The sequence below is a fragment of the Apium graveolens genome, chromosome 5 (assembly GCF_009905375.1).
Source record: "Apium graveolens cultivar Ventura chromosome 5, ASM990537v1, whole genome shotgun sequence".
NCBI lineage: Eukaryota > Viridiplantae > Streptophyta > Magnoliopsida > Apiales > Apiaceae > Apium > Apium graveolens.
The window spans coordinates 306,178,095-306,250,183 of NC_133651.1; the positions used below are offsets into that span (position 1 = coordinate 306,178,095).

The following is a 72,089-nucleotide window of genomic DNA, read 5'->3' on the forward strand; positions in this document are numbered from 1 at the left end:
ATCCATTGTTACAACCATACTGCTGAACCCCTAGATGAGCCCTGATTTTTTATTTCCTTTACAACCTATAAGCATTTTGGAAATAAATTGAAATGATATCAACTTTGGAAAACGTAGATTATATTTTTGGATAACATATCTCATTGAATAAAATTAAAGATTCTGGTGTTACATTTTCTTTTTCTGATCATAAATTATCAATTTCAGTTACGGTAACTTCTTTAAACTACATCCAAGATTCCAACAAATTTTAATCAAATGAAAAATTACTAAATCCTAGATATATTCCTATGACACCTTAAGGTTTAGAGCGGCCAGATGTAATTTGACATCCAACCATGAGAACAACAATTATTTCGGTCATCCTGATGTTCCTCATTGTATTCATATCAGCCTCTCCCATAAATTCTCCAAGCAAAGTAAAAATCTATGTGATGAATGCCCTGCCACCGAACTCCGATCCATTGATAGTCCATTGTGAATCGATGGGAGGCGATTTTGCGCTCTCCGGTGGAAGATCATTCTCTTGGCGATTCAGTCCAGGGTATTTTGCAACGATATTTTATTGCGAATTCTGGTGGAACTCAAAGATTCGAAATGTCAAGGTTTTCAGTTACTTGGAGCCTCATCAATGTGAAACATTGGAGCCTAAATACTCCAATATATGTTACTGGCAAGCAAGGAAAGATGGGATTTATTTCAATAATAAGAATGATACCATTTTCGCAAGTTCATGGCAGAACAAGTTTCCCTGGTGAATGGTAATCGTGCAAAGTATTGTAGTACGTTTTTATATATGTAAGGAACATTGAGAAAAAAATATACTAAAGATGATGTGTGAAATTTTTTGATTTATCTTGTCAACCCACATCAAACCTTGGCACCGTGAAATTCAGACTTTTGAATTTTTCTTTTTTAATATTTGATGGTTTGAAAAAAAATTGACGATACCAACCAAACATACAATGTGATTTTGCAATGTGCAAATAGGCTTTTTTCACTGTAGTGGTTTTTCATTCTACTTTGATGACCCTACGGAGAATATCATATATTTTTTCTATTATAGTAACTAAATAATAATTATGGAATTTTTAGAATGAAAATCATAAACTTGTACAAATATATTTTGTACAAATTATTTCTTGATTTGGGGATGTTTTTTATGTCAACGTCCATATCTTTTTTTCTCTCAAATCTTCGAAAAATTTATAAACATATATTTGTGGTAAAAAATTAAAATATACGAGTAAAATCAGGAATAGCAAACTAATCTGTTTCGATGACAGATACCAGATCAGAAATTCGAAATTTTAAATTTATCGAACACGAAATTTGATTAAAATTTGATACATAAATAATATATTTATAATATAATATTTCACACGTAAGACGTATAATTTACATATTTCCGTTTTATTATTTGGGTAGTAATGGATTAATGCCAACATTTATTTAGTGAATAATAATATTTTTTCAATTTTCAATTTTTTAATTTAAAATTTACCTTTTATATATTTACAGAAAAGATTCATATGTAATGGAACACTAAATATTATTTTATTAACTAATCTTAAATTCCAATTACCGTATCAATCTGGGCAATGTAATGCGTTTGACTATTTATTAAATTCATATTTTTTAATTTTAATTATTGTATAAAGATAATTAATGATGCGGATTAATGAAAAATAGTTGAATATGAATTTTACAATATCCAATTCAAACTTGGCATGTTGCCACCGGTAAAACTCAACAAAACAATAGGGAAAGAAGACCAAAATACTTCACAAAAAGTCCCCATAAACGAGCAATGCACAACCCAGTATCCATATGTGGAGGTCCATACAGAAAATTGGGCCATAGCTGTATTGGACTCATTATTATAGACCGTACGGACCAAGAAATGGAATTTTAGTCACAATATTCATTTTAAAAAGAGGGCAGTTAGGTTGGGCGAGGGCCTTCACCCAACATACAAGATACGATTAATAATCAGAAGGACTTATATTTTGAGATGAGTAGAGTACGAGATATTGCTTAAATGAAACCGTCTGTCAAATGTCAATATTATTAATGAATTAACGATTTTAACAATCTTTTATTAACGCTGAAGAAGCTTTCTGTTACACCCAGATCTTCTTCGGTCTGAATGAACGGTCTTCGGCCTTCCAGGAACCGCCTTCGGCTGCTACCTTAAAGGGAAGAGAATACGAGGGATTGTCCTCCCGATTCACCTCCAGTGTGAGAATGACAATCTGGATGTAGAGTGAGTTTAAGGAATACAAGAAAGTAAAGAGTGTTTGAGAGAATGAGTCAGTAATTCTTACTTTCCCAGGGGTTTTATACCTGATCTTTCCATTAGTGCTTCGTTCGTTACTTTCTTAATAATGAGGAGGGAAAATGGGGTGTTATGATTTGTGTAATCCCAACAGTTGGAGTAGAAGTGGGCCTCAATCTGCTGAGCTGACTCGGCCTTCAGTTCCGGGGTGTTAGGTAATGAATTACACACAGGGGGGGTGAATGTGTTTTAGGTATTTTTATGTTTTTCTTGAATATTTAAGGTGGTGAACAAAGTAAACTAAATCTTGGAGTGAGATGTATTAATACTGAAATTAAACAAGTAATAACAGTGAACATAAATCTTTCAAATCTCACTTAATTTTATATTAAAATTAAGAATATTTTGCTACAAAATTTATAGGCTCTTTGTTGCTAAAGAGCTTAGCTTCTTCCTTGAGAGAAATAAAATATTTTCTTATCTAAATTGTTATAACTAACAAAGGACCAGTGTTAACTTTATATCTCATTTAACTACTATTTTACACAGTGTATAATAAGACATGCTATTCACTTTAGTAAGCTGTCACTAATCATTCAATTTTGGGAAAAGTATATCTTCCATTCCTGGCTTAACATTTCTTTGCATACTGTGTTAACTTTGATCTTCCTTTGTCAGTTAATCTTCACCCTTGATCTTGCACATTCTTCAAGCTGCTTTTTGTAGACTTGTCAATCCAACAGGTTGAATTGTTTGTTGATTGTTAATCTTGGATATTAAACTGATCTACACTTTATACTTTGAGTTTTAACTCGAGATCTCCATTTTGTTATATAGAGAACTTGACATCTCGATAAGTATATTGGCTTATCGAGATCTCTCATTACTCCATACTTGATTTGACTTGTAGAGGTCTCTGAGTTCTTTATAAGAGAATTTAGCTTGTCGAGATCTCTCCACTTCATGTCTTCACTTTGGCTTGTAAACATCTCTGAGTTCTCTAGTGACTAATTGGCTTGTTGACAACTCAGAGTTCTCTAGTGATAATTGACTTGTCGATAACTCAGAGTTCTCTAGTGATATTTGACTTGTCGATAATTCTGAGTTCTCTAGTGAAGAAATGACTTGTCGATATCTCCAATCTTCATGTCTTCAATTGGCTTGTCGATATCTCTGAGTTCTCTAGTAGCTTTCCTGACTTCTCGATAAGTCATTTGGAGTTCTCGAATGACTTCTCTATAACACTAAATCTGTGACTTGTAGAGATCTTGACTTAGAATATTTTTATCAAAACAGATTTATTCAACTCCAAGCTTCTTCATAATTCTTCTGAGGCATGATCTCCTTGATCTTCTTCCAGATAGAATTCTTAGGCTTGATATTGTTTAAACAAAAAGACTCCAGTCTGCTCTTTGACATTTTTACAGACTTTAAATGTTACAATACAAAATACAAATTAAGATTACAATACAACTTACTTGGGGTTGTCAATTTGACTTAATCTTGTTATTGTACAGGAATGTCTTGCAAAACACGGGGCCTGTTGGGCCTTTGGCCCAATAGCATAATTGTCAAATGGGCATTCATTCAGTAGGTCGTATTGGGCCCATAGCCAATTTGTCCATTTCCTTTGGTTGGGCCTTCGGGCGGGCCGATGGACATCAATCTAGGCCCATCTTGGGGTGAAGAAATCTTAGGATGACCGCTTTGGTCTTACCTCGATTTTCGTTCGTACACGTGGCAACGTCGTGGGTGCATTAATGTGACAATTGTTTGTCACGTCGTTTCATGGCTCAATCTCATCCGTTGAATCTCAACCGTTTTAATTTGGAGCATTCATTTTAAAAGAGCCCCAAACGTCGCCTTTTTTGGAACCCAAACCCATTTTAGGCGCCTATATAAAGAGCCACAATGCACTCTTGTTTTCTTTTTATCACTTTCCAACAATCAAATATAAATAGCAAAAAAAATTTCTAAGCTCTTTCAATCACGGGCAGCAACAACTCCACCTTTCCAAATCATCCCATTTCAGTTGAATAACATCTTAAAATCAGTAAGTCCATTTTCTTTTTGGAACATTTTAAGTTTCTATGCAAGTTATTATGTGTTGTTGTTTGCATGTGAGTCCAGAGGTTGATTTCTGGACTCTGTTTTGTGTTTTGTGTTATTTTATAGTGTGGGTTGTCTTTTCTGGGTAGTTTGTACGGTTTTCTGGGTTTTTGCTTTTTAGGGGCCCCCACTGGGTTTAAAGAGGGCATGCGAGTTGTTCAAAGTCAAGAACTCTCTTCGTGGGGTTTTGATTGTAGAATAAGCCTTCGGGAGCTGACCCAGGGTGCTTAGTCCTTCTTTCTTGTCTGTTGAGTTTAAAGATGGCAGGCGAAGGGTTTCTCGGGGCAAAAACTTCCTTCGGGAAAACTTGTTTATTAGAAAATCCTTCGGGAGCCGACTCCAGGTATTTTCCTATTCGCTCGGTTCTAGGACATGTACTCAGTCCCTTGTCCTTTTATTTTTCTTTTTTCATTTAACCCGAGTACATGGACTAATTTGTCTCTCTATTTTCGAATACAAGGACATGGACCGAGCGAATCCTCCGGCTAAGACTTCCGTTCTGAGGGTGAACACTCTGGACGGGACTTCTTCTATTCACCCTGAAAGAATGGGTCGAGCTCTCTTCGGCTCCGTGGTGTCGTATTCGGCGCTGAACAACCGATCAGAGCTGTCGAAGGATCGAGTGGGTCGGATGTACTTTGACTACTCCATCCCGCGGGGTTTCTTTTGGCTGTATGCTGCGAAGGAGGACAATCGAATCTACAACACCCCTGGCGTGCCGAAGGGGTATGGAGACTGTGCCATCGGGATTTGTGAGGCGGCGTTCAAGTGCGGCTTTCAAGTGCCTCTGCTGAAGATTCGGAGGCACCTCTTCAGCCAGATGGGGATCTCGTTGGGGGAAATGGATCCGAATGGATTCATACATATCAACTGCTTCCACAACAGGTGCTTTCAGGCTGGGATTCATCAATATACTCGGCTATTCCAGTATCATTACGATTTCCGAAAGAACCCCAAGAGCCCAGGCTTCTACAACATCTCCCGTCGAGCGGGCCGAGCGGACTAAACGACCACCAACTCCAACAATAAATCCACCCACACTCACTGGTACTTTATCAGTGGGCCTAAGCTAGCCGAGATGTCGGTGTGGCATGACGTCAATGCTTCGGTGCTTATAATGCCGAACTTGACGGAGGAGGAGAAGGACAATTACGCGGCCCTAGGGGACGCGAAGGTGAGCAAGCTTGGTCCCGAGGAGTTTCGGGACAACGACTGGCTTCTGAGCTTATGGGGTGGGGAAAACAGTTTCTTCCTTTGTCTATTTTTTTGTATTTGTAGCTTTATTATTATAAACTGCTTTCCTTTTTGTTCATTCGACCTTTTTTTCCTTCTGTCTTTATGCATTATTTACTTAGCATTCTGTAGTATTGGCTTAGACTAACTTCTTTTATGTCTTTCTTATTTTTAGTATCTTCCAGGGAAGCCCTCATAGAGAGGAAGAAGGCCATGGCGGCCGAGAAAAGGGCTGCGGAGGAGGCAGCTAGGGCCAAGGCGGCCGGGAAGAAGATTATCCCTGATCCTTCCGAGGAGACGGAGGAGAGGCCGGAAGCTGAGAGGGAGACCCCACTTCAAAAAGGTTCCTCCGACTTCGGAAGATGACGAGGGGGATGAGCCAGAGTTTATGGCCGAGGGGGCTTCATCCAAGCGGTTCCGAAACCGAGACGGGGTCGTTCAGACATACCTTCCCGGGTGGGGCATTCTGATGTCCAATCACACATTCTACCCGGCTAGGCAATCGATGAAAGATGTGGCTTCCGACCTTTGCCACGGTCTACAGCTCCCCGCTGATCTGCCTTCCTTCACGGCGACCTCTCCGACAGAAGCTTGTCCTGTGCTTATGTCCATCATGTCCCTGGTAAGTAGTTAATTTTCTTTTACTTATCTTAGTCTCTCTTCATATTTTCTTCTTCGTTCTTTTGACATATTTTTGCCTTGTGTATTTTTTGCAGCCTACTCCTTGGACTGCTGCCGTGGAGGACAAGGTCAAAGACATGGAGGCTTGGATGGCCGAAGTGAAAAAGCTGTAGAGAAGGGCCACAACGTCCGAGGAGGAGTTGGCAAGGGTTCAAACCCAGAATGATGTGCTGGTCGGCCAGGCCCCGGTGCTGCAGAATGATAGGCGGCGGCTGGAGGGAGACCTGGCCAAGACGAACAGGATGATCAGCGACCGGAATGTCCAACTGAAGAAGTCCCGAAAGGATCTTCGGAAGATGAAGAAGCAGCTGAACCGGACGGAGGAGCGCTGATTTCAGTTCGGCGCTGACTATGTCTTGGAGAAGGCTCATGACCTTGGCTAGGACTATAAGCAGCTGTTGAACGATAGCCTGGAGGATCCTATTGGTCGACCGGTGGTGGAAGCCCCTCTCGTCTCTTCCGGAGAAGACGAAGAGCTCTCGGATGAGGACCTTCAGTCTTAAAATCCTTGACTTGTAAATTTTTAAGTTGTAATTGAAACTCCTGCCTTCGGGCTTTGTAACTTGACTCGCCTTCGGGGAAAATTTCTTTTAAGTTTTAATGCATCTTTCTTTTCTTTCGTCAATATCTGTTTATTCTTTCTTTATTCATAGCATCTCCGGCTTTATTTTTTCCGTAGCAATTCTTTAAAATTTTTTTAGTATCTCTGCATCTTCGGCCTAACTTTGGTCTTCGGCCGAACTTTGGCCTTAGCAGTTTTTGTTTCTCATGTCCATCTTCGGCCTCAAGTGTTATAGGACTGAGATTTAAGTCCGAAGAGAACCTCGGGCCATTAACACTAAGAAGGGTAAGTCTTTTTGGGCGAAGGAACATGGGGCGGGCTTCTTCGGGTTTCCCCTAGGCCAGTGCGTCTTCGTTCCATCGGTCAAAAGTGGTTCTTGTAAAAATGAAGAATTGTGACACTCGAAGTAATACTAGACCTAGAAGGGGAAGGGCTCGTTTTCTTTAGGATCACCCCTAGACGAGACCTTCTTCGTGTAAATCCCTTAGTTTTGATGATCAACACAGCAAGCTATAATACTGTTATTCAAGCTTGTTTGCAGGTAATCAGCTTAATGACTTTGTCATTTTAAGTATAATTGTAGCAATCTGTTATAAGATAATATTATATCTCAGCAAGCTATGATCAACCGTGTCAGAATAACAGCAAGCCAAGATACACAGTCCAGATTCAACAAGGAAGTCGAATTTCATGGATATATTATAGGATCTTCTTATATATCAGTTGTAAGAATTCTCTAATATAATATACGTGCATTATATACATAGAGCTCAATTATAAATCGATTTTAATTATTCAAATTGATTTTCTAAAGAATAGGAGTTTGTTTCTCTTTCAAACTCTATTTCTACAAACTGATTAAAACGTTTTATACTCTACAAAATAGAAGAGATATTTTCTGAACGTTGGACATCTTTGTTTCTCTTCTATCTAACGTATACATGAATATTGGAAAACCATCCCAATAATCTTACATGGTAGAATTAGATTCTAGCCGTTGTAATTTGTCGAGGCAGTTTTCAAACGTTAATGTATGGTTATGTATATTGGTTCTTGCAGTTTTTAAAGAATGAACCAATTGCAAGCAAGAACACACAACTCCTGAACTTTATTGATTTCAAAATACTCTCGAGCTCTTAATTATATACACGTGTTTATCTTAGAGAGTCTATAGTTTGAGTTGTAATCACTTTATCATTCGATTTGTATTGTTCAATTTGTATTGATTAGTTGCTGGATAGTTGGCTAAGGGAAACAAGGGTTTAGTGGTACTTGCTAGAGGAGTTTGTATTATGGGGTAGTATAGTACTTGGAGAGCAGATTCTTAAATAGGGTTTCAGCAAGCCATTATCAGCGGCTGGGATAAAGGGAGATATATTGTTGTATCTTGTAGTTGTAACTTTCATTGATCAATAATATATTCTCATACCAAGTTGGTAAGGGACCAGGACGTAGACCATAGGGGCTTAGGGGTCGAACCTGGCTAAAATTCTTGTGTGTTCTATTTACTTTTCTGCACATTATTTTCCGCTTTGCATTTAGTCATCTCAGCTTACTATCATTGCCAGATCATAGTTCGGTTGGTAAAATCTCAGTAAGCTATTATCGGGTTAAATTTAAAAGTAATCCTAGTTAGCCATAATCACCTATTCACCCCCCCCCTCTAGGTGTAATTTCAGTTGGTATCAGAGCGTTGGTATACTAATCTTTCTGTAACAGGAATAGTATTCGATCAAAATGACTGACAAATATCCCGAAGGAACCTCAGACTACCGAGCACCTCTTTTTCTTGGTACAGAAAACTACAACTGGTGGAAATGTCGCATGGAAGTGTATCTATCCAGGGAGCCACTAGTTTTGAGAGTTGTTCAGAAGGGTCCATTTGAATTCAAGGACAAAGAATGCAAAGTGAAAGACATTGATGATCTCACAGAGGCTGAATTACTCAAATACGGTTTCAATGGAAAGGCTAAGAATTCTCTCATGAATGGGTTATGTCCTAGTGAATGTGATAAAGTCTCTTCATGCAAATCAGCTAAAAAGATATGGGATACTTTGGAATTGTATCACAAAGGATCCAAGAGCTTAAAGAAGGTGAAATTGAGCAAACTAATGAATGAGTTTGGAAATTTCAAGCTTCGAGGTGGAGAAACTATTCGAGAAAATCAAGCTAGATTCCAGACAAATCTGAATGCCTTAAAGCAACTTGGCAAACATATCCCTCAAGAGGAAATTAACATGAAGATACTTAGTGTTGTGCCATTTATCTATGAACTGAAGGTAACCGCTTTGGAATCCTCTCCAACTATAGATGCTATGGATCAATTGGCTGTTTTTGCAGAATTAGAACAATTTGAAAGCAAAATCAAGGAAAGCCAATCAAGTTATATGCAAGCTCCAGTTTCTCAAATGAAGCAGTTAGCTCTTCACACTAATGATAGCTTACTGGAATCTGAAGATGAGTCGGATGAAGAATTATCTTTAATATCCAGGAAGATCAGAAAGATGATCTAGAAGAAGAACAGGCTGAAAAGAGATAAAGGCAGATTTTCCAACAACAAAAAGGTCAACAAGGATTCTAAAGATCAGACATGCTTTGAATGTGGAAAGCCAGGCCATTATAAGCGGGACTACTACAAATTGAAGTCAAAACAGCAAACTGTCATCAAGGATAAGAAGAAAGCTAAAGCTCTAATGACTTGGAGTGATGATGACTCGGTTTCCAGTGATGATTCAAGTGGAGACATGATTAATATTGCCCTAGTTGGACTTGATGATGATTCTGTTCGAGGAAATTCAGAAAGTGGCTACCTAGAAAGTGATTCAGAAGAATATCAAAGTGAGGTAAACTCTTGTAAATATAATTTATCTTCTGAAAATATTGTTTTGGAACCACTAACCATGCAGGAATGTGAGAATGTATCTATGGGAGAATATTATTCTCTTAAAGCTGAAAATAGCAAGCTAAAAGAGAAGAATAATTATCTCAAGACCATGGTATAAGATCTGATGAGCAAAGTGGATACGTGGATTGACAAGAATACACCTACACAAGTTGAAAAAGAGGCTGAAATCAAGAATCTTCAAGCCAAAGTCAGTCATGTGGAAAACTTCACCAAGATTCTCCTCAAAAGAAACAAGACTCACTTAATAGAGATCACTGAGCTAAAGAAGGAGATTGAAGCAATGGATCAATGCTTGGAGCTGTTCAAACTCAGAGAGTCAATAAATGCAGAACCTTCAATTCAAGCAGAAGAACCATCTCAGCAAGCTGAGATCATAAGTCAGCAAGCTGAAAAGATTGATCTGCTCACAAAGGAAGTTGAGGATCTGAAAAGGGGCATGGGATCTTTTGTTCAAGGAGAAGAGAGTCTCAAGTCAATGATGAACAACACAAATATTCCACTGGTCAGAGAAGGAATTGGAATGAATGCAAACAAGAAGGACAAGGCTCTAAGATACGAAGGAAAATATGGCATACCCTATGATTATGCTATGCCTTGGAAGATATGCAACAGATGTGGAAAGAAGGGACATCTGGAAAAATATTGCAGAGCTCAGAATGTTCAGAAATCATACCATGGAGGAAACAAACAGAAAACAACTTACTATGGTCAGAATGGCAGAACAAAAACAGCTTACTATCATTAGGCTGGCAGAGTTAAATCACCTAGATTTATCCAAAAATGGATAAAGAAATCTGATTTACATGTTTTATATATTTTATCTGCTAACCATGTCGGACCCAACAAACTTTGGGTACCAAAAGGTTGAGTTGTTTTATTTATTTTGTAGATTGTGTCTTGCCGCTCGAGTCAAAGCAACTCAATGGATCTTGGATAGCGGATGTACTAGACATATGTATGGAGACAAAGCACAATTCTTGAGTCTTCAGATGAAAAAGGGTGGAAGAGTGACTATTGGCGATAGAAAAACTCTTCAAATCCTTGGAAAAGGTAAAATAAGTGATAAACACATTTCAATTGATAAAGTTCAATATGTTAAAGGCCTTAAATATAATCTGCTTAGCATAAGTTAGTTATATGATGATGGTCATACTGTTAACTTTGGTATTGATAAGTGTATTATTACTATTGGTACTAATAATGTCCCCCTAGTTGCTAGAAGGGAAGGAAATATATATATTTTGGACTTTGAGTTGCAGAAAATAGCTTGCTATCTTGCTGCAATAGACACTGATCCTTATGTTTGGCATAGAAGATTGGGTCATGCTCATATGGACTTGTTAACAAGCTTTCAAAGAAGAAGCTAGTCAGAGGTTTACCCAAAATCAAGTATGTCAATACTGAGGTGTGTTCGACATGCCAATTAGGCAAGCAAATTAGAAGTACTCACAAAGCAAAGAAAATGGTATCTATTTCTAAACCCTTAGAACTTTTGCATTTAGACTTATTTGGTCCAGAAGCCTATAAAAGTATAGGAGGTAAGCAATATGGTTTTGTAATTGTTGATGATTATTCTCATTTTACATGGGTATTGTTTCTTAAAACTAAAGATGCTGCTTTTAATTAGTTTGAGAAACTAATTAAATTACTTGAGAATAAGCTCAATACAAAGCTTGTAGGTATAAGGAGTGATCGAGGTGGTGAATTCTAAGAAGACTTTGTTATTTATTGTGAAGAAAGAGGAATATCACATGAATTCTCGGCTCCAAGGACTTCACAACAAAATGGTGTGGTGGAACACAAGAATAGGTCATTGCAAGAGACAACAAGGACATTATTGCAAGAAAGCAAGTTACCTAGAAGTTTTTGGGCAGAAGCAGTCAACACAGCATGCTATGTTCTGAATAGAGTATTGATAAGACCTATTTTGGACAAGACTCCATATGAATTGCTCAAGAAAAAGAAGCCCAACATCAGTTACTTCAAGATTTTTGGCTCAAAGTGTTTTGTGCTCAAGACAATTGGTAATGATGGTAAATTTAATGCTAAATCTTATGAAGCTATTTTTCTTGGTTATTCTATGAATAGTAAAACCTATAGAGTTTATAATTTGTCTAAGCATATTGTTGAGGAATCTATAGATGTTACTTTTCAAGAACCTAACAATGATCTTCCAAGAGATGAGGAAGATGATGTAGGTGAAGCTGGACAATAGCAAGCTGAAACAGAGAAGGCTACTCCAAAACAGCAAGCTGAAATAGAGACTGATTCTGGAAAACAGCAAGCTGAAATTGAAACTGCCTCTGGAAATCAACAAGCAGAAACTTCTACTCCAGTTGATGATGCAATTGTAAAGATGGCAAAGATGACTCTTGATGGTCCTAGAGGAAATAGAGCAAAGGATAAAATGTCAATCTATGATGGTGAAGACTTAGCTCCTCCATCTAAGATAAGGAAGACCTCACATTAAGATATCTCAAAGCATTCATTGCCAAAAGCTACACGGACAGTGAAGAATCACCCTCCAGAACAGGTTATTGGTGATATTTCTGATGGACTCAAGACAAGAAAAGGCATTGCAAATTTTTGTGCTTATGTTGCATTTCTAGCTCAAGAGGAACCCAAGAATGTCAAAGAAGCACTCGAAGATGAAAATTGGATCACGGCTATGCAAGAAGAACTCAATCAATTCGAACGATGTGATGTTTGGGAACTTGTCAAGCCACCAAAGAATGCTTCAGTCATTGGTACAAAATGGATTTTCAAGAATAAAGTGGATGAATTTGGTACTATTACTCGAAATAAAGCAAGGCTCGTGGCACAAGGGTACAACCAACAAGAAGGCATTGATTTTGATCAAACTTATGCTCCAGTAGCTAGATTGGAATCGATTAGGATGCTTCTTGCTTATGCATGCTACAAGAAGATCAAGCTACATCAAATGGACGTTAAAAGTGCTTTTCTTAATGGATTTCTAGAAGAGGAAGTTTATGTCAAGCAACCCCCTGGTTTTGAACATGAACAACATCCGGACTATGTTTACAAGCTCAAGAAGGCATTATATGGCGTAAAGCAAGCACCAAGGGCTCGGTACAAGAGGCTTAGTAAGTTTTTGATAAAAAATGACTTCATTCGAGGTAAAATTGATCCTACTTTATTTACTAGGAAAAATGGTGATGATATTTTGATTGTCCAGATATATGTAGACGATATAATCTTTAGATCCACTAATGATTCTATTTGCGAGTGGTTTTCTAAGTGTATGCGCAGTGAATTTGACATAAGCATGATGGGTGAGCTCAACTATTTCTTGGGACTCCAAATTAAGCAATTAAAGGATGGCATCTATGTTCATCAATCAAAATATGTGAAGAACTTGCTGACTAGATTTGGTTTTGAGCATGTCAAGCTAAAAACTACACCAATGACTCAAAATAGCAAGCTATCATCTGATGAGAAAGGTAAAGATGTGGATATCAAGAAGTATAGAGGTATGATTGGTAGTTTATTGTACTTAACATCCTCTAGACCTGATATCATGTATAGCGTATGTGTTTGTGATCATTTTCAAGCAAAACCTAAGGAATCACACTTAAATACAGTTAAAAGAATATTTCGATATTTAAGTGGGACTATTAATCTTGGGTTATTTTATCCTATTACAAGTATATTTGATCTTGTGGGGTATAGTGATGTTGACTATGCAGGTTGTCAAACTGATAGAAAGAGCACAAGTGGTGTTTGTACATACTTAGGACAAAGTCTTGTATCTTGGCAAAGTAAGAAACAAACTTCAGTTGCATTATCCACAGCAGAAGATGAGTATTTGGCAGCTGGTAGCTGTTGCTCTCAAATTTTGTGGATGATTCAGACTCTACGAGATTTTGGAATCAAGTGTGGCAAAGTTCCAATCTATTGTGACAACACTAGCACCATCAACATATCAAAGAATCCGGTTAATCACTCAAGAACAAAGCATATTGATGTTCGTCACCATTTCTTGAGAGATAATGCTGCCAAAGGTAAGATTGAATTAGTTTTTGTACCTACTGAATATCAATTGGCAGATATCTTTACAGAACCAATTGGAGAAACAAGATTTTCTACCATTCGAAGGGAACTTGGCATGTGCAGTGTATAATCGCAAGCTATCATTGGAAATTTGGTAATGTTGGCTTACTATCATTTTTCATGTTAGCTTACTATGATGGTTATTAAAATGGCATTTTTATGTTTAATTTAATTTTTTTTAATTCTGATATGTCATTATCTGTTTAATTATGTTTAAATATTTGCATGATATGCTGATTTATTTGTTAAATGATCAAAATGCTAATTGCGGTGATTAAGATAAATGTAAATTATTATTTTGATAAGTATTAGATTTTAGGATAACTTTGATTTGTTTTTAAAATTTTATCCTAAACTCTCCTTAAATATCTTTCACAAAGCACGGGTTAGGGTTTTATTTTACACCGCTTCTCAGTTCTCACTCTTTACCGCCGCTCTGATCAATCAAAATCACCGGTTCAGTTCCACACAATGGTTCTTGCTACTAGAAATTCTGGTATTCTGGGCAAGCGTACTTCCTCCAAGATGGATACTACAGTGGTTGATTTGGGTCACGAGAGCGATGAAGAATTTTCTCACACCCCTGATTCGAAGAAACTTAAGCAATCTTTGGCATTTGATTCTCCTGATGTTCAACAACGATTCACTGAAAATGCCTTGGATGTTCGTCCTATTATCCCTAGAATTCCGATTGTTGTTAAGCTTTTTCAAAACTCCAGTGCCTTACTTTTGTTTCAGAATTTGGATATGGATTCTTTTATCGTCGAAATGCCTAAGGTCTACTATCCTGATTTAATTCGTGAATTCTATGCTAATTTGATTGAAGATAAGTATGGAAACTGTATTACCACTGTGCATGACAAGAAAATTAGGCTTAACCCTCCAATTTAAGTTCAATCATCAAGTTTGAGAATCCCTCTAAGATTGATATTTTTACTGGAAAAGGATATGTGTCATTCCCTGATTTTTCTGTGATGGATCAATTTAAGTTGCTGTTAGGATCTGATGCTACTGTTGAAGAAAACCCTCAGCCCCTTCTATAACGACTCGGGTATTTTTGAATTATTAAATTATGTAACTATGGAAATTATTAAATAAATAAAAAATATATATTGGTTTTGACCGCTATATGTTGTTTGATTTTTGATGTGTGATTTATAATATACCGGATTGTTCGTATGATTAATTATGGAGTTGTATTGGATTGTTTTCCTTTTTCAAAAATGGATTTGGTGCAAATTTATTTGCATAAATATTGGGAATATTTCTAAAATTGTTTTTATGATTTTATAATTACAATAATTATTATTAGGATTTTATAAAATTGAGAAATCAATATTTTATTAAATATTTATCTTTAAATGATTTTCTGAATGCTTTTATTTGTAAAATCTATATTTAATTCTAGAATTCTTCAAAAATTATAAAACTCATATTTATTTAAGTTTGGAATATTCCGAGAATTTTAAAATTATTTTGGAAATTTTCGGGATTAATTTCACGCGCTCGTTGTTTCGCTTTATTGATAAAAGCAGATATAAAGTGCATTTTAAAAATCGTTTTAAAATTCTAAAACTCATGTTTTTATTAACTTCGGGATATTTTTAATATTTTAAGACTATTTTCATGATTTTCTGAATCTGTTTTAAGTACACCTCGGTTCGTTAAATGTGAAATACGGGTATATACTGCGTTTCAGAAATTATTTTTAAATTATGAAATTTACGTTTTTATAAAATTCAGGATATCTGCAACATTTTAAAGAATTTGTTTGGTAAATTTCAGATTATTTTTCAGTACGCGATTACTCGTTAAATTCCAGAATAGGATAAAAATTAAGCTTCCAAAAGAAAAATAAGGGCAGTACATGAGAGTGCATTATTTCTGGTTATTACACGTTTCATCTAATTAAAAGAAATACTTCACCCCTTTTCTTTTTAGGGTCGCACGACTTCATCTTCAGTTTCTTTGCTTTGTTTGCTGTGTCTTTGCAACTCTCTTCTCTGCTTGGTATACATACATATACTTCTTCCCTCTATTCTTGTATTCCCCGTTTCTTCCCTGATTCCTGCCGATTTTACTCTCGGTTTTTGGGTTATGATCGAGAACCTGAAAGTGGACGATGGACTAAAGATAACCTAGTGGTCAATTGATGAGTTCAGTAGAGTTTCAACAGAAAGACCTGAGTGTCGAAGTCGAATCTAATGGGATCTAGTGGTTGGACGTTAAAGTCTGAACGACAGAGTTGGCTCAGAGTTGATCAGTAATAGTTGAAAAGCCTTATCAGGCAAGTTTTTCTGAACTTTTCTGCGAGATATATATTACCAATGTTTTTGAGCTCTTTTATAACATGTCGCTATTATTCAAAATAACTCCTGTTTTATATTGCAAGAGCTTTAAACCATCTAACCTTGAACCCTGATTTTCTTGATCTTGAGCCGTAAGCCTTATTCTTTGCAAACCGTCCTTTATTGATCCTCAATCACCAAACACTGAAAAAGAATGATTTGAAACACTAAAACTTTTATATTCCAATCATTCTTTATAACATCAAAGAACCATATCCTGAAAAATCATTACTGGTCAAATACCTAATCATTTTACAAACTGGAAAACTGTTCTTATACATAACCTGATATACCCTTGTGATATCCATGAGTTTACTTACGTTTTTATGCAAATGTTTAACTATTATTGATTATGATCTTGTTTTATTGAATCATACTGTTATCATATTGAACTCCTTTAGGATTGGATAGTTTTTATATATGTGGACCAGATTCGTGGTCAGACCATATCAATGGTCAAGTTAGGCCAATGTGTGCCTTGGATCCAGTAAGTAGAGCAGTGCTGTGTGCTTGCTCGGGGTTAATGCGTGACTGATCAGCAGCCTAACCTTGGTTTTTAAAACTTAAAATGAATATCCAATTCTAATGACTAGTTAAAAAGAAACTTGATTCCTTTGAATCATCTCATTTGATCATTGTTTAACCTCAGTTATCGATATCATAACTTGCTGAGCTATTTAGCTCACCCTTGCGATTTTTTTATATATTTTACAGTTGAAAAGAATATGGATGATAGTGAAGTTCCTCGGTCCAAAGTGCGGGCTAAGGTTCCAGATGAGTTGAATCGAGCTAGCAGAAGCTTCATGCGGTATAGAGATAGTCAGATTGTAAGAATGTTTTTATTATCAATTGTAAGTTAAATTAGTTGGTATTTGGTACGTTGTAATAAAAGTTAAGATTGTGGCCTGTTTTCATACTTTAACCTGTTGCGATCCGTGGTTATGTAAAGCAGGGTCATTACAGATAATGTTTCTTATTCAGGTTAATCCCATATTAGTTTCCTTTCTTCCTTCTTTCGTACTATCCTTTCGGTCAATCCCAGATCTTGAGCTTTCGTATCTATCTGCTCGCTTAGATCAGTCATCCCTTCGGGAGTCATTGTATCCCCCAATACTTTCCATTTTTCGGCGAATGTTCTCGCCCCTCACATATATATCATTTAGGGATTTGGGAGGAAAATCGTAGAGAGAGGAGCGATTTTTTTTTATACCTTTGTAGGGGTCTAGCCCCACCGTGAGGAAGCCCATAACTTTGACTTTGTCCAGATTTGTGATCATTCCAGCTTCTTCCTTGAAACGGACCAAATAATCCCCTAGTTCTTCGTTCGCCCTCTGTCTACAGTGGACCAAGGCCTCAGTGTCCTTCGCCTTTCGGCATAAATGTGAGTACTACTTTAAGAACTTTCTCTTTAGCTGCTCATACGATTTGATGGACCTGGATTTGAGGGATTTGTACCACATCGAGGCTGATCCCTTCAGATAGGCCTTGAACATCTTGCAGATCATGATGTCATTATGCGTCATTATGCCCCGTCCCAATCATCAACAACTCATTTTTTTCGCAATGGTCCTCGGGGTCACCCTTCCCATTAAACTCACTCATTTTTGGGAATTGCCTTTCCTCGCCTGGGGGGGGGGTCGATACTGCTCAATTTCTTCTGTCACAATCGGCTCTCGACCTAGTTGTCTATCTCCAAACATAACCTTTTCCAGGCGGGTGAGTCTGATTCGGGACCCATCAAGTTCTTCGTCTGAATCAGATGAAAAGTGTTTTTTCGTTCGCTTCCTTCTGGGGTGCGAATCAGAGTCAGTCTCATCTTCTTCGTCATACCCTCTACGGTCTATCCTATGTTTGGTGGTTTTTTCTGGTTCATCAGCCTGCAGTGTTTCGCTCAGCGCCTTTTCTTGTAGCTCAATTTTTTCCCTCTGGAGTTGCAGGGCTTTCAGTCATAGCGCATTAGCCTCTCTTCGCTTCGTCCGGGCTTCTGCTTCGTTCTCAGCTTGATCATCTTTTGCCTTTCCCTTCTCTGCGGCTAACTTTCCTGCACGGATCTTGAGGAGCAAGGTTTCTTCTTCGGGATTCAACTTGATGAATCCATCGGCATCCACCAGGGCGGGTGTCTGTCATCCGCCGTGAGGAGGGAAAGCAGGTGGTGATGTTTGCTCAGGAATTGTATTTGTCATCATCTCGATATCTCGCTTGTAATTCTTGTATTCCCATTGACGGCGCCAAATATTACACCCAATCTTTTTCGATCTGAATGAACGGTTTTCAGCCTCCCAGGAACCTCCTTCGGCTGCTACCTGAAAGGATATAGAATGCGAGGGATTGCCCCCCGATTCACCTCCGGTATGAGAATGAGAATCTGGATGTAGAGTGGGTTTAAGGAATACAAGAAAGTAGAGAGTGTTTGAGAGAATGAGTCTGTAATTCTTACTTTCCCAGGGGTTTTATACCTGATCTTCCCATTAATGATTCGTCTGTTACTTTCTTAATAATGAGGGGGGAAAAGAGGCTACAGGATTTGTGTAATCCCAACGGTTGAAGTAAAAGTGGGCCTCAATCTGCTGAGTTGACTGATCCTTCAGTTCTGGAGCCTATTGGGCCTTCGGCCCAGTAACATAATTATCAAATGGCCTTTATTTGTGGGCAGTATTGAACTTATAACCAACACTTTCATTATTAAATTTTGGGTCTGATCCAGTAGGACCACATAATGACCATTAGGAGAATGATACCATTTGACACCCATCTTATTTGCACATGCAAATAAAATTGCAAATGGTTTTAGTTGTTAAAGTCATCAAACAATAATGACATATTTAGGGGATAATTAACTAGAATGCCGTTTAGCTTGACAAATTAATTAATTTAGAACCCATGTCTCGTGCAATTGTGCAGTTGGATGGATAGAAAAATTAAAGCTTCCCCGTCGGTGGTGTGACTTGTGTCAGTCAGTCACCCTCTACTATTAATTAACTCAATCGGTTACTCGTAAAACAAATGTTAATTTAAATATTAAATGTATACAAAATTTTCAAACCAAGGATGTTAGATCATACTAATTTCTACGGGGCTCTGTTAATGTAGGTTTCCCATTATCTTAATATATTAATATGTATTCACGATATTCTTAATTAAGCCAATATCGTCGCTCTTCTGTTTAAGAGTTGGTAGTTTCGGATCTTAGAGCCAATGATGCCCTAAATCAAAATTCTAAGGTAATATGATAAAAATAAGAGCTCTAACAATATCCTAATTTTAAATAGGTCAATTTGTCCATGTTTTATACTCAAAGGTTAAACACAAAATCGATTTATTTATTTTTCGTGTATATCCATTTTCGTGTCGTACTTCGTGTAAATTGAATATTAATATAAATATAAAAAATCAAATGTAAATATTAGAAATATTAAAGTTTTAGGACAAATATTTACAAAATAATATGAGATATATACATTTAAATCATTTCTACTTAAAATATTATAAAACTATGCAATATTTTGCAGTATTTGTTATAATTATACATATTTATATTTATATTTATATTTATATTTATTTATTATATATATTTATAATAAAATACATATTTAATTATAAATTTATTTATTTCTTATAACTTGTATTATGTCATTTCCCAAAGATTAAATACAAAATTAACAATACATTTTAGTGTTAGTATATTTTTGGTGTTTACTCAAAATACAAATACAAACATTAACTTTTTTGTGTCGTGTGGAAAAATTGTAGGAGATACTGAATATGCATCAAAATGTTTTGACAATGCAGTAAAGTTCTCCAAATGAAACAGTAGCGTGATAATCAGCAGCTAAGCTTGTGAGAAACAAAGTTAACGTGCAAAAAACTAACGGTATTTCATATATGTGCCTAAACCCACACAATAGGCAATAACTTCCATGAGTTTGGTGCATTGTTATTGGTGGAGTTATTGTAAATGCGGGTCCATTTAGAGGATCAATCAAAATATACCAAACTCATGGGAGTTAGTGATTATTATGTGCCCGTGGACACATATTAGAAAACCCGAAAAACTAATGCTGGAGGGACCAAATGACGGCCACCAAATGAAAGTCACACTAATTAGGTTAATGTTGATGTCCGTGTAATTGCACGAAGTTCATGATTCCCATGTGGATTTGTATTCAGTAATCATGAAGGAAGATTTATGAGGGCAAGAACATATAGATTTACATGTCTAGTTCCGGTAACCAGAGCAGAAGCTGCAAGAGTGTTAGAAATTATTCGATGAATCAAGTCTTTAGGCATGCAAAATATTGACATTGAAAGTACTCATTAATCACGATCCAAGCTATCAACTTTGTAATAGAAATTATTTAGAAGTTGAGGTTATTCTTCAAGAATGTTGTAGTGTATTGCATACTAGTGACATTTTGATTTCTTTTATTAAAAATCAAGTAAACAAATTAGCTCATTTAGTTGTTAGAGTATTTTGTGAAGTTAATTGTTTTACTGATTTCACGACTCCATAATTTATGTTGGAGCAAGTTATAAGTGAAAGTTTGTTGATTTAATAAAACAAACTATTTCAAATAAAAAATGTCTTTTTTGAAGCACCAATATACATGCCTTTTTTTATTTACAGTAATTTTAGGTATAGAGAATCGATTACATAATAACGTGGCTCTAAAGATTTTCGGCCGCTATATATTCTCCCTTAACAATTCAATTCTAATTTAGTCTAGAGTACGTTTTTTGGAGTTTCATTTTTAAATTTATTTATTATTTATTTCGTCTTGACCTATAGTATGATTTTATCTTACTTTTATTATTATTTACTTTATTGTTTAACTTATATATATTATGTATATTAAGAATTTATGGTAATTTAAAATAGAGTGATTATATTTATTAAGAACTTGAAAATATTTAAATAAAAAGTTTAATATAAATAGACGTAGAATAAAAACATGATATTATAAATTATAATTTTTATTATTATGTATTATATTAAAAGAGCCTAACAAAATTGACTAAAATGAACCGTCTTTTTCTGATATAATTTTTTTTTATTGATTAATAACATCTAACAAGTATTATATTTGTGTAAATGTAGTAAGTAAATTTTGTTATATTTCATTATAATGAAATATTAAATCTGTATTTAAAATTATAATCTGAAGATTTTTTTCTCTTTAAATGTACAAATCAAATAGTGTAATATTTTAAAAATAAAAAAAGCAATAATCAATCAATTAATCATAATAAAGTAAAAAAAAGTAAAAGAAACTTTTACCAAATTGTTCTTCAAATTCTTATAATCATAATAAAGTAAGAAAATACTAAATATTGTATGAATTTAAGAAAAAAAGGTGATAGTAAAAAAATAAAAAATAAAATAGAGTGCAGTGGAGTAAGAAAAGATAATGTCCGATTATTTTGTACATATGTTCTATAGCCAATTTTGTACTCTTAGCATTACTCTTTCATTTATATCAATAAAAAACTTTTCCCTACTTTTTTAGATATCTCTTTCCTCCAATATTTTTTCTTTCTTTCAATTTTAATTTAAATATATTATTATCTTATAATAAGACACGGTTATAAGTCAAGTTACTGAAATTGATATATTCAAATATATCTTAAATTACTAGAATATCATTATTTATTATAATTATAAGGTATTTGTTAAAAACGTGTTGGACTTGATTTTAGTATTTTGCTTGCTATTATGCCCAAAAATTGTATAAACAATATTCAGATTGAGATTGATAAAATAGGCAAAATCGAAGGAGAAACGCCTAAAATCTAGGAAAAGATAAGATTGACTTTCCATAAAAAAGAAGGCGCTCCCTAAGACGCGCCCCATTTATTGAATAGTTGATTGACATTTGTGGTTATCATGCCTTAAAGGCGCGCCCTCAAACATAATGGGGAGGCGCGTCCAATTATTGAAGAGGGGGTGAGAAATTCCTTGATTGGATTCTGTTCCATGGTGAACCTTAGGGCGCGCCATGAGTGAGGAAGGCTCCTTGGACGGATTACTCGGACATGATTACTTTGACAGACTCATGCCTTGGCTTTACTGGACAGAGTTGGGGCAATCCCTAACGATGAATAAATTAGGGCGCACCCTATGATGTAGAATGACAAAGGAAGATATCAAAGGCTGATGATACAGGGCGGCGCCAACATGAAGGAATGTTTGGGCGCGCCCTTAACTTCTACTTGGCACGCAAATGCATCTTTGACATGCTACTTGGACGAACTCTTTGGAAGATTCAAGGAAGATGGAGAATGTTATTACTAACCTATTTGATGCAGGTACTTTATTGAAGAACTCCTCCCTGTAGCACATCTATAGGAAAGGCGGTGTCCGTGGTCAGAGACCTCTAGGGGTATGCCTGGACTGAAGGCCTCCTCCTGTAGTTAATGGGTGTCCTCATTGGGGATGTGAGGTGAAATTTGGTGTGTGCTTTGGGAGCTCTGTCTCTGTAGTCAACGGGTGTCCTCGTTGGGAGACTTCGGAGTATCCTGCATTTTGCACCCAAAAGTTTGGGATCACTTGTCCTGTAATCTGGTAGGGGCTCCTTATCGGGTGACAAGGATGCGTCCAACATTTGGAGTGAACCACGGCTATACTGCGTCCGTGGACTAGAGAAACAGCTGGTAGCGGAGGGTTATCCTTGGCCAGGGAGATGCCTCATCCGTGAAGTCTCGAAGCTGCGGAAGAGCCTTGGGCCTTTGTGGTTGGGCCTCATTGGCGGACATTCATAAAGCTAGTAGAAGACGGTTTCCAGTGGGTTTCCTACTGGACCTCGGGATAAGAAATCTAAGCCCACTAGGTTTCTTATTCCCCAAGAACTACGTGGGCTTGATCCCCTATAAATAGGGGTACGTAGGCAAATTGTAAGGGGGTCAGAAGCGAGAGCGCAAATGAGCCACCACTAACCCTAAGCAATCTCAGCCCCCAATAATTATCACTACCAAACACTGTTCATCTTTTCCGACGAATACTGTTCATCGGATCCACCGACTACTATTCACGTTTCCGATGAAGAACTGCCATCACAGATCTTGAATCTGGCTACTAACCTCAAGTTTTGTTGTTCCCAAATTCCTCCGTCAACACTTGCTAAGCGGCTTATTTTATAGAGCTAGTATTTGTTTTAATAAAGAGTAATAGTATCCATCTCGAAACAATTTTAAAAATATTGTTAGCGTCACATGTCATTATTTTATTCATATCATCAATTTGAAATTTATATAAAAATATAGAAGAAAATTCATTTCATCAATAAGATAACTAATTATTTTGATAAATTTGAAAACGCTTTGGGGCACGGGTGAGGGATGACAGTATGAGTTTATGACACATAGAGATAAATGTCATTTGATTGACAATAAAACACCCACCAATTTGTAATATGCAGAAAGTGTCACTTGATAGAGTTGTTTAGTTAACAAAAGTAAGGGAAGTTAAACTTTTTTGAAAGATTTAATACCAGTCAAATATGGGAAGTTACTCACCCACCTCTTCGTTGGTAGCTTAGACTTTTGAGTATTTTTAATGGTGTTGGTTAAAGTGGTTGACTAAAATGACATAAAATACCGATTATGTAAATTTTGTCAAACCTGTTAGCTGATTTATTACGATGAAATGGGCTATAATGGTTGGTTATATTTTAAAAATAGTATATTTTTATCATTTTAAGTTATTATAAATAGAATGCATAATTTTGATATGATAAATAGATTATGTGTAATTTAACTACATGTCTGTACATGTTCGACAAATATAGTCAATATAAGGAGGTTGACTAAAATTTTAGTCAATATAATTGCACCCCGTTGGAGTGAATTAATTTGTGCACAATCTCTGTAATATTTATTTATGATATATTTAACACATTTTTAGCTAATAGTTTTTATCCATTCAAGATACTTTTACACTTTCCATGATGAGTAAGTACTGGGGCTGAGCAAAAAACTAAATTGAAACCGAAACCGAGCCAAAACCGGGAAAAATTAGAGAAAAACGATCTGAATAAAAGCGATTCGAAATCGAAACCGAAAAATAAAAAAATCGATCTGATTTGATTGGTTGGGTTCCAGTTATAGCTCTTAACCGAACCGGTAAAAACCTAATCGATTATAATTAAAATAAATATCATAAATGTAATCTATATAAATTTTAGAAAATAATAAATACAATCAAACATTTGAAGAATAAGTAAACTGTAATTTCAATATGTAAATACAATTTGGTCTTGTAATCCGTATATAAAGAGCCTAACAGAGTTCAAAGTCCCAGAAATTCAAGACAGATTATAGATTAGGTATTAGTCTTGGTTTATAGAATAACAACAGAAAGGCCTAGTCAGAAGGCAACAGAGCACAAAACACACTATAACATTATTATTACCATTCATATTAAGCATTGTTGGTTCTGTTTTGTATTAAATTATATGCTTTTGCAATTTATTGTTTAGGGATTGTTCTTTGGGAATTACTTCTAAGGGCAAATCCAACAATGATTCAAAGATTCAAATTTGGGGCAGATTACTCCAAATTCTTCTCCAACAGTGATTGTAATATTCCATATTTGCGGATATTATCATTATTATTATTTGAAATTGTTTATGTGATTTTATGTGAATTTTAGTGAATTATATGATAAATTGAAATTGATGTTTGCATGTTTATATGTGATATTATTTGAGTATTTTAATTTGTAATATGTACAGAATAAAGAATAGATAATTATGGTATTTTTTTTTGATTATTTTTGGATTGTTATATGATTTTATAATGATTTATAGATTTAATAATTATTTTCCGTATAATTACAAAACTATTTTATAAAAACCGGGAATCGTCCAACTTCAACCGTTTTTGTATTTTTACAACCCGAAACTCTTTGAAAAATTCCTTCCTAATATAATCTGGATATTCTGAACATTTTCCGTATTTTAACTTTTTCAATCCGGATTACGGTTTGACCCGTACGCGTCCCTGCGTACATTTTTCGATACGATAATCATTTCGATAAATCAACAAAACCCGTATTCTTGAAATACGGGATATTATTACATTATTTTAATATAAAGTATTTTATAAGAAGCCCAGTTTTGATAATTATCCAAATCATGTTGTTAATTATCCCAAAATTGATCATTTTTACAGTTACTTAGCGGTTAAGTAACTAATTTATCGATCCATTACGATCCAATACGAACCAATATTCCATAAATATATATAGCTCTTTTATTATTTCATTTTATTCGTTTAATCATAATTAGTCAGTAACAATAAAGAATTTAGAGAGAAAAACCCTAAAAATGTTGCGTTCTTGAGAATCAAACACACAAATGAAGGTGTTATCGAACTCTGATTTGGGCATGCCATATATCAAATCGAAGCTCTCGAAACACTCTTTCTGAATCAATCAACCATTTTAGTGCAGAAATCAAGGTAATTTTCTTATTTATTTATTTTAATTTGAATTATTTGATAATTAAAATGTAAATTTTTGTTCTTGATATTTTTGATATGATTTGATGCTGGAATCATGTAGATCTTTTCTTCCTGGTCATTTTGGTATATTATATGTCAAATTTGGAGTTCAATAACATGTAAAAAATGATATTTGATTCTCAGATTTAAAAATTAGGGTTTATAGAGTTTGAATGTTCTGAATTGGAATTTAGGTGTTTTTGATTCAAGGGTTATGGGACTGATTTGATGATTGGTTGTTGTTTAGAACTTTGTATACGATTGAAACCCGGTAAAAACCATTCCAAATGATCCTGATTTTAGCTTGAAAATGAGATCATCGAAATCTGGAATGGTTCGTCGGCGATGTGCGGCGTTTCGGCTGGAAAAGACGGAGTAGGCGACCAGGATGGCTAAGAACGATGAGGTCTTGTTTATGGGGGATTGTAGGATAAAATCCCTGTGAAAAACGATCGGTTTCATCACTATGTTGGCCTGAATTGAGTGGTCGGAATCTGGGTTCGTCGCCGGATTTTAGACCGACCGGCAAAACCCGGTCAATTCGTCGTGACCCGGGATAAAACCCGGTTGCGACCCGGATTTAATCCAAATCCTCCCCAATCCTTATTTCAAAAAGTGTTTTTGAATATTCTATTTTACTTTTAATTATTTTATTTTATAAAACCTAAATTCAGTTTTACTTATTTTGTAAATTGATTAATTAATTTGATTAATTAATTGATTTATTTTATAAATAAATCTGAATTATTTTTCTAAAATTCAAAATTAATTATTTCCTATTTATTAATTATTTAAAAATGATTAGTTATTTTGATAATTAATCATATTATTTTCAATAAACCATAATAAATTTATTATAATTCCAAAAATTATGGAAAAATTATTTATATTTCTGATTTTTCCTAAATAATGATTTAAAAATTATTTTGAGTTTTTAAAATTATATAAGGGTATTTAAAATTCAATTATTATTATTATTAATTGAATTATTCTTATTTTATTCATAATAAATAGACCGTTCTTCTGATTAATACGAAACGAACGCGTTTAGACTCAGAAAAATATTCGGCTTTCATTAAAAATACTTTCGAGATCCAAATTCTTTTGTTTTGAAAGGTTGCTTGTTTTGTGAGTCATTCTAAGTCAATTTTTGATCGATAAATCATATTTTGACCCGATTTCAGTTTTAAACGTACCAAGTTGAACCTTTTGACGAACCGAGGCATGTGTTATAAGAAATATGTGATACGTGAATTATGTGTTTACGTGCTATGTGAATTACGTGCGTATGTAAGTCAGAATTCTTATGTTTGACTGTTATAATTTGTGCGGGCTATCGTATGGGTAGACGATAGGATTTTGGCGCAGTTCATCGAGTAATTATCGTTTAGACGATTAAAGTTGTATCTTTTAATTACAGATACGAGTCTTTCAAGACGATCTGGACCAGATGAAATGGATGAAGACTAAAGTTGAATAGTATGGAATATTAGGTTTGCAGCACTGCATGAGCAGCAGGCCAAAGGATTAGTAGAATAAAGACGGTGATGTTTTGAGACAGAATGTTAGAATAGATGCGTCTTTGCGAGTGTGACTAACTGCTAAATCTCAAAGGCAAGTACCTTATCATCACTTATTGTTCAAGTGATATTTATTTTGAGTCTTATTTAGCAAGTATTCTTCTCTATTCCTACTTTAGAATAGATAAATATTTTACATATCGCTGAAATAAATGATCTGTTTATGCAAATATTCATATGTTATTCTATGTTCAGAATAGTCAAGTTTTTTTCTTTTCCAACTATCGAATTTATAAATGTTTTAGAGTTTGAGAAATATGATGTTGTTTTGAGTTTCCTGCTCAAGTGAATGGGCGAATAAAATTTATAAGGGTGTCGACTATTATGATCCCTCTCAATAAAATGTTTTAAGATTGGATGGTTATTGATTGCGTAAGAGGCCGTGACGGCGGTCTAGCGGAGAGCTATGTATTATACATGATATAATACCTTATATGCCGATATGTGCCTTGGGTGCCCCATTTGTTTAGTTGGATATGCTTTGGCATACCGGTGTTAATCCGCGGCTGATCACCGGCGGCAACACACCGTCTTTCGAGGATTCCAATCTAAATTATTATATTGCTTTGTAAATCTATTAAAGAATGGTTTATTAAGTGTTTTGGTTTTGAATAAGAGATGAAAAGAAATTTTGATTCAGTTTCTGATTTTGTTGATACTTAATTTGTTGTTGAATATCAAAAATGGTATTAATATAGATGATTGATGTTGACTTCAGTATGTGATGTTGTGAGCATCAAAGTTCATATTGATATCTAATTTGATATGACATCAAAATGAGTATTGATATCAAGAGTTGAGTTTTGAATTAGTTTATGATTCAGTCTATAATCAGTGTTTCATTTTATTATGATTTACGATATTTCCCAAAACACTGTTTCACGAGTTTTATTCTCGTCAAGATTCAAATTATTGCTGAAGCATTTCGCTCAAAAATATCAAAGGGTTTTGAATACAGTGAAGAACAATTGTCCTATTCTTTAATAAATTTTCTGATTCAGCAATTATGATTTTTAAACGTTCTGCTCTAATGCAGATGTCGGTTTTATATCAAAACAACCATATACATGTTATAATGAACTTGCTGAGCATTTATTCAGCTCATACTTGCCTATTTTTAAATCTAACCTTCCGGTGAGGATTAGCTTGCGCTATTTAGCCGCGTAACTCGAGAAAGCAAAGGCAAAACTTTTGGAAGGTGGTTGGTCCGGGGTTTGCGGACTAGTGTAACTTCTGTTGTATAAAGTTGTTTATATTATATCATATTATATTAAAGTTGTGTATTGTATATTTGGACTTAGTACACTTCTTTTCGAAGTTATACTAGCGTGTTAAGTTTTAATTTTTTGAATCTGTTGAAAAGAGTTTTAAGAGAAAGTAAAAGAAATTGAAAAATTATTTGTGGAATTTGGAATTCTTGTTTCTAGAACTGTAACCTTAAAAGATCTTGGATTAGTTTGAGGTCATAGATGCTAAATATCTTCCGCTGGCATTTGCATTTTGATCAAACAAGTTAATTTGGATTGAGGTTTCATCGTGACGACCAAGTCTTCTGACCCCGGATTTGGGGGCGTTACAGGTTGAGATTATTCCGATCGATGAAAATACTCGATTCTAAGAATTTCTAGACCGCTATAGAAAAATAAAAAATAAAGAGACACATATTGCACTTAAAGATGAATTAATTGAGCATTTTTTGGAAGAATATACTAATTCGGAAAATTAGTGGGTATCGATAATATTTTGTATGTTAATTAATGTAATGAATGTTTTTTCGTGAATTAAGTGCAAAATTTTAATATTTTTATGTGTATTAAATTTTTTTTGATTTAATTTATTTATGAAATGTAAAATAAATTATTAATAATGATTAAACAATAAATTTAAGATAAAATTGCTTAAAATGATATTTATATATTATTATATGTAAAAAGTAATTTTGATCGAATATTTGGATCATACTGTTGTAGTTGGTCAGAAATTTGAATCAGTATTTGGATCAGTTGGTAATCGAAATTTGGATTTTTGGATCACAGCTATCGGAGTTGGCCTAAGTTGAGCAACTTACAAGTGAATTACTTTTGAATTAATTATTATTTATGGTTTGATAAAAAAATTATTATTAACGGAGCTAGCGTATTAATTGCTCCGGGTTGTATATTATTTTTTATTTTTTTATATTTGTCGGCTTTGTAATTGAAATCGAGCCGATTATATTTAAACCGAGATTTTTTAAATCGAAACCGAATCCGAACCGACGGTTGCGATTTTCGATATTAAAAATCGAAGATATATAATTATGATTCCGGTTTCATGCCGAAACCGAGCCGAACCAGCTCATACTTTCTCCTTGTACGTACCAATATATCATATAAACAATATTTCTTATTTCCTAATTATTATAATTTTTCTAAAAAATATAACTTTAATCATAAATAACTTTCATGATAAATAACTTTATATTACAAACCAAACAACTAAACAAGCACGGAGGCTAGCAAAGTTCCTCGATTTCTTCTGTACACTCGATTACCACCCGCTTTCAACTCGCAAACAACGCATATCGATCAGTGGGATATGTTTCAATATGTTTTTAACGACTTTAACAACTTCTAAATCCAAGTCAAATATGTTGGTGTTCCGGTGCTTAACTATCAAAATAATGTTATTTTATCAATGGTATAAACTTATGATTCTTAAATAAGTTTATTTATTTTATTTGTCACGTAATCGATTACAAACATGAAACACCACTTTATTAAAGCGTCTGAAAATTTAAATTAAAATATATAAATCGATCGATTTATCAATATAGTTAATAAATCGCTTATAAATTAGTCAAAAATATTTGAGTAATTCAATAAATCTCTGATAACATTGATAACTTACCAGCTTTTCAAAAATCGTCAATATCGGCATATTAGTAGCAGTACATATGCTATATTATCATCCGCTACATTATACCGTTAAACCTTTTTAAATAATAGGTTTGATATCGAAAAAATATATTATTTTTACCAGTTATTATGCCAAAAATAATACAACGGCTTTTGAAGAGATTCTTAATTGGCTTTATGACCGGAGAAATTCAGGGCTACTGCCTGAATTTACCGTGAATCAAGGCTGACAGCAGATTTTAACTTCGGTTAAAAAATCGCTTGCTTTCTTAAGCGACTCGCGAACTCTAGAATGAAATGTGTATTCACGATATTCTTAATTTTTACTCTGGGTAGTAAAATGAAAGGCGTCTGGACATTGTTCTCGAGAATCGAAGAAAATATTACCTTACCGAGATTATTATTTATTGATTATTACTTAATTTAGGTTAAACTGAACATCGAAAATATCAAGAATTTATCAAAAAGTATCAAGATTTTTTTTTGAAAACAAATGTCAAGAATTTTAAGGATTAGCAAACTTTTTCTATTAAAAAAAGTAATCAAAATCAAAGGGAAAAAAAAGATACAGAGTGAATAAACAGTAGTAGCAAGATCTGAAGCCTTAATTTATCCCCATTAAATCCTCATACTGGTATCAATATCATCATGTCATTCTTTTTTATACACACTAATATACACACACATCTGTAAAGAAGCTCTCTCTCAACGTCCCTGTCTCGTTTCAACACTTTCCACTCTATAATTCCTCAATCTGACGATAACCCATTTCAGATCTGACGCAACTCCATCTCTCAGTAAGTGTCGGTGGATCTATTTTCTTGCTTATATAAATATTCGTGTCTCTTTTTAGCTGTTTTTCATGTTTTTTCTTGTTGAATATAGTGTAGATTTCTTGGGGTAAGTTAATTTAGTGTTATTTGTGTTTTTGTTGTGTAAAGTTTCAATCTTTAATGTAATCTTGTGTGTTTTGGTGAAAAAAACGGGAAATTGTATGAATCTTGGTTTTTTAATGAAATCTTTGTGGCCCATTTGTATGTACAGTTGTGGTGTTTGTGTGTTTTTTTTGATTAAAATATATGGGTTTTGTGTTTTTTTGTGATAGCTATATTGTGATTGACACTTTAAGAGAATGTAGCAAAATAGTTATTACTATGGAACAATTTTTGGGTTTTTCTTAGTAATGCTGCATTTGTGATTTATCGGGGTGTGGCTGTATTGGGAGTACATTCTTTTGCGAGTTTGAGTGTAGATTGTAGAACCTTACTTCTTGGGTTATTGCTTTGAATCTTTAATATTAGTTTTGTGATAGTAAGATTTTGTTGTTTAAGGCTTTGAGTTTCATGATCGTATGATCTTCCGGGTTGCAGAGTTTTATATTAGATAAGACGCTGTTTGCGCGGTTTTTGCTAAATGCTGAGTGACGTGATGCAAGATCTGAGGTTTTATTTTAAAATAGTAATGTCTATACAAAGAGATATGTTTTTTAATCAGATATTCAGATCATTGTTAATTTTCTGGTAGCTAATATAATTTTTCCAGAAGTTACTGAAATTACCTACAAGTTGGATAACAGTTAATTTACTAGGCATTTAGAGTTGAAACGTTAGTACCATTGTTATTTGCTTCTATTCCTATTATGTTTTCTTGTGAAAGGTAAGTAATGATTAATGGTCTGTCAAGTATTTTGCAACCCTTGTTTGACATTTACAATGAGTATCTGCTGCACCTGCAAGGAGTTCTGATCTGTTTCACTGTTTCTTTTTCAGGTTTCTGTGAAGGTTCATGCATGTATTTGATTCATTTTGAGATTTAGAACTTTTTAAGTTGTGTTTGCATAAGCTTGGGCACAAAGATAGAACCAAACCTTTTCAATTAATATGAAAGGAACTGATGAGATTTCTTGACCCAGTGATCATCTGGGAGATCTTGTTGTGAATTAAAAAATTTCAGCTGAACCGATAAACACTTCAAAAGGGTGCCAATATTGCTTTAACTATGAGGGGAAGATCAGATGGATCACGGAAAAAGAGGTTGCTCACTTCTGTAGGTGTACTGGCAATCGTTATTCTTTTTCTTTATTTATATTTTGGCTCAGAGAGCGACGGTCAGTCGGCTTTAGAGTATGGAAGCCGGTCTCTAAAGAAACTTGGATCATCTTACTTGAGTGGTGAGGAAGAACTTGATCTTGACAAGGATGAATCTTCTTTTAAGTTAGGGCTGGATAATGGAGAAGATGGGATTGTACCAAAGAGCTTCCCTGTAAGTTCTGTAAATAACTACTTTCGTTTACAGTAGTCTATTTCTCTATTTTTGTGAGAGAAAAATTGTCCTAATGCTATTTCCATTTTGTCCTGTATTTGATTGTCTAATGACATTGTTTATTGCTTTTGTTTTAATGTTGAAGGTTTGCGATGATCGTCATTCAGAACTGATTCCCTGCCTAGACAGGAATCTTATATACCAAACGAGACTCAAGTTGGATCTTTCTCTGATGGAACACTACGAAAGACACTGCCCTCTGCCTGAAAGGCGTTTTAATTGCTTGATTCCGCCTCCTCCAGGGTATAAGGTGCGATCTGAATTAACACAGAAATGACTAAGAAGGTTTCTCTATTAAACTTAATTAAATTTATTGTTTCTATATTTGTCTTCTTTACAGATTCCAATCAAGTGGCCAGTGAGTAGGGATGAGGTGTGGAAAGCAAACATACCTCACACTCACCTTGCAAAAGAGAAATCTGATCAGAACTGGATGGTTGTCAGTGGTGAGAAGATTGTATTCCCTGGTGGAGGCACTCATTTTCACTATGGAGCTGACAAGTACATCAGATCTCTTGCTAATGTAAGTTTTTTTTATTCTGAATAATTGGAATACTATCTCCATGGACCGCAGTTACACTACCTCTATTACTTTCCAGATTTTCTCTAGGTTGTTTAATACTGGTTCTTGAACTGAATTTGCTAATTCTTCCGTTTCGATACATGTGGTTATATTGGCAGATGCTCAAGTTTCAATACAATAAAATAAACAATAAGGGAAGATTACGAACAGTATTGGATATTGGTTGTGGTGTTGCAAGCTTTGGGGCCTATCTTTTAAAATATGATGTACTAACCATGTCTGTCGCGCCTAACGATGTACACCAGAATCAAATTCAATTTGCTCTGGAGAGAGGAATTCCTGCATATCTTGGTGTTCTGGGAACAATGAGGCTTCCCTACCCTAGTAGATCCTTTGAACTTGCACACTGTTCTCGTTGCAGGATAGATTGGCTGCAAAGGGATGGTATTCTTCTTCTTGAGTTGGATAGGTTGCTCAGACCTGGAGGCTACTTTGCGTACTCTTCGCCCGAAGCATATGCGCAAGATGAAGAAGATCTTAGAATATGGAGAGAAATGAGTGCACTTGTGGAGCGTATGTGTTGGAAAATAGCTGAAAAAAGGAACCAAACTGTCATATGGGTTAAGCCTTTAAATAACGACTGTTACATGGAAAGAGCGCCTGGTACCCAACCTCCTCTTTGCAGATCTGATCAAGATCCTGATGCAACCTGGGGGGTATCCATGGAAGCATGTATCACCCCATACTCTGTCCGTAAGTTTCTTTTTTCCCTTGTTTATCTCATATTTAATTGATTAGTTATAGAATATCTTCGTTTATATATTCTTACTTGTGAGTTATGATTGGGTGGTCTTTCTCTTTAATTTGAGGGGAGAAACTCTACCACACTGTTGCATTAATTAGATGCGCAATGTGATGGCCGATATTTTTACTTGAAGAGTGTTTTCATTTTGGTTTCTGATTGGAGAGTGGTAATCAAATAGATCTCTTCCTTATAATTAATTTGATATTAGGAATTAACTTATTAGCATTGTGATGGCCAATATTTTTACTTGAAGAATGTGTTCATTTTTGGTTATAACTGGAGAGTAGTAATCAAATGGATCTCTTATAGTTAATTTGATATAAGGTATTAACATATTAGCTTGGTAATTATTAATTAGTAGTATTTGTCAATACTCTATAGCCTTGTAAGTTTTATAGCCAAAGGGGAATAGGAGATTGTATGATTACCTACCAGGTATTTATATCTTAAATTGAGATTGTGTGGCATTAGTTATAAGGCCACTTAATGATTTAAAGCTTCCTCAGTATCCCTAAATCTCAAAAATAGAAAAGTTCAAAAAATAAAAAATCTTTAAGTCTACTTAACTAAGTTGGCTGTCTGTTGCCAGTCATTCTGATATACAGATGTTATGTTTTGTTCGAATGGTGTTAAAACACTTGCTTCGCCAATCACGTCTTAATTGTATGTTCGAAATTGCAAGAATGAATTTAGAATAAGAAACATTACTTCTGATATGTGGTTTGTTTATCAGATGATCATAGAACTGGAGGAAGTGGACTGGCACCTTGGCCAGCACGTTCAACTGCTCCCCCTCCGCGTCTTGCTGACTTTGGCTATTCCACGGACATGTTTGAGAAGGACACGGTAATTGCAAATTACTACTTTATTTACAACTGTAATTTCTATATAAATGTATGGTTCTAACCAATCCCGCAACCCTTGTAAGCTGCTCCACCTCTGCATGATTGTAGGAACATAGTTCTCAGTTTTAGGCTGAAAATTTCTTGTTTTGTGCACAGGAAATTTGGCACCATAGGGTTGAGAATTACTGGAATCTGTTAAGTCCAAAGATTTCACACGACACAATTCGTAATGTGATGGACATGAAGGCCAACATGGGTTCATTTGGAGCTGCCTTGAAGAACAAGAATGTGTGGGTGATGAATATTGTCTCTGAAGATGGACCAAACACACTCAAGCTGGTCTACGACAGAGGCCTGATTGGCTCAATTCATGATTGGTATGTCATGAAGTATATAGAGTCCATTATATATGCACACTTCAGTTCTTAAAAGAACCCCACACTTGGAAAGGGTTCCTGAAATTTAGTTGTATTATCATAATCTGTTTTCACATAAAAATGGCTTGGCAGGTGTGAAGCTTACTCAACATACCCCAGAACATATGACCTCCTCCATGCATGGACTGTGTTTTCTGACATCGAGAAGAAAGGTTGCAGTGGGGAAGATCTATTAATTGAGATGGATCGCATCCTCAGGCCAACTGGTTTCATTATTATACGGGACAAACTACATGTTATCGATTTTGTTAAAAAGTATCTAACAGCTTTGCACTGGGAAGCAGTGACTACCTCTACAGAGTTGGACCAAGACGGAGACGAGGTAGTATTTATTATCCAGAAGAAGTTGTGGCTCTCAACCGAAAGCCTCAGGACTTCGGAGTAAGATAGATGTTGATGTTTAGTGTCGCATCTTGTTCAAAGTTATACTCATACAATACTCATTGGCCTAAGAAGCAGGTTGGAAGAGTGCCATGGATGATGAAATTTAATTTTGTAGTATTACAAAACATATGTTGTTTCACTTATTACTTTTTTTCTTTATTAATTGCAAATTTTGAAATAGAAGATACTAATTTATAGTCCACCAGAAGGCAGAAATTATACATAGAGACGATAATTGTCTTCATTTAATGTTTCAATATGAACCTGCGAAATGATCTTGCAAGCAAGTTTATCTTACACCCTTTTCCCCGAAGCAATTAAGTAATGTAATTTGTGTTTCTATTGATCTTCTAAAGTTTTTTTAAGGAGGAAAGAAATTTAAATTTAATGTCGTTTATTTCTTGGAATAAATGCTACCATTTCAAAAATCGTTTCGAAATACTTAGTTATTTCAAAAATCGTTTCGAAATACTTAGTTGTTAGTCCTATATTATTAGTTATTTCCACACTAATGATAGGTCGCTCATGCATATGTATATATATAAATCGCGCGAATAAAATTACACCATGTCATGTGCCATACATAGGACTGAGCATAGGACTGAGCAGAAAAACCGAAACCAGTAAAAATTGATTAAAACCGAACCAATAAAAACTGAACCGAATTAAAACCGAGAAACCGAAAAACGAACCGTTACTAAAAGTCCGGTTTCGGTTTTGGAGTTAAACCGAACCGAAAAAACCGAAACCGAACCGGATTCATATATATGGCCCATACATATGAATTCACGGATATAATCATATCAAGTGTCATATTGAAGCATTTTTAAAAATATTTTTTGATAGGTAGTACTGAGTTGATATTACCTTATATATACTTCATATCATTTTTCCTCATTCCTAAATTTTACTCTCCAAATTACATGAAGAAGGAATATTTAAATAATATTAACAATTCAACGAGATTAAGAGCCGAAGATCTCTTTCACACCTAAACCTTGATATTATTTTAATATATTTCACAAAACTACTCGAGTAATCTGATTCTTTCGTCACTTAACTCGTAAAGTGTACTTTAGTTCTTTGATCATCAAACTGGTGTTAAAATTTAGTATCGAAAACAGGCTCTTTTGTTAACAGGTGAACCCCCCTCAAGGTGCTGTACGAGACAGTCTGTCGTAAACACGACCATAGTCGTCCAAATACTTTTCGGCTTTACTGCCTCTTTGTAATACAAGTGAAATCCAAACTTACAAAAATAATCGACCAAGTAAAGATCATTTTTTTTTGACAAAATTAAATTATTAATGAAGGTTTAGAATAGAAAAGATATTATATTATTTAAAATATCCGGATGGAACCCTACATGGTTCTAAGATTGAAAAATAGTCATATTACAAAATTCATAATGAAATAGGCGTAAAATATGATACTTGTCACGAGACTCGCAATCATGTAGATAAATATGTCTATCTACATACTTTATTGTCGAAACAAATGTTGTAGATCTAGAATCGATCTGAATTTTGTCCGGATCGAGCCTAACTTGAATACTCCTTTTCTTATAATGATTTTAACCGTATTTTTTAGTAGAATGAAAATGATATTTAAAATCGGTTCGTTAAATAAAAAAACCGAATATGAATTTGCTCACGAATATTTCGAGTCAAACGGAACACAAAATCGAATTCAAGTCGAATTCAATTATTCACATGTTTTTATGTCAACCAAATCTAAATTTTAAAATGATTCACGCTATTCACAATTTAACACACTAAAATCACATTCAACTATTATTTTTCCTTTATTTCATTAATATCAAGCCCTGAACATATTCAATTTTATATCCATTATTATTTTTTATTTTTAATATTGAATCCATAAACATGACACGTTGTTTTAAAAAAGCATAAATCATACAATTTAATAGTAAATAGACTAAATTTTATAAATAATTTAGTTCATTGAATATCAAAAATTAATGTGCCGGAGTCTATTATTTTACAATATTCACTACTTTCCATACTTTAATTAATCTAAATATTATTTTTTTTATTCTAACAAGACTGACAAGTTAATTTTTGTTTTCTCAAGAAATTGAACCTTAATATATTACAAAAGTTATGATAATTTTATCTTAAATTTCCAAATTACAATAAATCTCGTATATCAACTATATAGGTAATATAATTCATCATCCGCTAACCATGATTTTAAGTAAAAATGAAATCTAATTTATGTTTTTTATTAAAAAATTGAGTACCTTAATATTTATACTCATAAAACATCTTATTATATATCAATTTATACGAAACAAGTTGAGTTTAAGGAGTTTAAGCTGAACTCGAGCCGATCCGAACAAAAATAGCATATTAGAGTCTACTTAAAATTAGATATTACACAAAATTTACAAAAATTGACAAAATTTACAAAAATTGTTACAGGTATATTTTATTTATATTCACGTTATAAAATATTATTACAAAATTAGTTATTACACAAGAAAATCATTAATAAAATGACATGTTAATATTTTAAAGCTTAAAAGGCATACCAGCTAGGGCCGCACATGGGTTGAGCAAATTGGCCAACCCAGCCCTTTTTCAACCCGAAAACCTGACCCAACGTAAACCGAATTATAGATGGGTTGTTTTTTGATCAACCCGAAATAAATGGGTTGGCTACGGGTTACAAATATCTTTAACCTAACCCACCCCAACCCGATTCATTAATATATCATCCATAATTTTATATAATTTTTTAAGTTTGATATGTATTTATACCTCTTCTCATATGTTTTCACGTAACTGCTATAATATCTTAATTTTTTAAGTTTAATATATATCATATGTTTTCACGTAACTATTACAATATCTTAAATGATTTGTGTATTTTTTTCCCATCTCCAATATTATATTAAGATTTCTAAGTAATATGATAGAATTTTATTTGTTTAATTTATGTTTGCATATTCATATTCGTTTACTGATGTATAGTTAATTTATTTGGGGATGCATGTGATTTATGATATGATATACATTATTAAAACTATGATGTTAATCAAAATTTAATATTAGCACTGTAATTATAAGTTATACACATTTCATTTTTATTTAAATTTTCAAAATGAGCGATAATAAATAGTTTTTAATTTTTTTTATCGAATCATTTAAACCATCCAAATCGACCCAACCCGACCCAAACCGATGTACGACGGGTAGGGTAGGGTTGGGTTACAAACTTATTTTTTACGAGTTGGGTTAAAAAATTTCAAACCGATTTAATTGGGCCGGGTTATAAAATCGCCTCTAACCCGACCAACCCAACCCTAATACCAGCTATGCAATTTAGTTTACCCTAAACGTGCAGCCAGAGGCGGATCTCGGGGGGTCCAGAGGGGTCCCTGGCCCCCCCTGAGTTTTCAAATATGATTGAGTTAGTATCTGTAATTGTAGAATTGTAGCTGTAGTTCAGCTGGTTGTGGGTTGTGTTATCCTCCCTGAAGACCGGGGTTCGAACTCCTACTTTTCCCTCTTTTTTTGCTTTTTAATTCAACCCCTCCTTTAATTCAGTATACGGTACATTCAACCCCTCCTTTTTTTTCCTTTTTGCTTTATGATAGTATCCAACTATGTTTTTGTTTCCTCTTTTGCTTTATGATAGTATCCAACTATGTTTTTGTACGTATGTGTTGGTGGAGACGGTACTTCTATTTTTTATTCCTCTAATTTTTACTTTTTTACTCCTCTAATTTATATACTGATATTATATTTGTTCCCGTAATTAAAATAACGGCTTAATATCCTAAGTACGTATTCACCTAACTTAAATATGTATAATTTTTTTTATTGTGATTATAGTTCTGCTATATACTCATATAACTCATTTAAATACGTATTTAAGCGCATTTTTTCTTAAAATTTAAATATAATATAATATAATTTATTTAAAAAAAAATCGGCCCCCCCTAAAATATTTTTCTGCGTCCGCCACTGCGTGCAGCCCAGGTTTTGAAACATTGACCCCGGTTACAAAACGCACTCTGTAACAAGAGCTTAGAATATACGCAAAACCATACCTACTTGGAAAACCTAGACCGACTTGGATTTGAAGACGTAGTACACAATACCATGCCTATAAATATAAACCATACCTACTTGAAAAAACGTAAAACAAAGTGTGATTCACGGGGATCGTTTTTTATATCTGATAACCCTAAAGATGGAAGGCACACAGATATATAATAAACAATTATATACATGATTATATCCAAATATCAGCATATTTCATTTAAATGTCTACAACCTCATCCAGATTCACGGGGATCGTTTTTTATATCTGATAACCCTAAAGAGGGAAGGCACACAGATATATAATAAACAATTATATACATGATTATATCCAAATATCAGCATATTTCATTTAAATGTCTACAACCTCATAACAATACTCATATTGTGATCTGTTCCATAAACATTCTACTAATATCATAATTTAGCAATCATAAATTCAGAATAATACCTTATAAGTATCCTAGATCACCTATGGCTGTCAACCTGTCTTGGCTCTCCTTCCCTTCTCGCTTCCTTGCTTTGGGATATAGCCTGAGCTTGGGATCGCCTGGGATATCCTCTAAAATACTTAATAAAATATTATATCTGTCTTAACAATTACTAAACATAGACATAGTATAATATTTACTTCGATCTCACAATATTTTCTTGTATAGAGATTGTAGAGAGAAAGGTTTAGCTACTCATAGAAAATTTATAAACAGCTATTTCCATTGATGAAAATTTTTGATATCTCTTAATGATTTACAAGATGGCTTTTATAGAGTTTTTCAATCTCTGTTGATTCTACTAATTTCTATTTCTAAGATTCCCTTTTAATTTCCTCCGTTCTTTTTCTTTCCTCTTTTTCAAAAGCTGAATCCACTTTCTGTAATTTGTCTGCCATTCCACCTTCTTTTTGACTTTAGAGATAAAATTTCTGGTAAATGTCCTTGTCTTTTCTGCTGTTGTCTTTTTCTTCTAGTAACCTTTCTTCTTTGTTGCTGCTGTCTTTTTCTTTTTCCTGAAAATTATTATTATTATTTTTTTTTTTTTTTTTTTTTTACAGTCACCAATATAATTTGGGCCGTAGCGTTATTTGTAATATGTTTTCAGTCACCAATTCTTATTGGGCCGAAATATCATTTGTAATATGCTTTCAGTCACCAATTCTCATTGGGCCGAAATATCATTTGTAATATGCTTTCAGTCACCAATTCTCATTGGGCCGAAATATCATTTGTAATATCCATAGGTCACCAATTCTCATTGGGCCTATCAATTCATCGTTATTATTACATTGTTAGGTCACCAAATTCTATTGGGCCTAACTTTCATCAAATAGTATTACATTGTATTATATGGTTAGGTCACCCTTTCAGGGCCTAACAAATATTTATGCAAAGGGATCAGAACATCCTTCTTCTTTTGTTGCTATATTCTTTAGAGTTGCCACTGGTCTCCGTCTTTGGCCTGATAATAAATTCTGATAAATTTCCTTTGTCTTCTGAGCATGATTGTGCTTTAAATCTGATAATCTTGCATGCATTTCGTTCAAAGCTGTAGTATCCCTGCTAATTATATCATTATTATAATAAATGGTTAGTATTTCTTCTGCTAATCCACCTTTACTTGTGCCAATGACACATGCCTTTCCTCCTCGTATCATATCTTCAAGTTTAGACTTCAATGTTGCTATGCCGATTGCTCTTTTGTTACACAACCAGTCGCCAAATTGCTCTATTGTACATGCCATGTCCGTCTTTAGGCTAGTATTTTCACCTTCTATAGTAGTATTCCTACCATATTTAAATATTTGACAGAGTAATATGGGTTTTCCTGTTAAGTCAGTACAGGCATCAAAAACCTGTATACCATAAATTCCTCCTGGTCCGTATGAATTCATGTAAGATTGAAGGCTTTGTGTTATAGTTGATGGTAGTTGTGCTATACTTGATAAGGTTTCATCTACCATTATTTTGTCAATAAATCCTAAGAGTAATAGGTTTTTTACTACAGTTGAATCTGCGTTTTCCCTACAGATATACCTTGGGTATTTTCCAAATTTCCCATTTCTCAGGATTGTAGTATTGGTTTTATAATCATAGTACTTTTGTATTTTTTCAAAGGACTCGGTATATTCTTTGGTAAAGGTTACACGATCTTTTAGGGTAATGGTGTTGATAGTATTTTCTGGTATGGTTATTGTTTTGATAGTAGGAGTATTGGCTAATCTTGATACAAAGGTTTCTGGGGTTTTTTGTAGGTTGTTTAATATTCTGAGTTTTCCTTCTAAAGTAGTAGTGAGTTGGCTGATTTCCTCGTTAATAAAGTTTATCTGGTCATTCTTTTCCTTTATCTTCTGAATTACTTCTCCCACCTGTATCATAATACTGCTAATACTTTCCATTTTCCCTGCTAAGATAGTCTGCAAGAATATTTTTAGTACCTGATATGTTTTTTACAATAAAATCATAATAACTAAAAAATGCTTGCCAATTTCTTCTTTTATTTAATTCTGGTAAAGGGTCAATTTTATTGAATATAAATGATCTTACTTGAGTATTATCTGTTCTAACAACAAATTTTACAGGTAGTAAATGATAATGAAATCTTTTAATCCCTAATTTTACAGCTAATAGTTCCTTTTCATTAATATGATAATTCTTTTCATTGGGTTTCCATGTTCCAGCTGCATATCCACATATTAAAGGATTTTCTTTATCAATATCATCTTTTTCAAAAGCTACCAATACTGCTCCCCATCCTATATCACTAGCATCTGTAAATAGTTCTAACTGATCACTATCTTTGGGTAATCGTAGTTTAGGTAAATTTTCTACCTTTGTTTTTAATGCTCTTATTGCATTTGTATGATCTTCCTTCCACTCAAAAGTTTTATTTTTCTTTATTAAATCTTGTAGTGGTTTTCTTAATTTTGGTAAATCTTTTATATAATCTGAAGCGTAATTTACTATTCCTAAGAATTGTTGTACTTCTTTTTTATTTTCTAAAATTTCTTTAAAATTCTTTATTTTTGTTGATATATGTTCTTGTAATTGAATTCCTTCAGAGTCTATAATATATCCTAAATATTCTATTTTGTGTTTAAATATTTCTGATTTCTTTTCTGATAATAATATTCCATGTTTTCTAATAGTCTGAATAAATATATCTAGATGTTTTGAATGATCTGTTAAATTATCACTAAATATTAATATATCATCTATATATACTAGAATAAAATTATTCATTTCTCTAAATATTTTATCCATTCTTCTTTGGAATATTTGTGGAGCTGTTCTTAATCCAAATGGTAGTACTATCCATTCATAATGTCCTTGTGGAACGCTAAATGCTGTTAAACATCTAGATTCCTTAGTTAATTTTATTTGCCAGTATCCACTTTTACAATCAAATTTACTAAACCATTTTTTATTACTTGTTTGGTTGATTAAATTTCTTTTATATGGTAAAAAATATCCATCAAATATAGTCTTTTTATTTAGTTCCCGATAGTCTATTACCATTCTAGCTTTTCCTCTTTTTAATTCATTATGATTTCTTACTAAAAACGCTGGGCTACTATGCGGACTTTTACTTTCTTGTATTAGTCCTAAGTCTAATAATTCTTTTATTTGAACTCCTAACTCCTTTTGATCTATTGGACTATATCTTATTGGTCTGTTTCTAATTATATCATTAGGGTTTATTAGTTTTATTTCAGCATATATTTTTTCTTTTTCCCATAACTTCATTGGATGTTCTCCAAAATTTATCTTTAAGGCCTTTAAATATTTTTGTTTTAATAATTCTAAATTTATTTTTCTTTCTGCTTTAATATTACTTATTTCTATTGATTTTACAGGTATTATTCTTTTTAATACTATCCATTTTTCGCAAGGTGTTAACAAACTTATCCTATCTTGTTTTATTATTTGAGTTTTAAAAGAATCTAAAAAGTTATTTCCTAGTAACATTTGTTGTTTCATATTATTTTCTTGGTATATTATAGGTAACCTAAATCTTATTTTTCCTAATATAAATCTTACATTTTCTGCTATTATATCTATCTCTTTTTTATGGTTATTGAATCCTGTTACTATTATTCTATTTTTTGTATGCTTCCATTTGTGTTGAGTAAATACTTCTTCTTTAGCTAAACAAATATCTGCTCCACTATCTATAAATATCTTTTGTTTTATATATTTCGTAGGTTTATATTCTACCTGTGCTTCAATATATATAGCTACCATTTTATTCTATTCAGTAGTTAAACTTTCATTATTACTATCATTTTCATTTATATAATTTATTTCTTCTGGTTCTGTTTCACTTATATAGAATACTTCTTCATCATACCAATTATTATTATCTTCTCTTATGTATTCTAGTTTCATTATTAATTCGGTGGTATCTATGTATTTTACTCCTTTTTGCTGTAATTTAGGACACTTATTTGCATAATGTCCCTTTTCATTACAATTCCAACATTTACAATCTGCTATTTTTGTTTTATTTCTTTTTCTAAACTTTCTCTTATATCTAAATCTCTTTCTATTTTCAGGAGTATTTCTATATTTTTTAAATTTTCTTCTTTTAAATCTTCGATTAAATGGTTTATAAGGTCTATAGGTTTTATTTTGTTTTCTATAATATTCATTTTGATTATTATAATCTAGTTTCCTATATTTCCTATACTTCTTTCTAGTTTTATAATCTTGATTATCACATCCAAATATTAATTTTTTCTCCGTAAAATTACAGATTTCTCTTAATCCTTGTTTTTTATCCTTTTTAATTTTCTGTTGAATTCTATATTCTTCACATTTTCGAGTTAAATATGCTCTTAATAATCTAATTCTTTCTCCTAATGTATTTTCTTTAGGTTCTAGATTGTTATATTCTTTAGTTATTTCGGTATTATAAGGTGAAGGTAGATGATCATAATACAGTTGTTGATATACTAAGCTTTCATTAGGTAAAAACTTAGCTTCATAAAAGAATTTAGTAAAACTTATAGTATATTCTGGTAATTTACTAATCCTACAACATTTCATATTATTTAGATACATTGTTATTTCTAATTTTCTTTCTACTGCTATATTTTCTTGAGCTACAAACCATCTTTCTCCTAGAAATTCTCTTTTTAATAATATATCAAATGCGTTTAACGTATCTTTCCAGCTTCTAGCATACGTTCTTACTTGTCCCTTTAATTCATAAATAATATTTTCTAACCAAAATGCTGCTTTTCCTATAATTGTTTTTGATATTAGTTCGAAAACATAATCCAGATCTTCTATATTTTTTGAATTCATTAAGGCTATATACATCCCTAAATTCCAGTCTTTTATTCTTCTACTTATTTCTTGATCGTCGTAGACATTATCTACATCTAGAAAATATCCATTTATATTTATTCCTTGGTGTATTGATCCTATGAAATCTTGTACTTCATTTTGTTGTCCTATAGGTATATTTCCTGGCATTTTAATATTATTTTTAGTTATTATATGATCTTCTATTTCTTCTTCTGGGTATGCATCGTTATCCATTATATTATCTGATTCGGTTTCATAATTTGTTTGTTTATGTGAAGTTTCTCTTTCTTCTATATCACTTTCATCGCTTTTCTCTTCATTTGTTATTATTGCATTTACGGTTTTTCCGAGGGCTTCTAATATTTCTTTATTTTCTTTTATTACTATTTCCTTTTCCTCATTATCTGATTCCTCTAAGTAATTTAATCCTTCTTCTCCTAGATTATTATCTGATGTACTTGTATTACTGCTCTCATCTTGTTCTTTGTTCGTTTCTGGATTACTATCGTCAGACTTAATAATTTCCTTTCCTTTTAATTCTATTTTTAATTGATTAATCTCATTTTTTAAATTATCTATTTCTTTTAATACACTTATTACTTCTAACTTTGTTTCTTTTAATTCTTTCTTTTGGGTTTTATATTTTTTTTTATAAAATTTATATTTATTTAACCATTCTATATTAGTTTTAGTTTTTAATTTAGCATTTTCTTTTCTTAATTCTTTTAGTTCATCTTCTCTTATTTCTTGTTTTATAGGTTCATATTTTTGTCTTTCTTTTTCCAGTAACTCTTTTCCATGTTTTTTAAGAAATGTTATAGCACTATGTTCTGTTATAGACATTTTCCTAAAATTTTCCTGATTTATGAAGCTCTGCTAAACCATTTATTGTTCTTTTAACGCCTATAGTTATTTTCGGTTTTGCTTTGCTTATATCCATTAATATAGGTTCTTTAGTTCTTCCTATTACTGTTATAGGTACTAGTTCTGGTTCTTCTGTTTCATCTTTAATTACTTTCTTTTCTTTATTTTGTTCTAAACTATTTTGTATAATGGTTAATTTATCTAATATTTGTTTAAAGATTGGGATTTCTGATATATTCCATAACGCTGTTATTTCTTCCTTAATTATCTTTCTACTAATTTCTTGATTTTCTTCCATCTTTTTTAATATAGCGTTTAAACTTTCCTTTATAAATATTTCGTTCCAAATATCTTTTATTTGGTTTTCAGTATTATTCATATTTATAGGCTCGTTTTCTCCATTCTCCTTTAATTATCCATATTTTTCTTTTCTTACCTTTTATTTTCTCTAATTCTTTTATTTCTTCCTCTAGTTTTTCTTTTTCTTTTAAGTATTGTAGTTCTTTTTCCTGAGACATAATTAATGTTTCTTTTATTATCCTATTAATAGTTTCTATTTCATCTTTCTTTTCATTTATTTCCTTTTCAGGGTTCATATTCTGTCTATAAATCTTAATTTATTCTGATCATTTATTTCTATTCCTTCATTGGTTATATTATATTTTATTTCATTTAAGAAATCCATTCCTAATAATAGTTGATAACTAACGTCATTTTCTATTACTCCTAGGCTTATATTATATTCTAAGTCTAAAATTTTTAATCTCAATTTTATACTTTTTGTTATTATTGTTTCTCTCGAGCTATTTGGTTCAGTTATTATTTGAGGTTCTATTTCCTCACATTTGTTTGAGTCAACTTCAGTTATATGTATTTGACTTTTTGTTGCTCCGGTATTTATTTCTGTTATAACTTCTTTGGCAAATATTCCATTAAATATTATTGTTTTTATTCTTAATTTATCTGATTCGTAACACGGTAATTTTATTAAATCTAATTTTCTACTGGTCATACTCATTGATCTAACTAAATTTATAGGGTTGTGTTCTCTTCTAAAACTTAATCTAGATCCTTCTAATATTGGTTTAATTCTTTGTGTTGGAATTATTTGTCTATTACTAAAATCTATTGTAAATTCTTCTGGGATTGTTATTTGAGATTCTTCTTTATGTTCAATTTTTTCTAATATATCATTATATAATTTTGGTACTATTATTCCTAATTCCGTTTGTTTCTTTACATGATGGTTTCCAGTCATAGCATATACTATTTTAGTTTCTATACTAATTACCTTACTTCCCTTTTGCATTTTTATTCCATCTAATTTATAATATAATGTTAAAGATCTTTCTTTATTTTCATCTCTTAATGATATGCTGAAATCAGGTTGTATTATAAATTTTAATTTCTGATATATTAAGTTTCCTTTTACTACTGCTATTAATGAATCTTGTATATTTCCTATTATTCTATCGTCTAGTACATATATTTGTATGGGAGTATCAATATTTTTCTGAAAATATGCTTTTATTGTAAATTCTATTGCTCCAAAATAAATATTTTTTAGTTTATTTGCTTCTTTTTGTTTTAATTTAGACAGTTCTTTTTTTATCAAACCATCTGTTATTAAATTTATTTTTGCTTTTCCATTTATTGTATCTATGTCTATTATATTTTCATGTTTTTGAGCTATATATCTAACTTCTTTATTTCTTTCAAAATATGATGTTTTGAATATCTTTTTTATTGTTAGTTCTTCTGTTTCACCTTGGATTTGATTATATATATCTGGTTTAAAACTTAGAGTTTGTGATGTTCCTCCTTCGTATTCATCCATTTGATAATATACATCTTGTGTTTCACTTGATTTCTCTAATGACATTTTTTCAAACTGTATTATTATCCAGTTATATTACTCGATAAAATTATTCTTTTAAGTCCTTGAATTCTTAGTTTATTATTTCTAAATGTTATTATCATATTTCCAAGTTGTTGATAACATCTTATTATTTCATTCGTATTTTCTCTTGTCCATTCAATTTCATTTTTTCTTTCTTGCAATTTATCTAGTTCTATTTCTAGTTTTTCTTGATTTTTTATTAATTCTTTTATTTTTCTATTATTTCTAGTTATTGCATTTGGATCTATCCAATTCATTTTTTTTTTTAAATTTTTTGCCTTAAATCATCTATTAATTTATATTGTTCAGTTAATACTTCTTTTAATTCTTTTATTTGAATTTCTAAATTAGTTTCTTTAATAAATTTTTCTCGTTTTATTAAAAGTTTTTCTTCTTCCAGTCTTCTAATTTTTTCATCTCTCTCTTTCAACATTGTTCGTAACCTAGCTATAATATCTAATTTTTCATTTATTATTTGCATACTTATTTTACAACTTTCAATATGTTGATTTATATCTTTATTAAAACTAAAGTTTTTATCTGCTATTAGTTTAATACTTTCTAACTTATAGTCTTCCATATAATATTTATTTTATTTATATAAATATATTAATTGTCTATATAGATTTTTCTTACACATTTGTTTTGTTTCTTTATTCTCTACTATAAAATAAATTAATAGATTTGCTATTATTTTAGATTTATAACTTTTATTCTTATTTTTTAGTAATTTTGCTGGAGGTCTCATTTAATTTTTAATTTTTACTATTCATAATTACTATTCATTTTTTACTATTCATCGGTTACTATTCATTCCGAAATTTTGCTACAGTAATTTACTGTTCATTTTTTCCGGCCTATTTTCTAGCTCTGATACCAGATTCACGGGGATCGTTTTTTATATCTGATAACCCTAAAGAGGGAAGGCACACAGATATATAATAAACAATTATATACATGATTATATCCAAATATCAGCATATTTCATTTAAATGTCTACAACCTCATCCAGATTCACGGGGATCGTTTTTTATATCTGATAACCCTAAAGAGGGAAGGCACACAGATATATAATAAACAATTATATACATGATTATATCCAAATATCAGCATATTTCATTTAAATGTCTACAACCTCATAACAATACTCATATTGTGATCTGTTCCATAAACATTCTACTAATATCATAATTTAGCAATCATAAATTCAGAATAATACCTTAGATTGCCTGATGATCAAGAAATTTTTGATAAGAACAACCAATGTGTAAGGGACAAGCAACAGATGAAGAAGATGAAGTTTAGTCAAGATGATACGGCTTCGGAAAATATAATCATGTCAAGTAATCCGAGTACGGGTTCCCATTTGCCACTTAAGATTATGTTTTCGGTGAAGGAAGAGAGTGAGAAGCAGGGAGAAAGAACAAGAGAGATCGACTTTAAAGTAATGTGTTCGGTGATAGAAGAGAAGAGGAGGGAAATAGAAAGACTTAGAGAGGTTGACAAAGTGAGGAGTTGGGAAGAGATGATGATTAAGAAAGCAAAATATGAGGAAAGAATGGTCTTTTTGGCTAGTGTACTTCTTGGACAGCAACCTACTCCAGAGTTTCTTCATGATCGCAGGGGTTTGCACTCGAGTGTAGAAGAGGTCAAGTCTCTCTTGCAAGGAAAGAGCCACAGTGAACTTAAATTAGTACAGTCTGAAATTATGTTCCAGGTGTGTTTTGAATGCGCTAGTGACGTGCAGTATTGGGAACCGGTTCTGAAGCTCATTCACAAGTACAAGGTGAAGGCCTGTCTTAAAGATATTCGTGCCAAGCTTTTTTGGGAGGAGTTGAAAGAGGATTGCAGAAGCTTAAGTTGTGCTGATGAGGCAGAAGAGACAGGTTCATCATGTTCTCGAGAGCTACTGCAAGGTGAGGAGATTGGGGATAATTTTGAGATGAAGTAATCCATCAACAACATTATGATCTCAAAATATGGGCCTCCTTCAGAAGCTGATCGACTCTCTATGATAATTGGAAGAGCGGAAGGCAATTTCTTTTCGTTATTTTACCTATGCTACTCTGCATTCTGTTTTTGATTTAATACTTTTTGTGAAGAGGTTTTTAGTCTGTTAATGTAATATCTGATTGCGTATAATACTTTTCCTCCTAATCTTTAATATCACTGGTTGATTTTAAGTCTGTTTGTTGATCATGTTGTTAATTTGTTACAGAAAGCCCTTTGTACAGATACTCTGTTAATTGTTGGTCATCCATTTACTTTTGAATTAGTTTTTGAAATTTTAGATCAACGGAAGCAAGTTTACTTTGGGTGGTTATGTTCCTGTTTTTTCTTTCTTGGTTTTCATAACAATGATTATACTGGCTACAACACACATTCGAAGTCATGTGTATCTGCACATTGACTTTAAGACTAGAGCTCATAAACAAAATTAAATCTAGGCAATTCTCTTGACAAAGTCATTGCAACTCCAAATCAAAACCCTTAAGTTTTCAAACACCTGCAACTTACGCACAATAGAAAAGATCCTGTAAGATAGTTATCGCTAAGATAAATACTCAATAGTATCAGAAAGACCGGGTCTACTACTATGAATACGGCCCTCCTTAATAAGATACTCCTTTCCAAATAATTAACAAGTAACGGAAGCGTTCTGCGAAGTAAGGGTTCAAGTTCACCTTTGAAAGAGGAATTGAATACATAATATCAACTTCAAACGACATCTTTATTTTCTGTAATACTTGGATGAGTGGAACACAACTTCTTTTCAATTGTTGGTCCGAATAATCTAATGTTCAGTGTACATATGTAGCTGGATGTATTCCATTTAGCGGGAGTTTAATAGTTCTGTGTTTGCATACAGACAGTCTGTAATTGTTCCCGGTAATGGCAGCAATGTGTTTCAGGCTACAGTGCACATACGGAGTCAGGTGTATCTGCTCATCGACAGTAGTGCTGCTTACAATTTCTTAGCCTTTGAACAAATAGAACTGTACTTTAAGGGGACTGTTGATTTCTTGGACATCCTGCTAGTTAGGGTGAAAGCATTTACTATGAAGCAACTGTGGACAAAAATGTTGGTCGGAAACAAGAAGGATTTAGCCAACACCAGGAATGTTAGTGTGGAAGAAGGAGCTAAACTTGCAGAGGAAGAAGGGCTGTTCTTTACAGAAACATCAGCACTTGATTCAACCAATGTTAACAAGGCGTTTGAGTTTGTTATAGGAGAGATCTATAACAATGTTAGGCGCAAAGCCTTGAATTCGGATTCATACAAAACAGATTTGTCTGCCAATGGCAGGGTCAGCCTCGTAAATAACATAGCTGATGAATCAAAGAAAACTTCATGCTGTTTGAGATGATCCAGGTTCTCTCTCATTTCTGCTGGTATCTGCAAATTTTTGTACACATTAGTTCTTGTTTTTGAGTACAAGGGGAGAGGGAATGAGAAATCAAAATTGTGACCGCGTCAGGCTGTCAGGGACGGGGATGAGTTTTTACCAATAGATCCGAGTAGCGATGATGAGCAAATGCAGCCAGAGTGTGAACAGAGTGTTAAAGTCTGGGAATGATTCACTTGCAGCATTTGTTTAGCTTTATGGCATGTGTATAACTAGTAGTGCAGAAGAACAAAACTGAAATCATGTGTAATATAGAAGTGAAGTCTACTAGTACATCTGTAAAACCACATGTTCAAAAAAGTTCAGTTACAAAAATCTAGCTAGTACAATTCCAAGAATCTTGAGAACTCATTTTTGTATCCTTTTGTCTCCTTCCATATCTTCCTCCTCAAACTATGACCTCTTCCTTTTCCCCTTCCTTTTCCTTCCTTCTGTTTGAAGAACGACTTTTCATGCATTATCGCAATGGTGTAATGCAGCAGCATATCACGAGGTATCAGGTATGCACTGTGTATACTAAGATATCCCGATCACCTAAAGCCTAAAGGCGTTGTTTCTCATCAAACTCTAGTCCGATTATAGTACATTCACATTCTGCACAATTTTCTCGCATAGTGTTTATCAAATGAATGCCTCAGATAAGGTAAACTGAGCGCTTTCAGGAAGGAAAACAATGCAATTGCACAAGTAGCTAGTAATGAAATCTCCATCTGGGACCGGGTCGATCACAAGTGTGCCTCTACATTCTAGACAAGCACAAACACCTTGGGATAGTAGTGAATGCTAGCAAGTAGGTGAAGGACCTAGGAAGCCAGTAAATTTACGCAATTTCTAGTACTAACAGCCTTTGTGGCCTCCAAATATATGTGTATACCTTCAAACAGAGGATTATTGTGAACTGAAACAAGCAATACCTAGAAAATGATTACATGAAATGCATGTACAGTCTAATTTAGTTGCATTATGAAACAGACTGAGGTACATTTGGAAGTTGTTAAAGTTTCATCAAACGACTGCAATATTATAAGACATTAGCTCAATTTTGTTTGCTTAAAATCTAGTCACAAACTTAGCTTAGGACAATTGTGAATAAAAATTAAAAATTAAAAATAAAAAATAAAAATCTACAAGTCAAGTCCAAACTTATAAAAAAAATGGAAAAGCAAAAATCAATTAATTTTTTTTTGACAAAATTAAATTGTCAATGAAGTTTTAAAATAGTAATAACATTATATTATTTAAAATATCATGATAGAACCCTACATGGTCCTATAATTAAAAAAATAGTCACTTTACGAGATTCGTAATGAAATAGGTGTAAAATATGATATTTGTCAAGAGATTCACGACCAGGTGGAAAAATATATCTATTGACATACTCTTTTGTCGAACAATGGTTGTAGATCAAGAGTCTGTTAGAAAATGGAGTTATTAAGTTCATAATTTTATTATGTTCTTGTTGTTAATTCCATAATCTAATGATTGGAAGTTGGTTCTAGATATCGGGACTTAAACTTTCATGTATGGGTTTAAGAATTTTCTTAATGAAATCCATAAGAGAAATGAAGTTGAAGTTAGTAGCTTGGAAAAGCTTGTTTTGAGAATGTGTTTGTCCCACATAGAAAGAAATAAAAGGGGTGTTGGCTTTATATAGTATAACACACATGGGTAGTGCATAACTACTAAGGTGTGTTATGGTGCGTGGTGTTCTCACGAGCCCGCGCGCCGCCGCCGCCCCGCCCCGCCACGCCTCGGCACGTCACGGGACGGGACGGGACGGGTCGAAGGGCGATTTGGGCGAATGTCTCGGCGTCTCGCGTACGCGAGGCGACCTGGGCGGGGAATTTTATTTCGTATCGATTTAATATAATATTTTAATTAGAATTTATTTATCAGTTGGGCTGGGTTGTGTCTGTTGGGCTCAATTGGACTGGGTCGGATTGCATAATTGGGCTAAGTCAGATACAATGAACCTGGACTTGTAACTGATGATATATATTCAGAAATTAAAGTATATATATATAAAACGGATGGTTTAATGTGTGGATTAATATATATCAGCTGTTACGATTTATTTTAAATGTGCAGTTTAAATTCATATATTAAATTTGGGGTGGTCAGTTACACTTAGCCTCTAGTATAAATAAAGGACTAAGCTGCTGAGTTTCACACACCACACCCTACATTCTCTTCTCCTCTTCCTCTCTGCTCTCTCTCCCAAACACAAGTCAGTCAGCAGTTGGTTTTCCGGCGAGTGAGGAGCTAGTCGTGGTTGAGCTTCGAAGGTGCTGTAATTCAAAGCTCTGAGCTGTTTTATCCTGGAGGAGGTGTTGCAAGCATTCCCAGTGCAGCAGGTGGGGGCAATAATCTCTTCAAGAGCAGTCAGGTCTTCGTATAAGGCCTGACGACTCAGCTGTTCTTGTAATTTTCTTGTTGTACATGTTTTTGCCTCAAGCTATGGCTACTGGTACAACTTCTTTCCTTCCTCTAGTTTTACAGTCACTGACATGCATGTATTTTACCTTCACGTTTTGTTTCAACTTGCTTGGCCTTGGCTTGTTTAATATGATATATAACTGCCTCTATGTTGCTATAATAATCAGTATTTCCAACATTCTTGAAGAGATTATTTGTTATATAATATTTAGCATAATGTCGAGCGAAACTGAGGTTCCCGTTGTTGGTGGTGGTAGTGGTTCTGGTGCATCTGTTGTGGCCATTGATTGGACCACTTACAGTTTTCCACAAGCCGTTGAATTAACTGGCTTGCCAGAGAAGTTCAATGGTGGTGTAGGCTTTTCTCGCTGGCAGAAAAGAATGAAATTGTGGTTGACTGTAAAGGGTCTATGGCCTGTTGTGGAGTATGAGAAACCAGTGGTGGATCAAGAGAAGGCTGAAACTGTTAAGGGTTTTGCGAAGTGGGCTGAGAAGGATGGTGTGGCCAGGGCGGCCATTCTGGCTGCTCTCACTAACAGACCGGCTTCTGAAACCAACGCAGACCGGTATGTTTCCTACAACCCTGTATTATTTTCTACCTATCTGTCAAATGAATGGTTGATAGATACTGGAGCTAATGTGCATATTTGTGCTGATATTAGTCTATTTGTATCTTATCAACAGAGTCATAGCTTGACAGTGACGATGGGGAATGCTAGTGCTGCTCAAGTACATGGAATAGGAAACGTAGACCTGAAGTTCCCTTCTGGACGTATTCTATCCCTAACTAGAGTGCATTATGTTCCCGACATGCGTAGAAATATAATAAGTGGAAGCTGTTTAGTTTCCAATGGCTTTGAAATTTCCTTCAAATGTAATAAAGTAGTTCTTATTCACACTGGTACATTTTTTGGCAAGGGTTACTTGTCAAATGGTTTATTTGTAATTAATGCTGAACCCGTTTTGGGTACATTAAATAATGTTATTCTTCCTTCTGTGAATTGTGTTGAATCCTCAAGTTTATGGCACGCTAGACTAGGTCACTTAAACTTTGGTGCTCTTAAGAATATGATGAACTTAGAGTTGATTCCAAAACATACCATAGAAAAGAATTCTAAATGTCAAGTATGTGTGTCTGCTAAACAGATAAGGAAACCTTTTCATAACGTTGTTAGGGATTCAGACTTGTTAGATTTAGTACACACTGATATTTGTGAATTTGGTGGTGTGTTGACCAAGGACCAGTTTAGATACTTCATTACTTTTATAGATGATAGTAGTAGATACTGTTATGTTTATTTACTTAGACATAAGGATGAAGCACTTAGTAAATTCATTATATATAAAACTGAAGTAGAAAAACAAACTAGTAAGCTACTTAAAAGATTGAGATCTGATAGAGGTGGTGAGTATACGAGTAATGCTTTTAATGAATTTTGTGCAAACAATGGTATAGTTCATGAAGTTACTCCACCATACACACCTGAGTCTAATGGGGTTGCTGAGCGAAAGAACAGAACATTTAAAGATATGATTAATAGTATGCTTATTAACTCTGGGTTGCCTAAATACATGTGGGGAGAGGCTCTAAATACGGCTTGCCATATTTTGAATAGAGTCCCTCTGAAACACATGGATAAAACACCCTTGGAGTTATGGAAAGGCAGGATGACTAGTCTTAAGTATCTTCGTGTGTGGGGGTGCCTTGCTAAGGTGCTTGTTCCTGAACACAAGAGAAAGAAACTAGGTCCAAAGACTGTTGACTGTATCTTTCTGGGCTATCTTGAAACCACTACAGCTATGAGATTTTTAGTTTTAAAATCTGACATAGATGGTATAGTGGCAAACACGATAGTTGAATTTCGAGATGCGACGTTCTTTGAGGATGTCTACCCTATGAAGACTGGAATACCTGAAACGACTTCTGAGGAAGATCCTACTCACACATCAAGTTCTATTCCTGATCATGTGGAAAAGATAACAAATGTGGGGGCGGAACCTAGTAGTAGCTCTAGTCCTAAGGAACTAGAGGAACCAAGGAGAAGTAAGCGTGCAAAGGTAGTCAAGGATTTTGGAGGTGATTTCATCACTTACAATATCGAGGACGAACCTTTAACTTTCCGGCAAGCTATGGATTCTTCTGAGTCAAGGCACTGGAAGGGCGCTGTCAAGAGTGAAATTGACTCTATTGTTTCCAATGGAACATGGGAGTTGGTTGATCTCCCTCCTGGGTGTTCTACTATTGGGTGCAAATGGGTCTTTAAAAGGAAGTTGAACCCTGACGGCTCAATAGATAAGTACAAAGCTAGACTGGTAGCTAAGGGTTTTAAGCAAAAGGAAGGAATTGATTATTTTGATACATACTCTCCGGTTGCAAGAATGGTAACAATCCGAATGCTTATAGCATTGGCTTCAGTCCATGGTCTTATCATCCATCAGATGGATGTAAAGACGGCTTTTCTTCATGGTGAACTTGAGGAAGAGATATATATGGATCAGCCTGATGGATTTGTTGCATCAGGCAATGAAAGGAAAGTATGTAAGTTGATCAAGTCCATCTATGGCTTGAAACAAGCTCCCAGAGATTGGCATAAAAAGTTTGATGAAACTATATTGCCTTTCAGTTATAAGATTAATGAAAGTGATAAGTGTGTCTACACTAAAGTTAAAGGTAATGAGTGTGTTATCTTGTGCCTATATGTGGATGATATTTTATTGTTTGGAACCAATATTGAGATTATTAACGAGACTAAAGAATTCTTGAAAAGGCATTTTGAAATGAAGGATATGGGTGAGGCAAGTGTGATTCTTGGAATCAAATTGATTCAGTCCACTGAAGGAATAACCTTGACTCAATCTCATTATATAGAGAAATCTATACTTGAGAAATATGGTTATTCACAGTGTAGAATCGCTAGTACACCTTATGATTCGAAAGTTTCCCTTGTCAAGAATACTTCAGGAGTGCCTGTGTCTCAGTTAAGGTATTCTCAGATTATTGGGAGCTTGCAATATCTTGCTAACTGTACTAGACCAGATATTTCATATTCTGTGTCTAAATTGGCTAGATATACAAGCTGTCCAAACAGAACTCATTGGGATGCTCTTGATAGAGTACTTAGATATCTGAAAGGCACAATGTACCTTAGTTTACACTACAGGAGGTTTCCTGGTGTACTTGAAGGGTACAGTGATGCAAGTTGGATAGCTAAGAAGTCTGGTTCCAATGGAGTGACTGGATATGTGTTTACCCTTGCGGGTGGAGCAGTATCCTGGAAGTCGACTAGATAGACTATTGTGACTCGGTCGACATTTGAGGCTGAGCTGTGTGCACTTGATGCCACTGGGACGGAGGCTGAATGGCTACATGGGCTTATGTCCACGTTACCTGTAGTAAGCAGACCGCTTCCTGCGATTGCTATTCATTGTGATAGTCGAACAACTATTGACAAGATTAGCAGTAAAAAGCATAATGCTAAAACAAAGAGACACATCCAAGTTAGACTTAAGTCTATAAGGGGGTTAGTGTCTGACAGGATTATAGCTATAGAGTTCATAGGAACTCAGAATAATATAGCTGATCCTTTGACTAAAGGACTGGAACCTGCAGTAGTCCTTAAGTCAAGGTTGGGGATGGGACTGTCAACCCATCATAATTCATCAACAGTGGGAACCCAATACACATGAGAGGAGATCCCTCGAAGTGTATTCAATGTGGTAATAACAAGCTGTAAGGGTGAATTGGTAGTACCTTTGCTACATAGATGATACTCATGTATCTGAGTCTATCCCCTGTAAACCTAGAAGGTACTGTGACTGCTAAGAAAGTAAGAGTGTTACAACTCTGAATGGGATCAAGTCGTTAGACGAGATATTAGCAGTATATCTCTGGAGATGCCCAGCTAAGCGAATGTAATTGTGTGGTCGCAATTAGAGGAAAGGGTTATTCCTTGAAGCATTCGACGAACAGGATCGAGACATGACCATTAATGTCTCAAAGCCGTAGATTGGCTCCATAGCCGTTGATTTGTTGTTGTCTATGGAAAGTGGTAACACCCAACGGATTAAGATTCAAGGTGCAATATTCCATCTGAATCCGGTAGCCATTGAAGTAGAGAACTTAGGAGGGTTCAAACCCGGAAGGGTACCGACTCTGAAAAACAAGTCATGATGAGAAACCTGAAACGCATTTCTGTATGGATTTGTGGGGGATTGTTAGAAAATGGAGTTATTAAGTTCATAATTTTATTATGTTCTTGTTGTTAATTCCATAATCTAATGATTGGAAGTTGGTTCTAGATATCGGGACTTAAACTTTCATGTATGGGTTTAAGAATTTTCTTAATGAAATCCATAAGAGAAATGAAGTTGAAGTTAGTAGCTTGGAAAAGCTTGTTTTGAGAATGTGTTTGTCCCACATAGAAAGAAATAAAAGGGGTGTTGGCTTTATATAGTATAACACACATGGGTAGTGCATAACTACTAAGGTGTGTTATGGTGCGTGGTGTTCTCACGAGCCCACGCGCGCCGCCGCCGCCGCCGCCCCGCCCCGCCACGCCTCGGCTCGGCACGTCACGTCACGTCACGGGACGGGTCGAAGGGCGAATGTCTCGGCGTCTCGCGTACGCGAGGCGACCTGGGCGGGGAATTTTATTTCGTATCGATTTAATATAATATTTTAATTAGAATTTATTTATCAGTTGGGCTGGGTTGTGTCTGTTGGGCTATTGGACTGGGTCGGATTGCATAATTGGGCTAAGTCAGATACAATGAACCTGGACTTGTAACTGATGATATATATTCAGAAATTAAAGTATATATATATAAAACGGATGGTTTAATGTGTGGATTAATATATATCAGCTGTTACATTATAATAAATCAGCTGTTACGATTTATTTTAAATGTGCAGTTTAAATTCATATATTAAATTTGGGGTGGTCAGTTACACTTAGCCTCTAGTATAAATAAAGGACTAAGCTGCTGAGTTTCACACACCACACCCTACATTCTCTTCTCCTCTTCCTCTCTGCTCTCTCTCCCAAACACAAGTCAGTCAGCAGTTGGTTTTCCGGCGAGTGAGGAGCTAGTCGTGGTTGAGCTTCGAAGGTGCTGTAATTCAAAGCTCTGAGCTGTTTTATCCTGGAGGAGGTGTTGCAAGCATTCCCAGTGCAGCAGGTGGGGGCAATAATCTCTTCAAGAGCAGTCAGGTCTTCGTATAAGGCCTGACGACTCAGCTGTTCTTGTAATTTTCTTGTTGTACATATTTTTGCCTCAAGCTATGGCTACTGGTACAACTTCTTTCCTTCCTCTAGTTTTACAGTCACTGACATGCATGTATTTTACCTTCACGTTTTGTTTCAACTTGCTTGGCCTTGGCTTGTTTAATATGATATATAACTGCCTCTATGTTGCTATAATAATCAGTATTTCCAACAGAGTCGATCCGAATTTTGTTCCGATCTAGTCTAGCTTGAATACTCTTTTTCTTAAAGTGAATTTAACCGTAGTTTTTAGTAGAATGAAAGTGATATTTAAGATCGAATCGCTAAATAAAAGAGCCGAATACGAGTTTGCTCACGAACATTTCGAATCGAACGGAACACAAACCGAATTCGAATTCAGTTATTCACTTAGTAATTCACATGTTTTTATCTCAACCAAATCTAAATTTTAAAATGATTTACGCTATTCAAAATTTTACACAGTAAAATTACAATCACTTATTATTTTTCCTTTTATTTCATTAATATCAAGTCCTAAACATAATCAATTTTATATCCACTATTATTTTTTATTTTTAATATTGAATCCATAAACATAACACATTGTTTTAAAAAATCATAAAGCATACAATTTAAAATTAAATATAACTAAATTTTATAAATAATTTAGTTCATTTAATATCAAAAATTAATGTGCAGGAGTTCAATATTTTACAATATTCATTACTTTTCATAATTGATGCTTTTATTTATTCTAAAAAGGCTGACAAGTTAATTTTTGTTTACTCAAGAAATTGAACCTTAATATATTACCGAAATTATGATAATTTGATCTTTGACTGCTAAATTACAATAAATCTCGTATATTAACTATATAGGTGATATAATTCATCATTCGCTAACCATGATTTTAAGTAAAAATAAAATCTAATTTAAGTTTTTGATTGAAAAATTGAGTATCTTGATATTTATATTCATAAAACATCTTATTTTATATCAATTTAAATGAAACAAGTTGAGTTTAACGACTTTAAGCTGAATTCGAGCCGATCCGAACAAAAATAGCTGACTCGAGTCCATCAAGCGTAAAGTTCAGTTTGAACTCATTCTGGTATCGATAACATTTTCATGTTCAGGTGTGGGTTCGGCTTATTTACGAACCGAACAAAATTTACCTAAAATGAGCCGGACTTGAATTTTTTTCATTATTTTAAAATTTATAAATATTGTTACAGATAGAATTTTATTTATATTCATGTTTTAAAATATTATCAAAAAATTAGTTAGTACGCAAGAAAATCATTAGTAAAACTAGTTGATAACACATGTGAATCACGGGCTGAGATCAAAATATTAATATTAAAATAACGATAAAAAATAATTCTAAATTATAATTAAAATAAATAATAAATAAAATTGTACTATTATTGCAATTTCTTTTTTAAAATCATATGTAGTTTTCATTAACTCAAATTTTATTAGAACAACAAACTTAACATTATTATGTCTCTGTTGTTCGAAAAGATATAACTAATATTTTATATTAAAACTTTAGTCATGCCATGAATAACACGATTGAAAGACAATTTAACAAAATATTAAATCAATATTACATTAGTTGCATATTATATTTCTTATTGTTAGCTGCATTTATGTTTTTATATAATTTGTGATCACATATTTTATCTAATAAATATTCTTTATGTATGCGTAACTTTGTATTCGGCGCTAAAATAGATTTTTATAAGAATGAATTTAGAAATTACAATCTGTATACGATTCCATTTATAAAAAATAAATAAATACGTGGTATATAACAATTTAAAAAGGTTAAAATACTACACATAGAATTATAAGTCATATAGGAATAAAAAAAGAATAATAATGATATAATTAGAGCTGTAGTAAGATTTAAAAAGGGGTGAAACCAAAATTTCGTGAAACCGAGAAGGGATGAAACCAAAGTACCCTTTAAAGATGGTTTCCCTTATTGCTAACAACTAGTAGACAACCCGTGCTAAGCACGGACCGAGATCAAAATATCAATATTTAATAATGATTATAAAAATTTATTTTAAGTTTTTATTAAAATATATAATAAATAAAATTGTACGACTATTGCAATTTTCATTTTTAAATTATAGGTAGTTTTCATTAATTCAAATCTTATTATAACAACAAACTCAACGTTATTATGTATCTATTGTTCAAAAAGACATAACTAATATTTTACATCAAAACTTTAGTCGCGACACGATTGATGGATAATTTAACAAAAAATTAAATCAACATCACTAAGTAATTGCATATTAAATTTCTTATTGTTAGCTGAATTTGTGTTTTTATATATTTTGTGATTGCATAATTTTTTCTGATAAAATATTCATTATGTATGTATAAATTTACAATTGGTGCTAAAATAACATTCTATAGGTATGAATCTAGAAATTACAATGTATATACGATTTTGTTTATATGAAAACAATATAAATATGTGGTATATAAGAATCAAAAAACGGGTAAAGTATTACATATAGAATTATAACTCTGATGTATTATGCATAATGCACCCAAGTGAAGATTGAAATTCACATTAATTTGGATGATCTGAATTCGGAATGGAAGTTTGCTGATTTCAAATCTCAACAGTTATTAATAAATAATAAGCAAATGCAGAAGGTTCGGTACCAGAAAAATCGAAGCATAAGCACAATCTTGTAACCAACTTATGGAGACTCTGTTGAAACATTCTAAACTTTTATTTCCGACAAGCAGAAAATGAAACAATCTGAACACGATCTTAATTTGTGAGTTGTATTTTCAGTGTCTACTTGGCCGGTTTAGGTTATAATATTTGTGCAATAGATGAATATATGTACTAATGTATTCTCACATTGCTATCCTGAATGTAGTGTAACTCAGGTGATAGGCTATTTGAGTTTGTAAACAAAATTCCACAGGTTGGTCCTTGTTATGATTCTCGTGCTGGTGAATCAAGTTATGAATTAGAAGCTTCATAATATGAACCCCGGCCTAATGTATTCAGATTAAGAACTGTAGTTGAGTTAATCATAGATCTAAAATTGTTGAATAATTAATTGGCAGGTTGCCCTTGAGTTGATCCACAACTTGGGGAATGTAAGTTCTGTCTTGCTAACACTTAACATGAAGTCTGTATGATCGCAAGACAAGAATTTGTAGCTCTGGGAGAAAAACTAGCCATAGAGTAAATGTGTCACTCATTTTCAAGATCAAGGATCTTAAACGCTTGCATTTCGCCAATGCTAGGGGTATCGGCTCTTCAAAGCCTTTGCTGTTTATGTCAAAAGTCGTCAGTTGACAGCTATTTGTGAAAGTTGGTTCTATTTTCACTTGACTTCGCAGCAGATCACAAGGTATGCACCATGTATGCCAGGTCTCTCGATCTCCTATAGGTGTTGTTTTCTCATCAAAGTCAACTTGGATAGAAATTCACATTCCACACAACTTTCTGGTGGTTGTCAAATGAATGCCTCTAATTAGGTAAGCTGAGCGCTTTCAGGAAGGACCACAATGCAATTGCACATGTAGCTGGTAGTGAATTCTCCATTTGGGACCGAGTCGATCACAAATGTGCCAGTACATTCTAGACAACCACAAACACCTATGACACCAGTACCTTGATGCAATTTCTAGTACGGAGGACAACTGATTGCCTTGTACAGCTGCAACAAGTAGAAATGATTACTTAGATGCTGCTCCACTTTGGAGTACATAAAATGCATGTACAGAGCTAATCAGAAATAGTTTTATCTTTTCGATAGCAGTTTTATTTTTTCGATAACAGTTTTAAGTCTAATTTAGCTGCATTATGAAACAGTTTGAGGTAAACACTGGAAGTTCTTAAAGTTTCATCAAACGATTGCAATATTATAAGAGATGAGCTCAATTTTGTTTGCTTAGAATCTAGTCACAAAATTAGCAGCAAGATGCATATTCTGATGATCAAGTTTTGGACAATTGTGAATGTGATGGCAAGTCCACCAGAGGTTGCACTTCTGATTAGTTTGACCCTATTCATAATTCAAATTGAAAAGAAAAACCTACAGTCCAAACTTTTAAAAAAATGGACAAAGCAAGATTTATTTATATTTTTTCTTGGCAGAATCAAAATATCAAAAAAGTTTTAAAATAATAAAGATTTTTTTTAAATATCCAGATAAAGCCGTACTTGGTCCTAGAATTAAAAAAGACTGAATTTACTAGATTCCTAATAAAATAGATGTAAAATAGGGAATTTGTCACAAACATGTTTATTCGAGTATGGACACATCTTTATGGAGTATGGACACATCCTTTGTCGAAAGAATGATGGTAAATCTAGAGCCGGATTTTGTCCGAATCGAGTCAAGTTTGACTTACTTCTAAAAATGAGTTTATCCAAATTTTTTATTCAAACGAAAGTGATGTTTAAGATTGATTTAGTGATAAACGAGCTTCCTTACGATCATTTCAAATTAAACTAAACACGAATCTCTTCTATATATAATAGGAGAATAAGGGGATAATTAGTGAGATTAAAAAGTCTCATTGAAAAGACTAAGCTACCCCTGTTTTTAATATTTATATAAAAAATGTGCTTTGTGGGAATCGAACTCGAGATATTATATTCACCTGTACAACCTCATACCACTATACCATATTGTCACATGTGCTTTTTATCATACACATAATATGTAACTGTGCTAAATGAATATTTTATTTAACTTTAAAGATAATTACTTGAATTCCGAAAAAAAGATAGATACTTGAATATTTGTACGGTTAATTTTAAAGAATTGAATTCCGGATACAAAATTAGACATAGTACATAAATGAATTATTATATTATTTATTAATCTTTTTTTTAGTTTGAAAATGTATCTCATATATTTTTAACGTATTTTATTATTATAAAAAGTAATTAAAATGTACATTTAAATTTTTTAAAGAAAATACTGAAATAGGATTGCTTATATAAAAATAATCTAGAATGGTATTACATATTTAGATGAATTCGAATTATAATGGGTCAATGCATTTTAGTTTATTTCAAATTTGAAATCACAACTTGGTCCATTCTTCAAAAAATACTAGAAATTTGACTACATGACCCGGCCGAAAAATATCGTCACATTTTGCTTTTATTAAATTTAAATTACAAGTCCGGCGAGAATATTTTACCAATAATGTAATTTTTTTAATATCTTATGTTAATATAAAATTAATGTGTTTGATGTGTTTATAAGATCAAGTCAATTGATTATTTGAATTAAAATTACTAACTTCAGTGGTAGCGCATTATTATTTTTGGGACTTGTCCCGATTTAAAAAATATTCAAAATTTGATATGAGATCTCACGAGATTTGTTAAAACTATGATATTATATTAAATCGATTTATTTTTCATTTTTCACTTAAAAAAATTAGCTTTTTAAAAAGAATTCTTTTAGATAAGTAATATTCATTGATCAAGATAATATTGTACAAATATTTTGAATTATTTTAATATTTTGAATTATTCAAATAAAAGTTATATCTATGCTATATTGTAACATTTGATTCAATGCATTTTATACTATTTAAAGAAAAAGTATATATTGTTTAATAATCTGAATGAATTAACCAATTCAACTGATATTTATAAAACTTTATCGAATTGAAAAATATTTGATTTTAGGAGAATTGTATACAATGTTATCAAATTATTATATGAAGAAATATTAGAGTAGTAATGAAAGGAACTTAAAAATGGTTTAAATGACGATATAATTATAATTTTTTCTTGAAAAATAATCATGAATATCAATAATAAGTCTTTATAATATATAATTTATTTTTATGTTACAACCATGATTGATACTCAGTTGCATAAAAACTAAATATAGATTGTTTGTCGGTGATAATATGAATACTCCATATAAATTATTGCAATTTATTTAATTCATAATTTTAATTTTTGAATAATTATAAATGCATGTTATTTAAGTAATCATTTGTCTCGCTAGATGTTAATAATGATTATACATGTACATAAATCAGATATTTAGTATATAAATAATTGAAACCATCATAATTTTCATGCTGACACACACATATATAACTTTATGTTAATTTGGTAACCGTGGTGTAAATCAAAAACTAACATTTTCCATGTATACATACGTTGAATTTCAAAAACTAACATTTTTCATTAAAATCAACTTTTATATTAACAATAGTGTAAATTTTACATTATTGTATATTATGATTGCAAGTCATCATGACCTCAGTTATGCATTTTTTTATCTTTTTAAATTGAGTAAGTTAATTGTAAGTTAGTAGTGAACTCAGTAATAATATAGAACAATACATATAGTTTATTTAAAAAAAATTCAAAAATTTTGGTCAACTCTGTATTCAACATATATTTTATCTTTAAACTTTTTATTTGTAAACATATTAACAACATTTTACAGATTAAGTATAATCGTTTCGTTTTAAACGTACACTGACTACCCTGTTTATATTCATTTATTAAATACAAATTATACAACACAAACAACAATATATATATATATATATTGCTTAATGAGTTGTATTTTAAACATTGTGTAATTTGATATTGACTTTTATAAAAATAATAAACATTGATAAACAATCAATCGGTATCTGATATACGTTAAACATTGTACAACATTTACAGATAAGAAAATAATTAAAAATATTATAATTGCATGATGCATAAAAAAATTCTAGAAAATTACCCGTGCATTTCACGGGTTATTATGCTAGTTAAATTTTAGCTAAGACCCAAGTCGAGTTGTATTATGGATCAAAATCTAAAGTATAATAATTGACGTATTTACTACTAGGAAACGTGAGCTTCGAGGCTCGATTTGACTGCTCTTGTGTTTTGTGACTCAATCTACCTTAACAAGATGCCTAAGTACCTTGCTGATTGCGAAGGATCAAGTCAAAAAACGTAGTTCTGATCGGTGGGGTGAGGCCCCTTATATAGATGTTGGGAGTCCTTGAATTGGACTTGGGTTATGAGACTTGGTGGGCAAGTCTCAGAATTAGAATGGACTTTGGAGTCCAATATGGTAGGAAACTGATTCCTTATCCTTCTAGGTCCCTTGGAGACTAATCTTCAAGGATTTATGTCCTTATTGGGACTCTTCTTAACAGCTGATTTTTCTCTTATTAATTAATTATGAAATTAATTAATTATTCAGGGTTTTGGGCCTTCTTTGTTCCATCAGGCCTGATCTGGTCCATCAGGCCTGATCAATGTGTTAACCTTTTTGGTCTGAATGTCATACATCTTTCTATTGGGCCTTGTAGCCCAAATCATGTGTAATTAATGCAATATTTAATTACATAATCAGGATTTATTTATTCCCTATCATTTGCCACCCAACTTTTGGGAAACAGTGACTAGGTTTCACAGAATTTAAGTTCATTCGTTCCCTTACAGGGTATCATTTTGCATAAAGTGTGGAGCGACCTACACATTTACAATGATTTGCTTTAATTCCTATTATTTAGGAATTTATCTTAATTTCCAGGAATTTTGCCTGAATTTTCTAGTTTTTTCCCTCAATTCTGGGATTTACCCTTAATTTTATGGATTTTCCCCTCAATTCTGGGATTTTTCCTTAATTTTCAGGAATTTTTCTCTTAATTCTGGGATTTTTCCTTAATTTTTAGGAATTTTTCATAAACATTTTCTAACTTTCACCCCTTTTTCGACCTTTCGACTAGGATCCTAGTCGAATTTTGGGCCAGCCTTTTAATCATGGTCGAAGGATTTCGACTAGGTTCCACGACCTGAATTTCGACTAGGATCCTAGTCGAACCTTCGACCTGGATTTTGGTCGAAAATTCCATCCTTATTTGATTCCCGTTCGCAAGGTTTCGACTAGGAATCACGACCAGGGTTTCGACCTAGATCCTAGTCGAACCTACGACCTGGATTTTGGTCGAAAATTCCATCCTTATTTGATTCCTGTTCGCAAGGTTTCGACTAGGAATCACGACCAGGGTTTCGACCTCAATCCTGGTCTTATTTTTTTTTTTTATCGTAGGTAACCCGCAGCCGCTACCCTTCGGGTGCGCACTGGGTAAACCCTACGGGTTCACGTAATAGCCTGCAAACCACGTGAACCAAGGTAAACCGCATTTAAGCGACATGCTCTGGCTCAGGAGGCATAATCATAAATTCTCCTCCCGTGGAATTCGAACCTGTGATCAAGAGGTTAGTTTTCCTCTCTTTAACCAACTGAGCCAACCCTTGCGGGCAATCCTGGTCTTATTGTTAAGTGCTTTTCTGGCTTCTGTTCGAAAGAATTCGAATAGGATTTACGACCTCAAATTCGACCTCAATCCTGGTCTTTATTGGGCTTTTCCTAATCCAACTTGGATTGGGCCTTGTTTGGGCCTTTACTTTTCCAAATCCTTTTTGGATTTGGGCCTCCACTTTTCCAAATCCTTTTTGGATTTGGGCCTCCACTTTTCCAAATCCTTTTTGGATTTGGGCCTTGTTTTTTCAAATTCTTTTTGGATCTGGGCCTTGTTTTTTTAAATCCTTTTTGTATTTGGGCCTTGTTTGGGCCTTTACTTTTCCAAATCCTTTTTGGATTTGGGCCTCCACTTTTCCAAATCCTTTTTGGATTTGGGAATTGTTTTTTCAAATCCTTTTTGGATTTGGGCCTTATTTTTTCAAATCCTTTTTGGATTTGGGCCTTGTTTGGGCCTTAAGAATTATTGAAGATATTTTGGAAGGTTCCAGAACTTAAAAGATATTCTGGAACACTCCGGAATCTGGGCTTTTTTCTTTGGGCCTCCAGCTTAGTGGGCCTTTTGCCCTTTCATCTTCCCTTTTCCTCCTATATAAAGGAGTGACTAGGGTCACTCATTTCTCACTTTCTCATTTCTGAATTCTCTTTCTCTTTTCTTCTCTTAGAGATCTCGGAGAGATTACTGTAGGTCGGAGATTTTGAGCCCCAAAGCCTCCTTCAAGCCAGCCCCTTTTTACCGCATTACTCCAGGTAAATACCTTTCCCTGATCTTTTGTTCATTTTTGCATAGTTTGTGTTTAAAATTGTCTTCTTTTATGCCCCTTTTCAGATGGCTGATAAGAAAATGACTCGTTTGGCCAAGATGAGCGTGACCAAAAGGTCTAATGAGTTACCTATTCGGTCAAGGTACACTTCCTTGATTGACATGATCAACACTCGAAGGGATGAGTACCCATCTAATGCGCATCTGGACGCGCATGATCACATCAGCCTCTTCAGGGATGCGAAGGAATTGGATAAGTTGACAACTTATTTCAAGATAAAGGAACCCTTCAAACTGGTTCTTGCGGGTCCGGTTAACAGGGCCTGTCAATGGAAGAAAGACGCTCTATGCGTCTACAGGGACACTCTAAGGGCAAGTATTAGACTCCCTTTTCATCCATTTATCCCTGTTTTGCTAGCTGATGTGGGCATCAGCCCTTGCCAACTCCCTCCAAACTCTTGGAGGTTGATTCTTTGTTACTTCTCGTAATGTGCCAAACATGATCTTCCTACTTCGGTTGCTGTGTTTAGAAAGATTTTTCAGTTCAAGAACAACCCGGACAAGAATCCGGGGTGGGTTTCTTTGAACCAACGCCCCACTGTTCCCCATATTATGAATGGGAAGTCCATCCCCGACAATAACTTGGGGTGGCAGAAGGATTTTCTGTACGTCATTTGGGAGGGCGGCGATTGGGGCACCTTCTTTCGCTCGTCATTTGGGCAAGCTGTGGATGGGAGCCCGAATGACATAGTTTTATCCGAGGAGGAGACCAGGGCCTTCAACCTCCTTATCCAGGATAATGGGACATCCCACTCCTGGGATCTAATCAGGGAGACTGTTCTTGTGGAACGTGGGCTTTTTCCCGTTCCTAAAAAAGGTACGTTTTCTTCTTTCTCTAGTTGTCTTCATCTCTCCCACTTTCTACTTTACTAACTTCTCAACCCTCTTCACGTATTCGTTACAGTTGCAGAGAAAATCGAAGAGGCTACCAAGCCTAAAAACCTGGAAACGACCAGGATGAAATGCGTCGGGAAGGTCTTTAAGGACCCGCACCTTGGGGATCGCTTCCCAGAGTTCCTTCTCCAGGCGAAGGAAGGAGACGTGGAGGTCCCCAGCCAACCCTTGCGTACAAAACAAAGACCGGGGGCCTTCTTCCAGCCTGCCTGGGGGATTCGGGGGAAGGATTCGATTGTTGGAAACACAGCGCTTGCCAAGGAATGGTCCATGCATTCCGTTTCTCATGTAGATTATCATGACCTTGTCCTTCAACAGGACTTGGAAGCTAACGAGCTTTTCGGAGCTCAGGCCTTGGCGACGGTATATCTTTTTCTTTTGGTATCCATGGTTTTCTGTCATAATTTTTCTCATTTATTACTTTTCCTTTTGTTTCTTGTAGGCGAACGTCCACTTTTAAGGGGCAATTCACCAAGCCAAGGCTTGGAAAGTTGGTCTAGAAGACACCAATAAGAAGCTGGAGGAGGCTAACCAGCATATAGAGGCTCTTGAAGCCCAACTTGCCTCCTCAACTTCAGATCTTAAAATGGCCCGGGCTGAGATTGTTATTCCCAAGGCTCAAAAAGACAAAGCCTTTGACAGCTGATGGATACTCAGGAATTCAAGGATTTGATGGTAGAGCACAATGCCCTCCTCCATCCGGTCAGTTATAAAGAAGGCTGGGACGCTGCTGTAGAGGCTATCCAGGACGAGTTTCCTGAGGTCCTTGAACAGTCTTCCTTCCCCTGCCATGTGCAAGTCCTAGCACATGGGGGCGTTACAGATAAGCTCGCCGATCTGATTAAGGATGGACCTTCAGTGTTCCCGATTAGAGCGCCATTAGGAAGCCAGGGCCAAGGCCAAAAAAGGAAGGAACCTGAATCCAGCTCTGAAGAGGAGGAATCTTCTTCTAAGGAGGAAACTGAGCCTATTATAAAGAAGGCCAGGGTAGAAGAGCCTTCAAAACCAGCGTCCCATGTGACATCCAAAGCGTCCGAGGGTAGTTCCGAAGAGACCTCTGCGGAGACTTCTGAAGAGACTTCCGTGGGACCAACTCAAGGGACATCCGAGGAGACTTCGGATAGTGGTTCTGAAGAATCTGAGCCTTCTAAGGCCTAAGTTCTTTGCATTGTTATATATTTTTCTTTTTAGACAATATCGAACTTTGTAATTGACTTTTGTTATTTTCACTTGTATTGTCCAAGTATTATCATGTTTTTCCGAGTTTTCAAACTCAAGTTTATAACTTGGTTTTATCCTTCACAATGTATCAATCTAATAGGATAGATTAAGCTGAATGCTTTTTATTATAACTTGGTATTCTTGATACCTTACACGAGATGGGTTCAACCCTGATAAAACTAAACATATCCTATATTGAATATATAAAGATCCTAAGCAAACAAAGTTTCAAGGTGCATTTAAACCTACTCGTCATTCCGACAAGTGAGAATCGAGCTTTAACTATTTTACACATAGTAAACCTTCAGGTTTTGGGCATGCCAAGTTCTCGGGACTTCAAAACCATCCATATTCTCCAGCTTGTAGGTTCCTCTACCCTGAACGCTCTTGACTTTGTACGGCCCTTCCCAATTTGGGGCAAGTTTCCCTTTTTGCCCTACACCAGAAGCTTCCACTTTCCTCAAGACTAAGTCACCTTTTTTAAAGAACCTTTCTTTAGAACGAAGCTTTTTTCTGATATTCCACTATCTTCGCATGTGCCTCATCTCGTACTTCATTAATTAGATCCAGGGCTAACCTTTGCCCTTCTTCATTTTCCTCAGCATTGAAAGCTTGAATCCTGGGGGAGGAATGTGATATTTCCATAGGAGCAACTGCTTCTGCCCCATATTCTAACATGAAGGGAGTTGCTCCAGTCGTGACTCTACAGGTAGTCCTATAGGCCCATAGTATGGGGAATATCTCATCCACCCAATTATTCCTTGACTTTTCGATCCTCTTCTTTAGTCCATCCAGGATTATCCGATTCGCCACTTCTGCTTGCCTATTGGCTTGCGGGTGAGCCACAGAGGTGAATCGTAATTCAATTTCATTCTCCTCACAATACTTCTTGAATTCCTCATTGTTGAACTGTGTTCCATTGTCAGTGACTAGGATGCGGGGAATTCCATACCGGCACATGATATTTTCCCACAGGAATTGTGCAACCTGTTTAGTTGTGATCTTGGCCTAGGGCTTGGCTTCAATCCACTTAGTAAAATAATCAATGGCTACAATCAGGAACTTCCTTTGTGTCGTGGCCATGGGGAAAGGCCCAAGTATATCCATTCCTCTCATAGCAAAGGGGATAGGTGAGTTGATGGAAGTCAGCATCTCGGGGGGTTGTCTAACGACAGGTGCATGCTTCTGGCAGCGGTCACACTTCTTCACATATTCTTTGGCATCGACCATCATTTCTGGCCAATAGAAGCCTAAACGGGTTATCTTATGAGCTAGCGCTCTGCCCCCCAAGTATTGCCCACATATGCCTTCATGTACTTCTTCAAGAGCCAAACGTGCCTCATCGGGCCTGAGACACCTTAAGTAAGGAACCACAAAAGATCTTTTATACAAAATCCCATCTATCAAAGAGTATCTTAGTGCTAGAACAGCCAACTTTCGTGCTTTAGTAGCATCGTTTGGCAACCATCCGGTTTGAATATGAGCCTTAATGGGATCTATCCATGACGTCCCCAGAGCTATAGGAGCTACAAGCTTAACATCAACGCTCCGTGTCTTCAGAACACGGAAGTATACACATCCTGAAATTTCCTCTATTTCAGATGAAGCAAACTTTGATAATGCACCTGCCTTAGCATTTTCCTCCCTCGGAATGTGTTCAACATGGCATTCATCGAATTGGGTCATCACATCCCTCACTAGGCGGACGTACTTAGCCATCGTATCATCCCTTGCCTCAAACTCTCCCTTTACCTGGGATATGACCATCTTTCAGTCTCCACAGACCTTTAAGTTCTTGACTCTAAGTGTCCCTGCTAAGCCAAGGCTAGCTATCAGAGCTTCATATTCTGCCTCATTATTTGTGGTTGGGAAGTCTAACTTCATAGCATATTCAATCAAGAACCCATCAGGGCTTTGTAAAACTAACCCTGCTCCACTTGAATTTGTTTTTGATGCTCCATCAAAATAGAGAACCCAATATTCCTTCTCCTTATCAACTTTTTCCTTGTCCTCCTTATCAACTTCCTTGTCTTGAGGTATGGTACCTCCCTGCCCCCAACTTCTTGGTTGGGTATGGTACATTCCACTACGAAGTCAGCCAATGTGTGGGCTTTTATTTCCATTCGCGGCTTATACTTGATATCGAATTCTCCCAGATCTATTGCCC

General features: G+C 34.1%; 1 protein-coding gene across 1 annotated transcript; it reads left to right on the forward strand.

Moving 5' to 3' along the window:
- The first annotated feature begins 30,799 nt into the window (after window positions 1–30,799).
- Window positions 30,800–35,678, forward strand: LOC141659333 (putative methyltransferase PMT3). The gene is made up of 8 exons (XM_074466144.1): window positions 30,800–30,957; window positions 31,930–32,422; window positions 32,568–32,732; window positions 32,823–33,005; window positions 33,164–33,758; window positions 34,544–34,656; window positions 34,812–35,032; window positions 35,165–35,678. The coding sequence occupies exons 2-8, from the start codon at window positions 32,159–32,161 to the stop codon at window positions 35,475–35,477; spliced, it is 1,854 nt and encodes a 617-aa protein (XP_074322245.1). The 5' UTR covers window positions 30,800–30,957; window positions 31,930–32,158; the 3' UTR covers window positions 35,478–35,678.
- Window positions 35,679–72,089: the final 36,411 nt, after the last annotated feature.

Excerpts from the sequence above, each read along its gene's own strand:
- LOC141659333 (XM_074466144.1), top strand. The coding sequence starts at position 32,159 with ATGAGGGGAAGATCAGATGGATCACGGAAAAAGAGGTTGCTCACTTCT. Across the intron at positions 33,006-33,163 it reads ACATCAGATCTCTTGCTAAT|ATGCTCAAGTTTCAATACAA; the intron begins GTAAGTTTTTTT and ends TTATATTGGCAG. Across the intron at positions 35,033-35,164 it reads ATTGGCTCAATTCATGATTG|GTGTGAAGCTTACTCAACAT; the intron begins GTATGTCATGAA and ends ATGGCTTGGCAG.